The 72089-nt window shown below is 43.8% G+C and overlaps 1 protein-coding gene across 1 annotated transcript in view; it reads left to right on the top strand.

Moving 5' to 3' along the window:
* The window catches only part of lsm6 (LSM6 homolog, U6 small nuclear RNA and mRNA degradation associated), a 2520-nt gene extending 2187 nt beyond the window's left edge, over positions 1 to 333 (top strand). The window contains exon 4 of the mRNA XM_070980646.1: positions 134 to 333. Within this exon, the coding sequence (XP_070836747.1) occupies positions 134 to 168 (35 nt within the window). The 3' untranslated portion in view covers positions 169 to 333. The remainder of the gene's footprint in view (positions 1 to 133) is intronic.
* The last annotated feature ends 71756 nt before the right edge of the window (positions 334 to 72089 follow it).

Genomic DNA, 72089 nt, shown 5'->3' with positions numbered 1-72089 from the left:
ATCTCTGAAATCTCAGGATGAAAAAACAAATATGTGTCCAGAGGTTTCTGAGGGGTCTCAGGCACGTCCTCGAGTTCCTCAGTAAAACTACAGACGTTCACGTTTCCTCCTCTTTCCTCTCGTCTCTCCACAGTCCTGTACATCAGCACCCAGAAGAGGAAAGTGTAGAGAAGATCCTTCTGTTTCATTCTGATGTCCCTGTGTTTGACGTGGCGGTGGACAGCTGTCTTTTGTTTTGTTTTGTTTTTTTTGCTCATGTAAAGTCTGAAGTTCTGAAGAATGATTGTTTTTGTAAAAGTGGAACAAGTTAATAAATCCAGAGTTTTGATTTATGACTGATATGGTGAATATTATTTACATATTTTGGTGTAAACATCACAAGGGAAATAATAGAAAAGGTTTTTTTTATTCTCAATAGTCTATGTAAATGTAGGGTTGAAGTAACAGTATAATTTCAAAAAGCCTAATTTTGAAGGAGATTATCCATTCTATGCAGGAGTTGTAGTTCATATTGTAATATCTTGTGATTTAATTCTTGAATATTTCAGGCTTCTCCACCGCCAGTGGGACTGTAGCCGTGGAATAAAGATGGGCATATTTTGGCCAAATCCTTCACTCAAAGTTTATCCCCGGAGCGAGCGAATCTACCACAGTTTTACCACAAGGCTTAAAAAGGATTAGAACATAATTTTGTAATTTGTCAGTACTAATGTGCTAATTTTGTAATTGATCTTGATACGACTTGCCTGCAGAAACCCATTACTGAATGGCCTGTGTACAAATGTTCTCATCATTCTGCATTTAAGTTCTCAGTAATGTGACGAACGGCTGTTTGTGTAGTTCACAATAAAACTGTTCGAGTAATGTTTCACATAAAAATCACATAATATCTACGAGGAAGCTGAACTTTTCGAGTATCTTTAACGTCCTCAGCGTGCTTGTTTTCTTGGTGTTACCTAAAGTATTCATACCGCTTTCCATAATGACTCCACTTATAACTTTGTACTGATGTAGTGTTTCCTTCAACAGTAATGTACCAGCATCTGAACTTTGCTGGCATCCAGTGGAGTAAATCACAGAGGCTGTGACTGCATAATGGAGTACCCGTGCATTTAAAACTAACTTGTTGCTTGTTTTAATGCAGTCTTATGGAGCAATTCAATATGTACCTGTGCGAGAATATTCTGGCCATTTAGATATCCATTACTGAGTGACAGAAAAAGAATGTGACTGCAGGATCAGTCTATAAATGGTGCCACCTGCAGGCTACGACAGGCTGCATTAACATGTAAACAGATCCGTCAGAGCGACCCCCTGCTGCCCTCTGCAGCAGACTTCCATGTTTTAATGCCTTTAAACGTCTCCGAGCACAGCTTACCTTTTGTCGTCTGTGACTGCGCACGGATGCTCTTTGTTCGTACGTCGGGTTTGGATTGGCTCTGCTGTCTCCGTAGACCGCTGCCCCTGTGACAATGAATGCAGCAGCATATGCAAGGAATTGGAAGTTTATTCCATTTCAGTGTGGCCTGTGGTAATTTAGCAAATGAGTTCAAAAGTGGCATCACCTCATTACGCTAAGATAAGAACGCTATAAATATATGATTCATTAGGCTCTTAATGAGAATGCTGTGGTGTGGAGGCAGTGAGGGGAATTCTTTTTCCTTCCAAGGGTGGATTTTTGAGAGCCTTGTTTTCCAACCTGTACATGCGCACTCTGGCCCCTGGAAGGAGACAAAAGGCTGCCAAGGTCAGGCCCGACTTGAGAATGAAGGACGCGTTATTGATCAAACTCTGCCGAGCTGCAGCTGTGGAGAGGGAATGTTGGGGGGGGGGGGATTGAGCTACACACACGCTCAGGCTGACATAGGCACTGAGTGATGTGTACACAGAAACGCATTGTACACAGTGCAACACACAAAGAATCATTATGGCACCTAGTGAGGGTTAGTACAGGCAAATATTTACCTACTGGAATCATAACCGAGCCGCCGGCTGTGTGGCCTCGCAGGGAACCCAATTAATACCATTCACACAAATGACCTATGTGCTTTTTTTCTGAAAAAACACTCAACTGATGCAGTCACTTATTCATTTTGCATGTCCATGTCCTTGTCAACATCAGAGTATTGATTTTAGCCTCGCGAACCCACATCTTTCCTGTCGGATCACTGGAGTAACATACACAACGGATGAGGGGAAAGAAGCCCCTTTTTATTTCATGTAGTTTGTTTCAAGATGGCCTTTTCTCCCTCTGTGGCGTAGTTTGTTTAGGGCGCCTGTCCCCCCCCCCCCCCCCCCCCCCCCCCAGCGCCTGTCACCCCATCAGAGCAGACCGGCACAGGGGCTGGCGGAGGATGCTGCAGTGGCTCAGCGTTGACGCACGGAGGTGAGTGATGGAGGGGAGAGGACAAAGGAGGATGGAATAGGTGACAGCCTTGTTATGGAGGAGAAAAGGCAACGGGGAGACTCAAGTCTTACAGCACCACCAGCTGCCAGAGCGACAACACTACAGTGGAGCTCCAGGAGGGAGGGAGGGAGGGAAAGTGGAGTATGACTTTGACCCTGACTGATCACTGCAGCATGACTGTCTAGCCTTTTCACAAGGGATCAAAGGCTGACAAGGACAGCGTGGAAATCAGTGGGGTTTTTCAGTGTTTGGCTGTACCGTGTTCTTATTTGGACAAGGACAAATAACCGTCTTTTTCTATGCAAAACTATTCAGCGTGGATCTTTTCACATGAATGGCTTTGCCAGAGAGTCTACTACACATTCAGAACATTGAATTTTTTGTCATCCTGTTGCACATATTCAGCGGCATCAAGGTGAATCACCACATGGGAAACGTATGTATCTCGAATGGAGGAAATAATGTGAATGTGTGGAGGTACAGGAAAATATTCAAAACACCTTAAATGCAACACTAAAGCAGCACAAATTACAGCCTCGTAACTCACCATTTGGCTTAATCTTCACCTCTCTGACTCGGCTTAGTAAAGCGGAATAGGTGAAACGGAGCACTGCATTATGCTATCATTGCATCCACTGCCTGCATGTGTAGGCGCAGGCACCATTTTTTTCTTTTGCATGTGCAAAGAGACCTCGCTCCTCTCGGCGCATTGGGATCCACGCTGTCCTGTGTGAACTTGACCAGCTTTAACCTCTGCCTGACAGCCTGTCATGTGTTTAGGATGTAAATGATGGCGGTGACCTCCCACACTGCGTCTCTGCTCTCACATTCCACCGGCTGGGTCAGAGGTGCTGTTAGGTTAGCGCAGAGTAAACAAACACCTTCGCAACTGCGCAACAATGGCAGACTGATGTCGAAAACAGCTGCTGGTGATTAATAAGCTGAACGCTCCTTGCTTGTCTATTAATCAGCAAAAATACATCAAGATGAAGCGTGTGTTAGTGTGCATTACTGGTGTTCCAGAAGGTTCCCTGCTCCACTTCCTTGTCTTTCAGCAACCTAAATCCAAGTTCAACTCTGATGGCTGTTTTGATCCTAATTGAGTGTGAGGGCCCGGGCTACCCTGTGCTGCTCTGCAACCCCTAGGCTCTTAATTTAGCCCTGAGGACAGCCAACCTTGGCCAGAAATGCAACCCTTGACCTTCTTATCTGGAAGAAGCTATTCCCAGCCTGGACATGGGCTTGTGTGATTCATCTTGTCTGCAAATGGCAGCGTGATGCAGATGGTAAGGTTAGGGGAGCATAGCTACGTACCCTTCAGGAGGCCGGAGAGCTGCACCGTTGCACTCGCAGAGCATTCAGATGTTGCACAGGCTCCAACGCTGCGAACAGCAACAGACCTACAGACAACAGCAAGGAAAAGTCTTGCATGGTACAGTAACACGGTCCACGTGAGCCCTTGAACCTTGACCCCAAAAAGGCTCTCCAGCTGTCCCACAACAACAGAGTCTATTTTGGAAACACACTTGCTTGGAATCTCTTGCTAGATGATAACCATATTGTATTATTGACCATGGCCTGACCCACTTACACCACAATAAGCTGGATGGATGGCTGCGAATACAAAGCATCTACTTAACTGAGCAAAAGCTGTTTTGTTGACTGTACCTTCTCTGTTACTGATATATCTTAGCAGAGTTTTTCATACTTGTTGCACAAAAAGTGGTGAGGCTTCAGGGTTGAGGTAAAGTGTGGCATCCTTGATCAACTTCTGTCTCCCAAAATTGAAAAAAGAGCTCTCTCTAAATGCGTACCTAGGATTAATTCCTCCATTTATATATTTGATTTTGTGAAAGAGGCCATGTTAACGAGCTATAGACTTGAGAAATGATGACTTCAGACGCTGCTCTGCTCTTTGACTTACTTAACACTTGAAAGCCTACATATCTACTGTTATAGCTGCTCTGCATGCATGCAGCAGCAGATGTCTGTGGTCAGTACTGCTCACCTGTGTGCATGGTTCAATGTGCTGAAATGATGTTTTGTTGTTTCCTGTCACTCTGCATGGCTCCTGTTCTGTTCTTGTTTAGTCGTTGTCGCTGTCTTTATGGCATCCTGTTGTATTTGTTCTGTACATTTTATCACTTTATAGGTTTCAAAACATCTTGCCACTGGACTGCAGCTGAAAATTAGCCTGCTGGTTAAGAGCTGGCACATTGACAGAAATGTTGATTAATGCATGTTGTCCTTATGAGCTGATGAAGATCTTGAGAAATGGCCGAGACGCTCCGGAGTGACTCCCAAATGGAACTTGATGTGAGGTTGTTTTGACAACGATTGCTTCCAAAGTTAAAAATGAAACTCGTTTTTTTAAGCAAACTTGAAAAGCGCTCAGAAAACAGGGAAATTTGAACAACTACAATTGCGTACAAGCACACCAGAATAACTGAGCCAACTCCTGCTGCTGATTAATCTCCTTTGTTGATTTCAAGTTTCATTTTTTGACCTGGGAAATGCTCTGAACAGTAGGACAGAAATGGCAAGGCCAGGCAGGCTGTGCGTTGCCATAAAGCTTGATTATTTCATTATTGAGCCTGTTCACAGAGAAGACTATATGTAAGCTTTGTAAAGATTCTTAAAAAAGCCGTATCAGTCAGTATTCAGAGTTCTGAATGACTTCCTTGTAATTTGCTTTAAAAGATTTAAAACTTCACTTGATTTGCACAAAGAGACTTAAAAACATGTTATAGTAGCGAGTAAAAGGCTATATAATGTCCTGAAGTTCAACTCCAAAACTCTCTTAACCTGAAAGATGAATCTACGTGTGACAATTGATCACATAAAAAAAGAAGCTTCTATTAAAATGTAATAATTCTGCTTGAAAATCTGCATCTACAAAATACTTGGTAGCATAAAATTTAAGCTAAACTTATTGAATGACCGTCTCGGGGCCTAATCTGACGAAATAGCATATTTAAGAATGAGGTCATCAGCGCTTGTGAGCAATAATTAGTGAAAATGAAGTAAACAGCCCGTGTCAAAGAGCCATTTTCAATCGCCTTTTTGCTTCAGAATGGCTATTGTTTGTCAGCCAAGTCTCACTACTATGCACATGAGATTTGCATGAAATACAAACTAACCCTGCACTCAGGCAATTAGCCTCCATTACACTGGCGTTCCAATTGCCAATTTGTCTGCCATGCAAGGTAATCTGGAGCGTTGCTGGCAAGCACCCAAAATGGTAATAATGGTATTGCAAGAGTCTTTTGTTGTTGTTTCCTCTCAGACTAACGGCCACAGGCGGCTGGTGTGTCACTGGATGAAATGTTGAGGAAGTGGAAATGTTTGCACGGCAGTCAGGAGTCAAGACATGAACCTTTGCCCTCCAATGCTTCAGTCCAAAGGCTTTTTGGCTGCAGTTTTTTAGGATTTGGTCCTGCTCCGTATGACTGACTTATTCAGGGTTGGTCTTATGTCTTGTGCTGTTATTCTGCTTTTAGTTTTGTTCTGAGAATTGAGCAGTGCTTCTTATTTCCAGCGCTTAGAAACTGGATTAGCTTCATCGGTTTTTATGAGGAACAAACAAAAAAGATGCTATAATCAATATTTTCATATTAACAACAGATCAAGTGGCTATATGTTTGTGCTTGGAGAGACAAACCCACAAATAATTATCAGCCAACTGTGGAGGCTCAGACTCAGGTTTACTGTTTCGGTTGACTCTCACGGCTCTCATCGGTGCTGTAGTTAGTGCCTAGCTGGTGAACGTAGCGGGGTGTTTAGCGGCTAAAAAGGGCAGACATCCAGAGGTGGTTAAGAGCAAAACATAATGAAGAGGAGAGTGAATACTGGACTAACAATCATCAGGTGACCAGAAACACAAGATAACACAAATAAAAGCTAATGCTGCTTAAATAAGTCGCTGTTTGTTAACAAGATCCCTCAACTTATTTATTTCAACTTGGATCTTAATTTCATAGTTTTGGTTATCATTTTTATTAGTTAGAAAGATCTGGGAACATAACATCGTTGCTAAAACGAGGTTAATCCATTTCCAAAACTGTCCGTTGTACATTCATTACAACTTACTGAGCCACTCGGCCGAAGAGACATTATTAACGACACTTTGGTTGCGGCTTGATTTCGGGTTAAACTCATAAAAGTGGTTCAGACCTTCTGGCTTTTCTAGAACGTGACTGATGGGCTCGTTCTTATGGTTTTGTGTCCTGTCTTGTAGTCTTTGGTGTTATCATAACACAGACGGAATGACCAGAACTGTGAAAATAAGACCCAAGATGCTCTAAACCGAAACAATCCTCCAATGATTCTTCATCCGCAGATTATAATGTAAGTCTGTTACACCGTCCTCTCATAAACAGCTGCTGGATTCCTCCCATGCTGTAGCGTTTGCTCCCAGTTGCTTTGATCGGTCGACTGAGCCGTCCACACTGGAAAAGCTTTGCGTGTGTCCACAGTTGCGGAGAGAAGCGCGGCGGTTTGACTTGCTGCACTCAGAGTGGCTGTGATATTGCTCAAGGGTAAAGCCAGACAGAAGAGTTATGACTTCAGCCCATCTCCGGCCATCAGGGAGGTCACAAGGAGGCTACAGTCACACCACACACACACACACACACACACACACTGGGCTTCCTAATCTATCACAAACACACACATGCAACAGTGCACACACTTGCATACTGGACCGGGGCCAGCAGCAGAGTCAGGGCACCGTCATAAACACAATTACAGCCTTTTAGTGTTGGGCTTGAGCTCGGCCTCGCTCCTCGCTGTTTGTGTGTGTGTTTCTGCAAAAGACACACAGACAGAGAGGGAATGCATGCGAACATTTCTGCATCACAACATACTCCGAGGAAGACGAGGGAGAGAGCGCCTTTCACATCAAGATATGACTTCCAGTGCAGCGGGAACAAGAGGCCATTAAATTCAATGTGACACTCCCCAGGTTAGCCACTGATGCTTTTTATGTGGGTGTGTCACTTTGAGGGTTTTAACGACCGTCATGGAAAGAGGAGAGGGGATGCTCTTCGCCTCACACACACACATGCACACACACACACCTCTGGCGGAAGGTGCTGGTGTGATTGGAGGAGCAGCTTTTATAGCGAAGACACACATAAAGGTAAAAGCTAGGAGAGGGAGACGTCTGATGGACTTTTATGAAGCACCAAAAGTGAGGGGGCTCTGCTTTTAATTGCACACACACTGCAAATTTAAACATATTTTGCATCATATACGCACATATATATTTTGCTTATTGTGTAAGAAACACTCATATAACCTTCAGTTCAATGTCTAAGGTGATATTTTGGATATTTGCATGTTATCTGGGCCGTCACCGGTCCCCCGGCTGCTGTACTGTATTGCTCTGAGATGTGTTTCCTGCCTTTTCGAGACATATCTAAGCCCCTTGTGCCCTCTTGTGGCAGATCTCGGCGGTGATCTCGCTCACGTCGAGCCACTCAGCCCTCTCGTTCCTTATTTTAATTGACCTGGATTTGTTCCTTTGCTTTGCTGTAATGAAAAAGCGAGAGGTGCCTCGAGACTGAAAATCCTGTCAGCTTCGCCCTGCAGCAATTCCCACACCCCAAAACTGGGTCCCCTTTACAAGATCTACTGTTTGAAGCTGAGCAGAAATAAAAAATTTAAAAGACCTGGGTGCTTCAATGCCTTGCAATGAATAATTAAGAAATATGCATTTCCAGATAATGGAGAGGGGAATTTTAATACATTTGGATGTAAATTCATAGAAGAAACACTTTGGCATATATTTGTGTGGGACTTGTACATGACTTTGTCTTGTTTCCTTATTTCTCTGTGTAAAGAGATGGTGAAATATTCATCCAGCGTTTCACACTGAGTTTGCCTTTATGTTAAACACAGAGAATGAGCAGCATCACTTTTTAAAAAACAGAAACCTGAACAAATGGGACATGTGCTCATTTGGGCCCCGCACTAAAGGAATACGATACCACCACCAACCTGATACAGATACATATCAACGCTGTCTGCGTCGGCTTCTCCAGTCTCACATTATCAATACGAGGAAATCAATAGTCTGCACTGTGAGCAAGGTCACTCAATCAGAACATGCTGGATTAAACTTTAAAAAGAAATTAAACAGAAAAAGCACTAAAAACCAAACTGTAATTAATAGACTTTGAATTATTTCAGATACAAAGTCCTTCTATGAATATATAAAATACTATATAAATACACAAAATACTGCATGTATCATCGCTGCGGTAAAAAGATAGTGGAGCTTCTTTTCTTTTCTTTTCTTTTTTTTTTAACGACTGAAATCCTGCTGTCCGATTAAAGTTTCTCTCCGGTTACCTGTGTGAGAATTATAGAGCTAAAAAGGCGTAAATCATGACAATTTAGTCAGTCATAGCTGTCACCACCTCCGTCTGACAGAGTTATACCAGACCACATAAAAAGCATATTTGAGGATGAATTCTCCCTCGCTGCTCCTTTGGCTTTCTTTTCCTCCTGTTGTCATCCCTGTACAGTTATGAATCATAGACCACGGGCCTGTTTGATTTTACTCTTGATGACTCATCAGAGGTTTAGCTCTTCACATTAAAGCCCGGTGACAATTTTATGACCTCCATACTGGAAGAGGAGCGAATAAGTTGTGCCGTGCGACAACAGAAAGCTCTCTGTCTTCATAACTCATCTCCTGTGATGGCAGAGCTGGATTGAATCATCTTTGCTCGGGGCTGGTGGCAGAAAGCCTGGCAAGGCTGGGGCTGAGGTGTGTGTGTGTGTGTGTGTGTGTGTGTGTGTGTGTGTGTGTGTGTGTGTGTGTGTGCATGCTATTTGTTGTGTGTTTGAGTGAGTGTTCGTCCTAATTAAGCATCAGCAGCTTCTTGGACCAGGGGGAGGCAAGACTTCACAGCCATTAAATCAGGACAATGCTTTTTGTGTCACTGGTGCTGGCGTAAGTTGCCCCGCTTCCCCTCCTTCTCCTTGCGTCTCCTCTCTCTCCTTACCCTCCCACCTCCTCAGCCTCCGTCACTCTCACAGCTGCCATGCGGCCTAGGGCTCCAAAAATAAATGATGGCTTCCCAAGTGCATGGTCAAGGCCAGGCGAGTTGGCAGGGCCAGGGCTCCTTCGAGAGCTGCGGCGGTGGCGGCGCACTGGGATGCCCTCTACTGGAGGATCATGTTAACTACAGCTGCACTTCAGGAGGCACAGGGGGTGGACAAAATAACAGAAATGCTGTTGAATATAATGCAATACAAAAAAACAGCTGCTTTGTTAGGGAATCTCTGACAGTGTCAGCATTTCTTTTTAGTAAGCTTATTAAATTCGTGTAATTTTGTTTGCATGTGTGTATTTATATGTGTATGCAGTTTGATATATGTAAGTATGTAATACATATGTTTCATGTTGCAGTTTAGTCTCATGTATTTGTATATGACTGTTTTTTTGCTTTGTAAATAAGCTAAAAAACATCAAATGCTTCACTATAAGGGCTGCTGTATTACATTCCACAGTACAGGTGTTCTTGTTTTTATGTCCACTCAGCTTTACAGCTCTGCAAACTGATGCTCTGCTCTTCTTAACATGCCTTTTGGAGATACACTGTATAATGTAAGGGCTCAGACGCTGTACGTCTGATCCCAGCAGATAACAAACATGGTGTCTTTACCTGACCCTTTCCCTGGAAGCTGGTGTTCGGCGTCAGTTTTTATGTTGATGAAAGCAAACCGGACGAGCAAAGACTCTTTCCTTCTCCCCTCTTCATCCAGAGTCTCACCGGATGACAGGGGAGTGGAAGCGAGGGCAGCGAAAAGTCAAAGTGGGTCAGTGGAGAGTATTCCTAACGCAGGCTCGGGCTCAGTCGCTCTCAGGAGGACGTAAGGTCAGCGAAGGACCAGTCTGCATGCGAGAGATAAAAAGAAAGAATATCCAAATCACATGCACAGCCGGACACATTCACAACACACGTCGCTTGAGACTCGAGCTGAAATGATCATTCCAGCTTCTCACATGTGTGGATCGGCTGCTTTTCTCCAGTTTAATCTATTGGAAACTCATTATTTCAGATTTGGGGATGTTGGTCGGACAAACAAGACATTTGAAGAATCACCTGGAGAAAAAGTGTTTGTCATTTTCATCTTTGTCTGACATTTAATAGACCAAACAATCGAGGGATGACTTGAGAGAGTAATCATCACGTTAATCGACAATGAAAATGATCATAAGCTGCAAACTGATGCAAAACAGGGTCAAGAAAATCACAGGAGCATTTTAAAATATGATAAAACTCAATGCAGCAACACCACAGGCTCAAAAGGTCCGTCCACCTGAAGTTAAAGCTGAAGTCTTTGACCCAGCCTCAGCGTTCTTACCGCACTGGTGTCGCCTGATAATGTACAGGTGTTCATATTATTCTGTCCACACACTGCAAACCCGTCGGACGCACCGACAACATAACACAAGATGACGTGCAGGCAAAGGCAAACTTGAAAATAAAACCATGCGGCGGGAAAATGTCATCCTTGTGTCAGAATAAGAATGAAACCTCAAATAGCAGCACGCGCACACACACAGACACGCACGCACACACACACATACAGCCTCATTTGCCCTCCATCAAAACTGAGCACAGTGTGGCCGCTGTGCTGTAGAGTGGATGAAGTGGCTTAGAGGCAAGTCCTTTGGTCTGGTATTAATTTTACATACTCTAAGAAGGCCGTATATATCTTTTATCCATTTAATTAGTTCTGCTGTCTCTGAGTTGGTCAGATCTATTTTACACTCGACAGTATACGCCGGTCCAGTCAGTCATGGAATTCATCAAATATATGCATTGCATCTCTGAGGACTGTTCAGGCTTTAATACATATTCAATGTCTGAGTTATTGTTGTCAAAGGCAGGCGCACTGAACCGCAGTTCAGAGAATTGAGAGCAATTTAACTCACATTTCCGTGCAGCCCGTTATTGACTCTGGCATCAAACAATATGAATAATGGCTTTGTCTACTTAAAGACAAATAAATGTTCATAGACGCGGACCAGCGCGGAGAGCCTGAGGCGCTTCAGCTCGGATACTTTCCGCACAACAATTCAGGACATGTGTTGCTTGTGAAATGCAATCAAAACATCTCAATAGATGATTTATTCATTTTAACAAAATTTATACAAGTTTTATAGATGTTTTCCTTTTGCTGTTTTTGTGTGATGCTTCTCAGAAGGGGAGAGTGGGGCACCAGTGGGTGGACTGGGTGACCACTAGGGGTCAGGCTGACACAAACATTCAGAGCCCGCTGTGAGGGGTGAAACAACTGCACACATGTTTGAACACTGATCACTACAGAAAAACATCCCATTAATGACAGAAAATGACTCATTTTGATCAAAAAACACTTAACTGAAAATTAAAAGCCACCCGTTAACATTATATTCATAATTATACAGATTTTATTTCATGTAGAAACTATTAAACTTTTGACATTTTTGTAGAAATAATTTTGCAGAAATAAATGTTTATGTTCAACATGAATATATTTAATAAAATCCCTGGATGATGTTGTTTTCTATAAGCAGATCAGATCTTAGCTACAGTCTGTGCATTCACCTCGCGTGCGGCGTCATCAGCATTAGCATCCAGACATGACCTTAAGCTATATCTTATATCATGTTGCCCTGTGTTATTTACAGTGGCTTCTCTTCCCCGTGGCGATAACCACACATGCAAACCAAAGTAGCACAAAAAAAAAAAAAAAATCATCATTAGTACGAATATATTCCAAAGTGTCAGTGCTGCTCATAAAAGTTTGGGATGAGGTTTTGGTTAAAGGTGAAACATCAAATCATATAACGTTAAATTCACTGTTAAACTTAAACTAAAACATCCTGCAGCAATGCCGTTCAGAAGGTCAGGTTTTTGTAACATATGTCATGTAAAATACACCTTTTCCGTAAAACGTCATTTCCAACCTAAAATATAAACACACTGAATCGATGAAGCTCCGTCACTGGAACATTTCTGCAACTTCCTTTTTCCGACAGTCTGACTGATTCTGCTCTTAAACCACATCTGAGTCCAGCATGATGTTTACTGCCTGTTGGATATTGGCAAGAGACAGTATTTAAAACGCTCTCATGTTCCAGACAACAGGGAAAAAAATCTGTTTTTTATCTGTGACTGGACAAAAAAAATGTGCTGGAGAAACTTTAGTTTGAGCCGCGACACGGTTCAGATTTTTTCTTATCACGTAAAATGAAAAGTGGTGGATATTTAGAATTAGTCGGTACTTACTGTACGCACTGCCACCATCATATCACTGATGCATCAAAATATTATAAAGAAAAAGAGCAAACGAAGCAGAAGCAATTAAGCTTTGTTCTACTTGGAGAGCAACAGCAGCATGTTTTTTTTTTTTAGGATGAGAAGCTTCCAGTCAAAAAACAAAAAGCCCTGTTCTGCTTATTTCTTCGCACTCTCACATGTTTGCAAACAAGTACTTGTGTGAGTTTTTAGTGCTTCCTGTGCTGAAATGCGTGTTGTGTGTTTCGGGGTGCTAACGTGTGACGTAGAGGAGGGAGCAGCTCCAACATGGCGGAGCCTTTAACAAGCTGTCAGGGGCCATGACATTGTTCTCCTGCAACAGTTAACACGGCATGGCGGGCAGCTCCAGGTAGCGACACCCTGAGCGCACTGCAGAGCACTTTTGCGGCTCTCACACACACACGCACACACATCAAACTGTGTGTGCAGCCTCCTGCTTGCATTCTCACTTCTGGCCTCACACACACCAGAGCACCTAATAGGTGGCAGTGTTCCTGCTTAATGGAAGTGCAGAAAGAGTTGTGCTGCTGAGGTAGATAGGGCCCTCTGGGCAAAAACACATTAACCTATTTGGAGGGCGTGAATTCTAGATGGTGTTATTAGCAGAGAGTCTGAGCACCTTGAGCCGAGCTGCTCTAATACTCAGTGTGAGTTTGTGTTTGTGTGTCAGAGAGAGGAAGGAGGTGAGAGGAAGAGAGAGAATTCTTGTTTCAGTCTCAGACCGGAGTGAAGGTCTTAACGCGATCCATCTCCGAGGTGTGAATCAGTAGGCAGGAGCAGAACCTGGACTTTATTAGCCCTTTGGCAGCTCCACAACAAGTCGATGCAGCGCTGGGGGGGGGGTGCGCTGAAAAAACACAACCGGCCAAAAGAAGCAGCCACTTGAGTTCTGGCAGGAAAAACGGACCAAATCAGGAAGTCAGGAAGTCGGCAACAACAGGTTATGTTGTCACACACTAAAAAAAAAAAAAAAAAAACCAATAAACTGACTCGGCTGTCACTGTCACAGCTACGCACTCAATTTTACACTAAACGCTTTGAAAAAAAATGGGGCAATTACGCTTATGCCATCCACCAATTCCATCCAATTAGCCAATTAAGGCTAATTACAGTTTTAGCTTTGGCACAAGGGTTTTCATAATTAACCATTTATCAAATCTCCACCCTCTTTCTCTCCAGAAGACGCCCAGGGAGCAGAGCCGGGGAGGCTGCCTCCTGCTCCGCCGGAGTCCACCCCTCCCAGGGGAGCGGGGCATACCTGGGCTCCAGCCTGGACCCCCTGTTCCCCTGCTAGGCTTGTAAATATATTTTTATTTGACCTCCTTCAACAGGACTGTTAATTAAATATAGCTAAATAATTATTTTACACGCCCCGGCAGCCTGGCTGTACAGTATGAACCTGACCATACCTCACCTGCATAGCATGAACACACTGAGGTTACCACAGGGTCAGCAGGTGCTTCTTACCCGCCCCCCCCCCCCCGCTGCCACACACACCCTAACCCCCATTGTACGACTGCATTATCTACTTTTAGTTAGATTCTCCAGTTTCACAGTGTAAGTGAATTTCACCGACTTGTGCATTATTAAAGGGCAGAAATTATTTATCTAATATTCATTATTTATATTTATACAAGGAGCTTGTCCGCAGGGAGCAGGTCTCATTTTCAGCCTCATATTTTGTAAACAGGCAGTCACAGAAGCGACAGTTCCTCTGATTTAAAGAGACAGGCCTGCTTATGGAGAATGATGGCTTCCTTGAATTCGAATGGAAAGGTGATCAATTTTTAATATTTCTTCATGCGGCATTTGCATTGACTCATTCTCAGACTCTGCCGCCGCTCTGCCTCTCGAATGGGCAACGAGGGCCGACAGGTGAGCCTGGAGCGGAGAGAGGAGAGAAGAGAGAGGAAACGCCATCTGCGCCCTGAAAACTGGATGGCGGCTCGGGCAGGAGGAGGCGTTCGGTAAGAAAAGCTAGAAGGAGAGCTCCCTTTGCTCCACGCCGACTCCTGGCTAACTATTGATAAGTGATAAACCGACCCTGATGACGAACAGAAAGACTTCTTCGACTTGATTTTGCTTCAAGATAAAGAGTCGTGGAAAGCCGCAGGCCGCGTTCAGGAGCCCACAAAGTGTCCACAGACATCCAAAAACCAACAGCCGCAAACTCAAATTCTGCTAAAGTTCTCTGCTGAGAACTCGCTGGAGGCCCGTTCATTAAAGAAAAGCAGCGTTTCAGTTGGTCGGGATCGTAGCAGTCAGCGTGCATCCTTCCATGTTAACAGCACAGAGCAGACACACTGAAGGGATGGCGAGGCTACACAACCCAGTGCGTGTTTGTTAGCCCGAGCGCGTGTGCCCGCACCTCCGCCGCGCCTGAGTAGCTTAGTACGTACAAAATCGCTTTTCAAAGGGAATAATGTAGAACAACATCATGTCAACTTTAGGATATATTTATATATTTCTTTGGGCCGGCATTAATTTTAAAGCAGCGTTTTAAAGTTGAGGAAAAGGGAACGCCGCGCTCAAACCCGAGACGAAACACGAGACACGGGGAGCGGTTATGCAAATGAGCGAAATAAATGTCAAAATGGCAGTGAAGAATTGATGAGGACAGAGAGCGCTTGTCTGGGCTGCGAGCGAAGCCGATGACTGAGAGGACAAGTGACGCTCATTTTCAAAGGAAAGTTTCACGCCGCTATCATGGCAGCCATTGTGACTTGGAGATAAATTTTAATGCCCCACTCTGACGATTCTGTGTCACTCTTCCTTCTTTTCCTTTCTTTTTTTCAGCGAGTACCCATTGCTATCTCCTCTCCATATCTTGCTGCGATGACATCCGAGCAGACACATGTGCATGTGGTGCACCAGGACCCAGAAAGCCTGTGCACATGGAAAAGAAGGATTGGGGGGAGTCTGCATAAATGATTCATCACAAATGTCTCTAATCCACTACTGCATTGTCAAGGAGATGTTATAAAGCACACATTGTAAATGGATTCTTCCCTCACTGACTTAAGTCATTTCTGCAGAGGGATGGGGGAGCGGAGCCGGGGCGACAGGGGGCATCCTTGTGTGGCACCAGACAAGTACATAGTGCGAGCAGATGAGCAGCACTCTCTGGGACTGCATTACTACCTGTCCCCAGTGCTCCGCTGCCTGTGAGCCCCACTCTAATGTACAAGCCGGCCACATTCCCCTTGTCAAGGCCTTGACGTGCACGTCAAAAATTACCCAACCTAAAGTGACAGTCCCCTTTCTTCCCCCCTCTCTGCAGCCCGGCCCGCTCTCCAACCTGCTAGAGGAGTGCTTTGAAAGCCGAGACTGCCGATGCCACTCTGCAGCAGCAGGCACTTTATTTATTCCTCACCGCAGGCGAGTGGAGGTAAAACAATATGGATGGCACTGTGGAAGCTCATAATATTAGCTTTGGCTGTGGGCGCTCGGCCATAAATATCGCACAGCCTCGTGGAGAATATGATTGGAGCCACTTGAAGTATCAAGATTTTGAGCAAAGGTCTGAGAAAAAGATGGGTGAGCGGGGTGTCGCTACCTTTCTTTCATCTCTTATCAAATCACCCTTCAGCTGCTCCGTCCTCCCAGCGCAAAGTGACACAAGTCTCTCATGCTTTTAGTGGCACTTTGAAAAATAAGACCTCAGTGAAGCAAAAATAATCACTCTTTTCAACACTCCACTTCATCCGGCGACGCTCCTCACTCCTCCACTCCGCGGCCCCTTCAATCACATGTGATGATATTAAGTATTACTTATTTATTTCCTGTTGGAGAGGTGCAGAGGTTGAAAGGAGGGAGGAAGCGACAGGAAGGCGAACAGGGAACTCCGTCCCGCCGCACACACACACACACACACACACACACACACACACACACACACACACACACACAATCTGACACAGTTTGTACGGCTTTGATCTCTTCCACTGTTTGACTTTTACATTAGTGACAACGTGACATTTTATCTTATCTGACGCTCTTTTTAACCTCATCGTGGTAATTTGGGAGTGTGTGTGTGTGTGTGTGTGTGTGTGTGTGTGTGTGTCAGGGAGAGAGAGAGAACGGGAATGTCATGTTTTGGTGCCTCATGTCTTTTATTACATGTTTCGTTTGAGGACAGATTACTTTTTGACTCGTGATCTGCTTAAAACGCGGCAGCTGAGAGTTGTATTGACTCATGTTTCGACACACAAACACGCACACACACAGTATTTCAGAGTACATCCTGCTGAACTTCCCCTTCCCTGAGGACATGTTCATTAAGATAAGAAAACAGACTGGATCAAGGACAGGGATATGGACACCTCAGCCTGATCCGGAGCCAAAACTGCATTTTGCCGTTTGTGCGATCAATAATTTTTGCTGCTTTGATCTGGCTCCTGTTCTGCTCTACATGCTATGTCTCTATTAAGCACACAGAAATGGAAACAAACAACCTCTTTGTTTTACAAGACAACAACACAGAGAGAAAGCTTAGCTCATGCACACCATAGAAGAAAAAATATCATTACTGTTCAAGTAGTGCCACTTAACGATGGGCCACGGGCCAAAAGCAAACACCTGTTGTGTTGTATTATATTGAACTGTGTTGTTTTGTTAAGATGGAAAACGGTACAAGGATCCCAGCTCCTTCGCTCAACTCTGTCTGCTGTGCTCATATTATGAAAAACAGTTAATGAGTAGGAATCCTAAATAGTTAAAGAGCATTTTTGGCTCACAAAAATCAAAAATTATTAAAAAAAAATTCTGACGGGCCAAATTAAACCTCATGGCGGGTCATTTTTGGCCCACAGGCCTCGCTTTGGGCCTCCCTTACAGTCTCCAGAACAATGAAAAAAAGCCAGTTAAAAACCAGATGAACTTAGAGTTACTGTGGCTGCAGTTGAACATCGCTGCTGTTACGGAGTAAATCTCACCTGAGGGGCCAAATATTGCAATCAGGGGACCGAGCTGTCCAAAAATATCTAATGAGACACTGAAGACAGAACTCCTGGATGAAAACGGGGTAATTTAACACAGTGCCAAAATGGGTAATATCTCATTTTATGGGTCCCCAGACTAATAACTGTCTCAAAAAGAACTTTTTTTCGGTATAACTCTTTGTTTGCATCACATACTGCTGATACTCTTTATCATCACTCTTCTTCTTGGTTACCTTTCTTCTTTGTATGTGCTGCCCCCTGTTGAACGGACTCTCTGTGTCAGATCAAATCGACTTATATGCAGCGTTTTTTATGAATCCTGGAAAAGTCTATATCATTTGGTGCAGACGACATAGAGAGCGCGGAGACGGTGTTAAATTCCAGTTGAATTCCTACTAACCGACAAGGAGAGTTCGCCGCAGGTCAGCTGAATGTGCACAAAACGGAAAATTATTTTTTCTACATCGCTTCTTAATCGCAGACGTTCTCAAATATGGAGGATGAAGTTTCCAATAATGAATTCATATTAATGTGGGTTTAAAGGATCTCTGTCAGTTTTTAAGACTTCAGTCGAGAAAAAAATGTCCAGAAACTGTTTATAAGCTCAACACAGCAAACTAAATGAAAACTAACGTCTCAGAGCTAATTAGCGTCAAGCTCGTGAGAAAACTACAGCAGCTTGAAGTCTTAGCTTGAACGCATCAGAGGGTTTTTGGAAAACAGACGGCACATTTAAGGTCAAAGGGACAGAGCTGCACCTGATATTACACTCCTCTATGTGTTTTTCATGTTGTATAAACTTAGAAAGGAAAAATTCAAAGGCACCTCTTCATGATCTGGTTTTATGTTGAAAGTCCTCCTCACATGTCATCTTTTGCTTTACTTCCTGTGTCACCTGTCCCTCATTTAAGTTGGTCTTCGACCTTTCGTGCCACTGTCAGTGTTTTCTCACAGATTCTATGATTTTGGACTTTGGACTTTATTTTCCCCAGACTTTGCCTGTATTGGACTTCTTCTCCCTTGGTTTGGATTTTGTTTGCCTCCCTGCCTATAAGTCTTTCCTACTTGCCATTTTTATTTTTTCTAAATCCATTGAGCTGCACCAGGTCGCCCTTTGGTCAGCATTTGGCTTCAATCCCCGTTCGTCTGCGACACACAAATGACGGACTGTTACTTCACGACAACCTGCATAATCACGACCGCCTTTCACACAAGTTCATTGTGTGGGAACTTTAAAAAGTACACGTACAATATTCATAAGCAGCAGTAGTAGTTTGAGCTGATTTTTAAAAGCAGAGAATGAGTATCAGCTCTTTCTCTCCTCCTGTTCTCTTGTATCCACTCCAGCGCACAGACAACACTCACATCTGAGCCGGGTCACTTAGGACCTCTGCCTCATCACTTCGCCTCCGTTACACAATCCTCCGCTCCTCCGTCTTTTCATCCCCACTTTCCCTCCTCTCATCTCACCCTCCTGCACTCGCATCTGTGCGCATCTGCGTCCCCAACTGCCGCGCAATTAAAGAGAGATGAGCAGTGCTGTTAGTTTATAAAAAAAGGAGTGAAAAAACATAATGTAGTTTGTGTGTCACCATCAATTTACTGCATGCTGAAACTTTAAAAGAGCAGATGAATAATTCGAGAGGAGTGCAAAGGGGAAGGAGGGTGGCGGCGGCGGGACGGGCGGTAAAAGAAATGGATGCAACGCAGAAAAGAAGACAACAGGAGAAAGGGGGGAGAAGGTAGAGAAAATGACATTGTTATTCATCCGAGTCTTTGTCACAAGTTGAGACTGAAAGACGCAAAACTTCAAGCGCGCAGCCTCCCGTGGGTGAGATACGGCAGTTCAAACAAAGTAAACAACTGTTTTACTCTGATGCACACTTTAGTCTTGCTGGAGGCTAAGTTGCCTTCCTGCCGCAGCTGGTACTGTGGCACACTTTGCCGGCAGGGGAGAGCGTGAAAATTGCTGCAGAGATCTCGCAGTGTTCTCAGCGAGCGTGCACGCAGGAGACTCTGCCTTGTTGTTATTTACATAAAACACACAGGTTGGCTTTCATGTGAAGGGAGCTGCTCCGGTACAAAAGGATCACAAACGCAGCACGACAAAGTGGAGGCACTCTGCGCTCATGCGGAGGGAACTTCCACTGAGATGAGGTGAGGATGTACATCTGGGAGGAACAGAGGTGTTTGGCAAAAGTTTCCCCTTTTTTCCACCAACTTTAAGGCGGTTACATAAGTGAACACTGGAGCTCTGCTGCTTTTATATATATATGTATAAAAACGTGGATTTTGGAGTTTCCCAAACCTGTTTTTCATTTACCAAAGGAAGCTGATGTTCTGAGACATGAAACTGATTGGAGGAAGATTTGTCATTGTTATATATTCTGACCAATGATGCACTTATTTTTTATGAATTTAAGTACAGGCCTGTATGTGTGTTCTGCACTAAATTTGCATTACAGCCACTGAAATCAATGGTTGCAGTTTGAGAACTCTTTTTAAACTGAACTTTCAATACAAAGATAATTAACTGCTGCTCTGAACTTTGACTAAATACGCTAAAGTTGGCAGATTTTGACTAAAATCATGGACTATGTGATCAAATATAACTGCAAGTAAAGAAGAAATCCATCCAGATATTTGATGTCAGCTCTCTGTATTGATATTTTCTGTGCATTTCAGTTGGAAAGTTGCATATATTGATTGATACTCAGCCCTAGCAGCCACTAAAAATACAAACAAGATTTTAACAGGATACAGTATGTGAGTTTGTCAAATAAAACACAATCATATTGTCAAAAATACACAGAATAATGACTAAAATGGGCTCAGAAAAAAGAGCTAAAATGCCCCGGGAGAGCTGCAGCTGTTGAGTGAAACGACAAGGCTTTAATGTTTTACCTGGTCCAAGAGAGAATCCATCCCACAAGAACACGAATCAAAGCTCCCGCTACAAGAAGAAGATTACACAGAAAACATGGAGAGTTTGTGTAGCATGCAGGTTGTTTATCTGAATCATATCATCAAGTCTGAAGTCTGGAGGCGTAACCACCACTTATCCCTCTCTCAAATGTGGGATTTACTTAAAGAAAAAAGGTGCCCTCAGCCTTTCTACTGTAGCAATTTAACTTCTAAGAGAAAGACGCTGGTTGGCTGTGTGTGATCCACCAACAGCAGCAACACAAACAAGGAAGAAAGCCGGTTTATCGTAGATGTACAGTCACTGCTTGTTAGAGTAGATGAGGGATTTAACAGATGGGCGTGATGGGGGAACATAAAGATGAAGAAGGAAAAGAAGAGGAGAACAGAGAGAAATGATAAAACATGTGAGTAGCTGCATGTTATCGTCAAGCTAATTACAACTGTGATACAGCAGCTTTAATACACAGAGCAGCAGACACAAGGAGCACAGTATGAACATATGAACTACACTGAGCCTGCAAAAACGGACACACAGAAACTAAAAAAAGCATGTATCTCCACATTTGGTGATTTTGAATTTTTAGGATTAAGCGGCCCTTTCTTCTTAAAATGAATTAACATTTAAAAACAGCCGCTGGAACATCTAAAAAACGCACTGACACAAGCTGCTGAAAGCGGATTTTATCAACTCATGAAAAATGCTGGAGATACGTGGTTTTCACAGGACAGCGACGTTGCTTTGGCAAAGTCATAAAAAGCCACATTTGACCTTTGGGAACAGCGTGTGATGAAATAAGGTACCTCTAACATCAACTTTCAATGCGTTCAGCAGCATCTCATGGTCACAAGTGTCAGCGTGGAAACTCATGAGGCAACAAGATGCTGAGAGCCTCAAAAGCACGTAAGTGGACCTTTAAGCTCTTTACATGCATGTTCAAGATGATAGCAAAAAGGTGTAGAGTGATACTGAATCACATGAGAAGTAATTTTAGGGACCTTTGCTGTCATGTGTTTACTTTTCTTTGGTGTTAGCAATAATTATTCTCTTCACTCAAACAGATGATGGATTTAGTATGCTCAAAATATCAGTGCTCAAACTACACGACGCATGCACGCATGCAGGCCGCACACACGTGCACACAGAGCGCACGCATCAGTCGAATTTATCCAGACATTCAATAACAACATGTGCACAATACCCAATTAAAATAAAACTGCTCCCAAACAGACAAACGTCACCACACACAACAAACCGCAGCATTGCTTTCTGTTCAAATGTACATACTAAATAAGATATGGGGGAAAATGAACCCATTTCCCCTCCTGTTACTTTTAAATGCAAATTGGGTCCTTCATTAAAATGTGTGGCTAAACTTCATTAGCAGCAGATATTGATTTTCGGGCTGCGACGATCTGATAGGCCCTATAGGCAAGTGAAGGTACAAAGGTTTGTCTAAATGCTAACTGGTAGTATGTGGCTCGGGGCTGGTTGGAGTTCTGGCTCTGAGAGCTATAGAACATCTGGAGAGGTAACATTTACATAAGCTTCTCTTTGTACATGGGAACCTTCATTAACATCACGCTGCTTTGAACTCAGGATGAGATGGTAATACAGACGAAAGCGAGGCTGAGCAGAGAGGCGCCGCGTTGGATTGTTGCAGCCAAGTGCTGTTTTCTCTGACGGTGTTTCCTGTTTTTGCACAATATTTCAGGAAAAGTGCTGCAGCTTCTGGGTAATCCCACAAGAACACAAGTGGGAGCATTTCTAGAAACGTGGTCTCAGTAGCAAGAGTTTAAACATCAAATTGACGAGGGCTGCCCCAAATCCAGCTGCATGGTCTGACTCTGCTGCCAGCAGGCTTTAGGGAGGACAGACATAAAGACCTGCTGTCATGACCCACTGATTAGTGGCTGCAAGTGGTGGCTCATTCAGTCACTTTAGTTTGGGTGGGTTTGAAGAACTGAAAGGCTCCACCATGCACTGCAAAACCTCATAATCCATATAATAATAAACACTTAGTAAGCAAACTGATCAGAACCATGAGCTCAAGTTAATGAAAATCCCACCGAGCTTTCACTAACCTCATCAAACCAGGTTTCTTATAAAACATCCTCAGCCCATGAGCTGACACTTCCAACCACGCACTGCAATGCATCGCACTCTCCAAAATCCTGCTGCCTGCTCCAGCTAGAAAAGAGGCTGCTGAGACGGCGAATCGTGGGCTGAAAAACCAAAACAATCAACTGTAAGACGCTAAAAGTTGGGGGGTGATGCTCTGTGGGTTTATGCGTGACCCCTTTTCTCATAACTTTGACAATGAAATGCAGCGAACTGGCATGATGGGAGGTTCACATGATCACAAATTCCCTTTTCCTGTTGCTGCTGCTCTCTCCGCGATCCTCCCTCTGCTGCTTTAATTCTTCCACCGCCCCTCCTCTCCCTGATACCCGGGTCTCCACCATAGACTCTCTGTTAATTCAATCTCATTATCTTTCCAAACATGGTCACACCGTGCGGCTCCCCCTCAATCACTCGCCGGCCTAACCCCCTGATCTCTGGCAAATGGGGGCCCATCGTGTGCCACTCCTCTCACCGCACGGAGCACACAAAAGGCCGTGACCCAAATTGCGGGGGATTTAGGCCCTAATCTGTCTTTACTCTGCAGAAAAATGGATGGCTCGGATAGAGAGCAGAGGAGGAGGAGGAGGAGGAGGTCTTTATAGGATGGTAGGTATGGAAGCATTAGAAGCATACCCCCAGTTGGGAAAACATCTGCTCTTTATCATCTGGGTGCTCATCTGGTCCAAAGCTGTGTTGTGTGTTATGAGAGTGTGTGTGTGTGCTTGGAGGTTGTGGTCGGTGGGCAGGGACTGACATGGCCTGCTTTACATTTTTAAAAAGCAACACACGAGGCGTCTCCAACAATCACGTAGAGTGTAAATTATTGAAATTATCCCCAGCGTCAGTGGTCTAAGACAGCACAACATGATACACGGAGACATGTTGTGGCTATACCTGCCAGGCCCCCGAACACGCGTGTAAACAACTGGAACCCTCTGCAAAGCAAGCTCAAGTACAGTGTGTCTGCCTGTAGTTTATTTATCATTTATTTTTCCGCCTCCCAACAGGCAGCTGGAGGTGAGAGATGCTGCGCTGTATGTTTACCCCTCCGTGAACACACACACCTCGTCGAGACACACACACTCTCGAACTCGACTGTCAGAGTTATGGCTGCGCTCCGTTACAGATTACGCCAAATCTTTCTTTAACTGCAGCCTTTTTCTGACGAAGAGGAGAACATGAAGGTAATGGTAGCCTAAAGGTTAGAGAGGCAGGGTGATTGAGGGGCCGCTTACAAGCTAGTTTCTTACAGGATTATTCTGGTTTATTACAACTTGGGTCTTATTTTTTTAGTTTTGCTCGTCGTTTATATGATTAATGATAACATTATATTTGCTGGAGTCATTGCTGGGATCTGAGAACAAGTCCAATGGGGCAAGAATCATGACACAGACTCATCATCGTGACACAGACTCTTCATCATCATCGTCATTATTTAGAATTAAGTGAAAGTGTGTGCAGCCAAATGTCAGCGATACCCCTCATTGCACAAGACACCTGTGTGTGTGTGTGTGTGTGTGCGTGTGTGTGTGTGTGTGTGTGCAGGCATGACAGCGACCTTTGAGGAAATTTCAGTCCAAAGTGGAGGAGGCTGTTGTTTCTGAGCTGTGTTGAAACACTCCACGTACGAAGAAGCTTGTAGAGCTGCTGGACTGACGACCATGAGCAGGTTCCTCGATTGCTAGCAGGTTACCGTTAGCTTGTCTACCAGCTAACAGTGCGAGCAGCGCCAACGTCACCAAGCTTCTAGCACCACGTGTTCTGCAAGGACTTGCGGAGAAACTTAGCTGTCCCACTTCCTGGCGCGACAGGCGTTAATCTGTGTTAAAAAGCTGTGTGATCGTCTAATGTTTACGTAAGCACCTTAAAATGGGACTTCCTTCTTTGCCTCCATCATAATTACTCCGCCACCTAACAGTACATGTCATTATGGGGCGTAATAACCTGCCTGCAAAGTAGCGGTTGTTATTTTGGCTCAGAGCATGAGGCGTGGGATCCCTCTTCCATGGTGGACAGACAGCAGACACTCTGTGTACAGAAATTACAGCATAGAAAATTAGGGTGACAAAATTCCAGATAGATGAAAACAATTTGAAGATCCAGGTGAACGTCAAGCAACATCCAGGTGGTGGCAAACTGACCTGAGCCTCTCCACATTGGACACCTGGACAGAGGACAGACTGCAGGGGTCAAATGGCAAAACTTGCAGGATGGAGCTATGTTTATAGATGTTGCCGCACTTACAGATCTTTGCAATTAACTTGGGATTACAATGGTATGATTCGCCTAATGTTCATGAAAAAGATGTTGAAGAGAAGTCGATCAGTGTCAAGGTAGATGAAGGTGAAAACAAGACACAGTGTTTTTTCTACAGGATGCTGCACCCAGAGTCACGCTTAACCAGCCCCAGGGAGCGGGATTATGAAGAACAACCATCTGATTTCTTCCTCCTCCTCCGACCCCCTGCCTCTCCCCAAAACCTCCCATCTCATCACCGCCCCTCACTCACCGCCCAGCCTCCTCTCGCTTGTATGATTAAGGGTCAAGCGTGCCACCTCGTCTCCAGGCCATCATTAAAAGGGCGACAGAAAAGAGAAAGAGAGAGAGAGGGAGAAAGACACCCTGGCACACGGGGCTAATGAAAGCCATGAATCACGGTGTGGTCTTTAAAGAACATATTAGTGGCATCATTAACTCTGCACAAAGGCCAGAGCCGGGGTGAACAGACAGGTCGCTCCACCAGCAAGCCTGCTGCCTCACCCCCTGCCACCCGCCCCTACCGCTCTGCCTTTCATATCCCCCAGAGCCGCCTCTCATTAGGGAGGCACCCACACTGCCACATACGGTACGGCTCTCGGTCCTCGGCTATTTCCCCAGACAGATTTGAGAGAGATCTAAGGTGCGACGTGGAATAAATGGCAGCGGCAGCTGGTTCAGTATGTTAAGCTAAAAAAGGCCTGCGCAGGTATCGACACATGAGTCAGAGTACCCTGGAACAAACTCCAAAAACAAAAGCTCCGACTTCTGTATGAGCAAACAAGCGGACGTATTTTTGATGGACACGCTCCTCTTAACCTGCCACTTCCTGTTTGAACAAAAACAACTCTCCCTGCAGACACCCTGCAGCGGGGGCCTGTGGGTACTCCTCACGGGCAGTGACCTTTTCACACAGCCTCGGGACAAAGTGGGTCTCCAAGCTCACCCTGGAGCAACACTCACCGCCACCACCGCCACTCCCCCCCCCCATGCCCCTGCAGATACCCAGGACATGATGGTGTTGCTGGTGGAAGTTGGAGCCCCTCAGTACTCTCCATCAGAGTTGCGTTTGGAGCCCCTGTGCTCAGGGAGTTGGCCCAGGCCTCATTAGGAGCTCCATGATGAAATGAGCTGAAAGGCCCCAGCCTCAACCAGCATCAGCCAGCAATCACAGCAGCCTGAACTGGCAAGGCTCATCTCACGGCCCCACAGGCGTTAAATCATGGATAACCTTCTCGTTTCTCTCGCTATCTAACTATCCGCACCCCCTAACTTGCTCTGTGTCTCGCTCATACTATGTATGGCTCGCCTCTTTTCTCTGTTACTTCTACAATGCTCCCCACCGCCTCACCCGCCACCCCCCTCGACCTCCCCCTCATCTCTTCCCCTCTGTCTGCCTGGATAGGTCCTCACTCTATTACTGCTACTCACAGACCACACTGTACTTTACTGCTTCACTCACCAGAGGCATCAAAGTTTAACACCTACAACCTACAGCTGTCAATCACCTCTCATCTCCCACTTTCTATATTTCCATGTTTCTCTCCGGATTGTTTCTCCCAGCTTTTCATCATACGTTGTAATCGTGATTCTTCTTCTTCTTTTTTAAAAATCTGTGCTCCCCTTCTGTCCTTCTTTGACCTCTCTTTGACTCACTCTGACTCTTCTTCCACTCCTTCTGTCTATCAACATAAAAACACTCCGTTGCACGTAAAAGTTCTGCTAATCAAAAAAGCACAAATGTGACGTATTATCACTACAAATGTCATTTAAGTCCACCTACCCACCTACCTATCTATCTGTCTGTTTGTCTATCTATCTGGGCTTCAAGATCCTGCTCCTGCTTTGAAATTATAATCAGAATTCCCTCGGCTGAACCGCACGGTGACATGCAGGTGTAAGTGCCTGCAGGTATGCAGGTATGAAGCGCGGTCAGCTCTGCATGCACCGCTGAAAGAATCAAAGCAGCGGCTCTCTGGGAAGCAGAGCGTTTGAGCGCCTATCAGAGTAAAGAGGAGTGATTTTAGAGGACTAAAGAGGACAGTGAGGACAGCCGTGACAGAGATATTAGTGCCTTGCTCTCTGTCCGCAGAGCTGCGGGTAAAAAATCTAAACATTTCAGCAAGCTTCGAGTCAGTCGCGGGCAGCGAGGCATCGCTCGCGATCCAATGCTCCAGAGGAGTGGAGCGCCAGGAGCAGGTGATAGCGAGCATTAAACAGCCTTTCTTGAATATATGTTTGAATAATTGAAAGCCACTTAGTCCCATTTGAATGGTTGAGTGTTGTGGATCAACTACACCTATGGTGGGACAGGGTCAGCGTGGCTAGCAGGGACAGGCATTTATGCTACAGCCTCTAATGTATTCATGAAATGTGAGCGTATGATTTTCTCTGAAGTCCTCACGTATGTCACAACACAGAGCCAGTGGATAATTAAGGATTGTCGCAGCGCTCTTTATTTCTGCAGGCAAAACATCTCTCCCCCGCCCTCGACGGCACACCTTGTATTAAAAGCATAATTCTATGATAAAGCTAGTTTAGGGAAACCTAATGTTATATTAAAGCGGAGTTAATCAATGCAAGGGGAGCCTTCTTACCATACATTATTATGCGCTTCAGAATGCTTTAATGTGCAAAAAAGACCCTTTTTGTTGGCCAAGAGTAGACATTATATTACTACAGGTTAATAAAACTTTGGGTTTCTTAATTTTTCATAGTGGTTAGTGCATATGTAAATATTTAATGAGGTCTTTATGCTCCAGATATTCCAACAAAAAGGTTAATAAGCTCTAAGATGGAGGATAGGGTATATAATCGCTGGCCTGTCCTACAGAGAGACGAGGAATGGGGAAGCAGTAATAAAGGAGCCAAAAGAGGGAAGAGAGAGGGAAGAAGAACGACACTTAAACTGCTTTATGAAGCGAGAGATGTAGAAATGAATAACTGTAAGCCTCCATTGTACAGTCTGTTAGAAAGGTAATCAAACATGAAGGGCTGCAGGTGTTTTTTCCCATTAATAAACAAACAATTTTGACTATAAAATGTTAAAAAAACATACAGAAAAATCGCACTTTACACCTCCTCAGAGCCCCATTTCACCTCCTGTACACACATCAAAACACAAAAATATTAAATTTACAGCAAATCCTCACATTCAAGAAGCCGCAACCAGCAAATATGAACAACTTAACTGTTTATAAAAATAGTTTGTAATTAGCTTTTTGTCAAATTGATAAATCGACCCCACAAAGATAAACAGCACGTAACTGCCAGCTTGTTTTAACAGCACTCCATGAACAGTCCAATGTGTCGCTGAATTACGTCCATCAGTAATAAATATCAGCGTGATAAAACGAATCTGACGTCAGCAGCAGCTGTCCATGACCGCTCTCCCTTTAGTTTACCATTTAACTCCTGCTTTACTTTATTAACATACAAGCACCTTTTAAAATAAGATCTACATATTGACACCCGCCTACAGCTGGGGAACCCAAATGTCACTTTCATTTAACTCGTCTTCCACCATTACAGCGCTCTGAAAGCTCTGTCCCATCTAGAGCATATAGCTCTTCCCTTAATTAACACACACACTGTAGTATGTTGCAATATCAAATTAATATTTCAGTGCCTGCTTCGTTTTATGGCCGCTACCATTTGAATAGGCCTTAATAGAGTGACAAGACATTCCCAGCGACCACTGTCCCATGAAAAATGCACAAGCCACTTAAAACCAATGGCCAGTCACAAGAAGACACTTGGCCCCTCAAGACAAACCATGACTTCTTTCCTGATGAGGCGAAAGCAGGCATATTTTCAGCGCCTGCTGTGGAAACTAATGCCCTCCCCTGCACACACATCTGTTATGAAGATTGGATGAAATGGTTTGATAGTGAAACATTAGCTTCTTTTAAATCTCACGCCTGGTGAGCATTCTTCAAATGTAACGCAGAGTTAATAATTAAAGTGCCCCATTCGCCGTAATATTAATCGTCAGCGCCATCTGATAGTCTTCTTACCAAAAAAAGAGGAAGCCTTTGACTCAGAGGGAGGTCGCTTTAACGTATTTGAAGTGAACATTTGGCTGCGGATGAGCTCATCGTGAATGGAGGTACGGCACGGTGAGTGTTTTCGTACATGTTCAGAGCTTAGTGATCAATAGATGTGAAAGAGAGCAGAGTTTAAAGGTCAAAAGACTTCATCTGGGGTTGCTGATGCTCAGTTTATCCACTCGCGAATGCTTCATAATCTTTAAAGTTTCACACACTTCACACACAACGCTTCAGCATCTAAGAGAACATGTGTCTGACTCGTGCACCTTCACCTTCTTATTACTGTACGAGCATCTGTGCAGAGCATCACTGTCGCTCTTCATCTCTGATCAGCAGCATTACCCCAGCGTGACGATGAGACGTCAGCAAACACCACAGTGTTTACACAGACATGACATTACCGTGGCGTGCGGCGAATCCAGCACTTCTAACTGTGCAAAGTGCTGAAATATTAAAGCGAATAAGAGTCAAATCTGGGGAGGTCTGGAGAGAGAGAGGGAGACTGAACTGAGCTGGACTGATCAGGTCACAAAGCAGCTGTCAGAATACACACTTTTACAACTGTTTTACACATTCTTCATTAACAGTACGGCCAAGTGCAGCCTCACACTCCACCATCATGACACTAGTTTGATAACGCAGAACCAAACTGGTCTGTTTTGGGTGTATATTTCTAGATCTAATAACTTAAAGGGTTGTTAGGCATTAAAAGGGTTTGCCAGTTGTGCTCAGTTTCTCAGGATAATGCCTTAATTTATCTCGTACTGAGAAAACAAAAGATTATCACAAAAAATGACTTCTGTTTTCTTGAGATCATAAGAGAATTATGAAGAACTCAAATATGAGTGTCTGGTTCATTTGATCCCACCTGATTTCAGCCTTCAAAATCACTGAGGAGCAGAGTAACATGTGCTTCAGTCATCAGCAGGATCAACGAGGCGATAATGTTAATCTGAGACTTCTGATCTCCAATAAAGACGGTATTAAAGTGTTAAAGACAAATGGAACTGAAATATGTACAAAAGCAGAAAATGACTGAGCAAAAAAAGACCTTGTAGCTTACAGATTCTCTTGAATCAGAACAGACAGAGACTCAAACAACAAAGGTGTTTCCTGCACCTTTAACTTAAACTGTCTGAGTGCATCAACTTCAAGGAAAGCAAACAAACCATCTTCGCTGCAGCCACTCCTCATCAGCTGACTCTCTCAAAAGCTTTACTTTGCCACAATTTTCTTGAAAATCCAAAACACTGATTATACAGCACTGCTTAAAAGACCAAGCCAAAAATAAATGAATTCATTGAAAAAAAAAAAGAAAGAAAACAAATCAACTGTTCGGCCGTATTTTGTAGCTGTATCAGAGACTGAACACTAATTAGCTACACGTACTTCATATATATAGTTAAGTAGTATATATACGTGCGTAGTGAAGCAAAATAAATATTTATATTGGTAATTAATTAACTCAAGCGATTAATAACTGATATTCTGGACGTCTCAATGAATTAATTTTTATATATTTATGACCAGGAGTGTTTTAATATGTAAAATGTTGCAAATTACACATGAAACAAAGATGAGCAACGTTTGCCACATAAGTATTTTAAGAGTTATTATTATTTATCATCATCATCACCATAAGGATCTAACACCAAAATACACCAAAAGGCAGGATTTTATAGTAATATGTGAGCAGCAGATTCCTGATACACTTGGAGCAAAAAAATGTTCCTGACAAAACTAAATGCTGATGATTGAGGGATTTCGGGAGGAACAGAAGAGGAGATGAAAAGAATTTTGAATGACAGGATGAGACAGGAGAAGAACAGGACCCCACACAATGGGGGGCTTGAGAGGCCGTCTGCAGCGCTGCCTGATTGACACGCCATCGCAGCTCCACTGCCAGGACCCCTCCCAGAGTTTGGAGAAGCCGAGCACAAAACGCACCCACCGCGAGCAGACAAATACACCTGTTCAGAGGCTCGAAATGACAGGTAGACACACACAGAAGGACACAAACACACGCCGGCAGATATTCCATCGCTGTCATGTACGAGCTATTTCTGAATCAGAGACAGGTGAGGTATTTATCTGAGCATCGATCTCTCTGCGGCGGGACAGAGGAGCTAAAGCTAACAGATAGCTTTAATGCATGAAAGGATAAATAACCGTCTGGAGGAGAAGATTAAAGTAGATGCTGGTTTATAATTAGCTGACTGGCCCACAGCTAGAAATCACTAGTACATCTTTGCCACTGGTGATAGAGTGTGTGTGTCACGGGGTTGACCGGGGGAAGGATGGAGCAACCTGTCACCCATAATTCACACATAAACTGGATAGTGAGGCTGTGCACAGGCTGCACACGCTCTCGCCGCCTCGATCACAGTCAGCTGCTGTCAAAAGACTATTAAAACACACCAATGAGCCACAACACAGCTCTGTTTGACACGCTCCTTCCTTACAGCTAACCGGTGAAACACACCGACCAATGTGTATTAATCCACGGCTGAAAATAGTTCGCAACAAACAATCAAGCCTTCAAAACCCACCAGTGTCACCAGTGCAGCAGGGTTCTGTATCATCGTCTCCCTCTTTCATGATATCAGCCCAGTCCCTCTCTTAAAGTACTGTCATGCCATCTTGCATTAAGCCGGTCGTTTGACTGGATGTCACCATGCTGACGTGTAACCTGTGACAGTCTGGGGCTTGTGGGAGATGGTGGTGTTTGTCAAATATATACATACAGCAAATATCTCTCTAGGAGTATGAACAAACTGTGCTGTTGGATAAAATCAGTTTTTTGCACACACATATAAAAGCTTATTTGTATGTGTGCAAACCTTTCAAATTAAAATTTTAGTTTGTCTTCCTTTTTGTATCCTCGTCTGTTCAGTTTCTTATGCTGCTGCAACAGCAAATGTCCTCCAAGGAGATAAACTAAATCTAAACTACTGCTAAAACAGTACTTTTATACAAGCCCAGTTTATTCAAATTTACTCTCCCTGTTTAGACAGCTGGAGTGAACTTTGTGTAGATTTATGCTGAAGGGTTGAATTTGTTGTCATTTGCTTCCTGTCAGCCTGGTTTTGAATGAGGTTTTCTTACTTTAGAAACTGGGAGCTCTGGTTTAATTTTCTTTTTTTATGTAAACACAAATATATTTGTACAAACAACACAGCCGCACAAGTCAACAGGTCCTTTGCATTCAGGAGACAAAAGGACTTTGAAGACAGGCCTAAACATGGTGACAGGAAGTCCCTGTCACACCCCCACCCCCACCCCCTGTTTCACCACTGCCAGGGGAGCAGCCTAATGTAATCATCTCTCAATCCAGACCTGATAATGAGCAAACCTCCCTCTACTCATTCACAACAGGTCACACACCGGCACCCATTAAGGTTCCCAAAGGTCCACGACGACCCCCTTTGTCTCTAATGGAGGAGTCGACAAACAATCTGTGAGCGCGGGAGCTCAGGAAAACACTGATGGAAATGCAAGAAAGCGGCGAGAGTGAGAAGAGAGAGGCAGAGAGAACGACAACAACTGACATCTCAGGGAATTTCACAGGGATGGCTAATCCAATGTGATCAGCGGAAGATTTTAATATTTAATTAGCCAGCAACGCACCAGAAGTTTCTAATTAAATTATAACTCATGCTTGAAAAGCAAAAGTGCATGTGTTGTGGGAGCTTAAATAATTCAGCCCGGCCTATATCTCGTCTTTCTGTTAACCCGGAGACAAATGGCACTTGCTAGGGCTTTTAGACAGGGGGCTGGCACTGTCAGAAACATGAACAACATCAGCTTGTAAAGGGCCTCACCCATCAGGGCCCAAATCCAAACCGACTGGCCTCACTACTGAACAACGTTTCTAACCTAGGAATTAATTTGGTTAATTAATTCATTATTAATTACCTTAAAGGCCACACAACATTGGCACATTGTAAAAAGATGACAGGAAAAAAGCCTCCGCCTAATGAACCTGGGATGTTAATGAGGCACCAGACAAGTGTGTTCTGGCTCCTCTCACTACAGTATATCATCCTACCTGCTTGCTCTTATTACAAGTTTCCACGAAAAAAAAAAAAGTATCAGAAAAGAGTTTATTAATTAATACACTTTTGAAGGATATATGAGAGGCTCACAATATCCATGAGAAGCGTAAAATATTTAGGGTGGTAACATTCATATTAATGGCAAAATTACACATACATCTCAGAAATTAAATTAGAATTCGACCCAACATTGATGGCAGAGTCATGTCAAGCATATAAATGTACTTATGGCTCGAGGTTAGAATATCTCTTTTCATTCATTATTTTTTTTTTCCATCCACCAGGTATCTTCGCTTTTGGCTACTCAGCCCTCGCGGCGTAATTCCAGAAAAGAATTACATTTTTGATGGGAACTAATTAGGCGGGCCTTTTACCTGAAATTCTTCCAGACTGTTGCGTGTTCCTGAGTTGGGATGATGGTGCTATAACTTATTGAGGGGCACCAACTGTTCTAACTTCTGCTCAGGAACAGAGGGAGCCTTGAGAGGTCTGTTTCGCCGAGCTCGTGCTTCGCAGAACAGCAGAGACTCGTAAAAACAAACTCCAAAGAGAGACAGAGTCGATCCCTCCGCAAAGGCCTTCCTTCGCTCTTTTGACAAATACTAAACCCTGGTGTCACCGCGTCTTGCTCTGCCCCATGAGGGAAAGCCAGCGTTCGCACGCCGACGCAGACGAGGCAGCCGGAGAAACACAATACAGATGCTGGAGCGCGTTTAGAGAGAATAACAGTTCCCACTGTGATTACTGCATTTGATGGCGAGCACACCTCAGACATTTTGCTGACTGCTCTCTATTTTTTTTGCTTTACCTGTTCGTTTTTTTTCTTCATTACCATGTCAGTGCCCACACAAACGCAGAGCGAGAGCGAGGGAGAGACACAGCTGGCAGAGGGTGGTAAAGTGGTGAAGCGAGTGTGGGAGAGGCAGGCAGTATCATGATCTGAGATGATGAAATAAAACAGTCTGGCTGCTCCCGTCTCTTCTCTCGCTGGCAGTCGTGGAAAAGCCGCAGAGGATTTCAGGTAGGAGGCAGACGCAGACATGAGAGATGTGTCAGCTCCGATACACTTCAACACAAAGGAGACCAAACACCACAAACTACCAACACAAATTTGTGTCTTGTCCTCAACAACAAGAACAGAAATGGAGGGTTGATTCCAGACTCGGCTGGAGGAAGGAGGGGCGGCGGCGGCGGTGGCGAGCTAAACTTGGGGATGTTTATTCTACAACTTGGCGAGCACTTTGAGAACACGGAACAAAGACATGTGGTTCTGTTCTTTTGTGCTCGCAGTTCACACAGCCTTTGGCCTCAGTCTTCTCAAGTCCCCAGTCATGACTGATGCGAGCCAGTCAAGGCACATAACTCAGACAGCAACTAGAAGAAAGCTGCCCACCCCGGGGGGCTCTCGCCGCCTCTGACACATGTGCGCACTCTATATATGCATGCACGCACGGATCTGTGAGCAGCCCCTTTATGACTGCCGCTAAGTTTGTAATTGTTCTGATCATAAAGAAATACCTCTAAAGAAGCTTCTGTTTCAGACCCGCAGCCTGATTAAAGAATGCATGATACTTCAGTGACAAGACTGTATTATTAATTCATTGCAAACAGTGGAATTTGGGTGTGTTACTTTGAAAAATGTTCAAAACTGGCGGCCTGTAATAAAAGCACTGAGAGAAATTCCAACTCATTAACATTTAATCACAAAATTCTCTTTCATATGAAATACCCAATATAGGCTGTCAGAATCAATCAGGTGTCCAGAAAAAGGGAGATGACACGCCAAAAGGATGGGGAATATGTCAATTGTGGCACTCACTGTTTCTTCTGGCTGTCATATTGCCAGCGCTGCCTTTAAGCCGACACTGTTAGGAAATTTTGCTCCGCAGTGATGCTTCAGAACACTTGGGGAGATGTGGAAGAAGAAGAGAAAAAGGCTTCTGTTGCAGAACCTTTGCCTGACAGGAGCCAGCACTGTAGGCTGTGTCATCTCTTGGTGTGGGAGAGGTGTTCAAAGCCAAGGCTTCTGGGTAATGGGGTTTTTTGGGGCGATAGGGGATCTAGAGGAACTCTTCACTCATGATTTTATAATTTGGCCGCTGTCCCGGGTATCTACGCCAGTACTCTTGCCTCCACCTTCAACTTAACTCTTTGATCGCCTGAGGTCGGCCCTCGTGTGCAGGCTGGTTGCGGGGATGCAGAACGAGCATCAGTGATGAAGATTTTTCCCATGATGCTTCGAAGCAGGAGAAAGGCACGAAGCTCTGCTCGGAGAACAAAGTTTAAAGTTTAGCGCGCTGTTTAATGTTCGCAGCGGTGAAATGTTAACAGACTGTTAATGAACGGACGAATCAGAGCAATGACAAAAAAAACCTTTTGCTGTTTGTTTGGTACCTTCTTCTGCAAAAGTAAGAGCTGCAATGTGTTTTTTCTTCTCAGCCTGAGACTGGAAATATAAGTTAATTAAAGCGAGCCCACTAGCTTCAACATTAGAGGCACAGTGTGTAAGCACAGCAGCATTTGTGCTTTTGTCACTACTTTTTCACTTTTCCAAAGCATCTCTGAAATGTTTGTGGCATGTTGGCCCAGATAAGATTCGACGAGACGCTAGAAGACGTTTTTATGTGTGTCCATACAAATAAATGGCACCTGTGTACACAGCAAGTTAAAGGAGGGACGCAGTAACTGAGATCCATTGGACAAAATGGGTCAGAATGGATCTACTGTCATTGGCGGGCATGAACACGCTCAGGTTTTTGGTGAATCAGTTTGCATCTAATGATGGTGAATCTGTTCACGCGTCGTCTTTTACATCACCCAGGATGTAGGATGGCGACAGCACGACCCGCCCTACTCTGCCTCTGATTGGCTTACCCTGACATTCTTAACCTAACCACCACAACCAACGAAGGCAAAGAGTACAAGCCAATCAGAGGAAGAGGAGGATGGGTCGTGACTTCCTGCCAGGTCTTTGCAGCTCATTTAGCCAAAAACTAGAGGAAAGGAATGTGAACCAGTTCATTTTTGGTGTCTGTGAGGTTCAAAATTGTGAACAAAGAATGTGAACTAGTTCACTTTAATCTGTGTGCATTGAGCTCTGAGCGAGCTCTTGTGAAGTGTGAGCTTGCACAACACTGTCTCAAGGTGGTGGGATTCAGGGTCTCCCTTTACAATTAGAGGCTTTCAACATTCATTTCCAAATGTGCACTTTGGGAAAACTGAGCTACAAGCTAGTGCGACATTTGTTCTCAAGTACAAAAACAGCTGGAGATGCAGCAGCGCGCTCACATTTCTGCTGCTCGTCAGCTCTCAGTGGCAGGATTTTAGCCCTTGAGTCAGTTCCAGACCGACGCTCTTCAGAGGGACGGCAGAGGGCTCTGCCAGTTTGGCGGCTTACAGATAGATGTTGACAGAGGTCACGCATCTTTTAGTGATTTGCATCAGAATCAAGTTTGGCGAACGAGAAGCTGGGAAGCATCTGCGATCCTTCCAGCAAAAGTGATGATGGACGATGACGTACGAGCTGCCTTCTGTGTGCGTCGCCACCTCCTGCTTCATATGCTGACTTCATGTCTGCCTCTGGAGGCCACTGTGTCTGTGACGCCATCAAAATGGAAAAGAGAGATCCAAACTGGAGGGTCCAGAGGGACAAAGGAGCTAAAATTTTCCTCTTGGCTTGTGTGCTGCCAATTTATGTTTTGCTTTCCAACTGCAGATGTGTTTTAGTTGACAAAGCAACTTCTGTTTCTCTGTTGAGTGTTGGAGAGCTTCTACCCAAAGAATCAGGATAGGTCTACATACAGGAGAGACCACTGAAAAATTGAAATGACAGAGTTGGGGAAGTTGTTGAACTCTTCACCGCTTTAGCTCATCTGACTCAAATGTTATATATATATATAACTGATTTTTTTGAATTCGTGCTGAGCTAATATTAATCACGTTTCCTCATGTTCAACGTGCAGCGCAGCCTTTAAAACAGGCGTTTCCTCTTTCATCGAAGTCCATGCATTATCTCTACCTGCTTATCCTCTGCAGGGAGCTGTCTAAGTTGTTTTATTTACTAATGCTTCAGGACTTTGAGTGATTAATAAACAGTGTGCTAAAAGGAAAATGCATTGTTATTATTATTTATCACACCTGTTAAGCCTTATGTTTTTTTACCAGCGAGACATGTTAGTGTCCTTTCTGTCCTCTCATGGCCACGACAAGAAAAATCAGTCTATTAAAGAAAAATAAAGATTGTGTAATTCAGTGACCTTTGACCTGAGAGCTGTAGGCTGTAGTTTTACATTAAATGAGTTGATGGGAATCAGAGAAAAAATGGTAAATGGATGCATTTAAAAGGGCTTTTTAACAAAACGTTTTATAACACACACGCTCACATACATACATACTGTTAAGAGCAGTTTCTTGCATGGGCGACACTTGGATGCGTGGACAAACCGTCAACCCTGAGATCAGTGGACGAGCTGCTCCACCTCCTGAGCCACAGCCAGGCTCGCAACTTAATGCAGCTGAAAGCTAAAAACTGCATAAAGCTGCAGACTGCGGCGTTGATTTTCAGTAGGATCGATGGTACGAGCAGCCATTTCTCATGACATGGAGCCATTTGATTCACTGTTAATATGGATTTGCTTCACAATGCTATAACTTCCTCCTTCCTGTCCACTTTCAAGCCTCGAAATCCTGCACGCACATTTTCAGAGCTGCATCTGTTGCATCAAATGTTCTTACTTTGAATCCAGCAGTGCATGAATTCTACCTGAAACAGATGGATTCAAGCCTCACCTGAACCATCGCCATCACTGGATACACTGCTGTGCAGCTGACTGCGCACTCTGAACTCCCCTTTGGAAGAGTAAATGATCCACTGTGGGGATCAATAAAGCATCATTATCATTATTTAAGTAGAGCTCGGACAAATTGTTAACATGCCTGTAACACACGCTGTGCTCCTGCAGCCCGACCGCAGACCTACTTGACCTCAGTGAGAACTTAGTGAGCGGGATCATGCAGCACAGAGGGGCTGTGGGTTAGTAGACCCTAGAGCTATGTGAGGGTGCTATTACAACTGTATGGGCTGTTGATCTCTAATGGCTGTGTGCTGGGCTGTAATGGTGCTTGGAGAGAGTGGAAAAGAGAAAATAAGAAGAGGTAATCTCAGAAAATGCTGACCTCTGAGCCACAAAAAGTAGGTGAGAAGTGTTAACGGCTCCTTGGCACGACTCCAAGGTTTTCTTTGGAACCTTTGGCCTTTCCTCTCTGAAGACCGCAGAGAGCAGACCTCCACTCATCCAGCTCGTGTACTCACGGCGGCTTTTTCGCTGCCCTTATTTCAGGGTCAAATGAAACCAAAGAGAAATCCTTTTTAGACGCGCACTCTGTTTTCATCTGACTCGAGGCTTAATCTTTGCTACGGTAACTGCATGCGCGCGTCTGTGTGACACACAGCCTGGAGAAAGTGCTGAAATTTTAGCAGAAAGATGAGTTTAATTTCAAATTTTCTGAAGCAAGAGGAAAATTATAGACAGCTTTCAGCGAAACAGTCGGGCTGTTTTGACAGTATTTCCAAATAATGTGATGAATCACTCTGGAGATTGAACTTAAGGCTCAAATACTTCAATCTGTACTTTTATTTATTTATGCATTTTTACTGTAAATTTAAAATGCCTTGAATCTGGTGAATCTGTTTTACATTAGCGACTCTTCACAATGAAGAAACAAGAATGAAATTTTAGAAACAGAAGCAGAAATACGGCAAAAGAAAAGTGCTGCAATCAGGTAAATTAAGTATTAGCAGCAAAATGTATTTAAATACGAACGCTCTGTGGTTCTAGTGCATACTGTTGGGTAATTTAATTAATACAAATGCATCAGATTTTCTCATATGTTGCCTGTAAAAGCCTATTGAACAGTAACAAGCTACTGTAATGTCGTAAAGAAAATAAGTATACCAGTATGAACAGAAGTGCTTTAGTAAAAGTGCCACAAACTAAAAATCATACTTATAGTACTTACTCTCAAATTACATATGGATGTTGATATTACAAGAAAAATAAACATTAAGGTTTTGCCACATTAAAAATATAGTTGACTAAGAAAATCCCGTCAAGAAAAAAGCATTAAAAAGCATCACATGATGTATATTTCTATCAGAAAAGAGGTGAAGTATCTGGTTGGCTGAAGAGGACAAATGACAGATGTCAGCTAAAAGTTGGTGTTACCTTGTCACCAATATGCCGTGACCCACTGCCTCCCCTCTACGCCTCCATCACACCCCTCCAGCCATTAACGCGGGTCGGGCCCGGCCAGGGGAATAAAGCTGCATTAGTCCAGACATGTCGGCTGGTGTGATATTGATGGTTGTCACTGCCATCGGTTGTTTGGACCATGACAGGACAGTCACACAGGGACGTTTTCACAGCAGAGACGCTGCTACTACTGTACTGTATTAACCCCTGCATCGGATCTGACTGATCATATGTGATGCAATCTTTTCTTTAGCAGCAGTAAAGCAGGGACAAAATGAAGATATTCACGTGCACAATGCAAAATCAGTCAAGACCACACACACACGCACACACACACACGTGCGCTCACAGATCTTCTGATTAAGACTGACTCAGTGCTCGCACACCTCATCAACCCTCAGCGACAACTCCCTGGAGAAAACAGGCCTCATTATGCCAGGAAGAAAAAACCAAAAAAAAAAAAAACAATGACACGCAGCGCTAGCCGTGACTCTTTTGCTAATGGACGAGCCGGGCGGGGAGTCAGGAGGCAGATCTGGATCTATGGGTAAAGGCTCGTACCGGGCGCGTGCGAGCATGAAACCTGATGTGATAGCGTGCCTCGTGGGCAAGTATTATTCCAACTGTATATCATTAGCAGGGTGCGTTTTCTAATTAGCAATAGGGCAGAATAATGAATACAGCTCCATTAATCAAAAGGTAATATATGTAAAAGTACTGTTTTATGGCCTTAGGGAAGAGTGTGAAAGGTAGGAGAGAAAACACAAAAATGAGATGGAATGTGAAAACAGCTATCATCGCCTTGCTGAAAAGAACATTGCTTTTCATATTCATTTACACACACCCTTTTATGCAATTTATGGTGCTTGCTCTATGGAGCCCAAACAGAGTCGAATTGAAGTAGGGAGAGTCAAATGAGGGGAGGGGGGGGCGTTTGAGTCAGCACTCACCCCCTTCTCCTCTATCCAGGTTGCTGTATTCATCGTCCACGCCTGTTTAGAAGTGGTCAAACTGTCCGAGTGTGGTCGGCTCACGTGAAGGATTACAGTGTGTGAAGTACAGAGAGGATCATATCTGTTCAACTTATAGTATATTCAACTGTTCACTGCTTCCTGCTTCAACAGCCAAAGATCTGAAAGCCTTCTTTATCATCTTTAAAGATAATAATCTATAGTTTTCTTCTTGCAAATAAAGCCTCACTCCAGTTTCAGATGTTCTGGACACAAGAAACAAGAATTCAAATCCTTTAAATACAACAAAGTTAAATATTCCAGGTAAATTTGTATTGCCTGTGTATTCAGTTATGAAAAGTAAAGGTAAGGTCTAAAAAAGCTCCAATCAGAGCGTGTAATTGTTTGATTGACGCAATGTTTTAGTGTTGCACAGCAGGACAAAGAGGGACACAACCTTCTTATCTCACTGACATCCATCAGAAATGCATTAGTTTGTCTCTCAGTACTGTCTGAGGCACTCGACCCCACAACCCAACAGCTTCTACCAGAGATGTAAACCTTTAAAAATGAGTCCGAAATATACAGTTTAATTTTAAAAAAGTTCCTAGAAGAGCTTTCAGCACACAACGCTCAACGCGCACAAGAGCAAATGCAGGGGACTATTTTCAGCAGTGGATTAAAACACATTTGGTGTGTGATTGTATATTTACATCAGCATTTGTGGGAGTGAATCAAATGAAGATATAGCACTCGAGGTCTTTGGCCCAGAGGAATTAGAAGATTAAGATACACAAACAACACTTGAAGAAAGGAACATCATCAGAATTATTCTTTAAGTTGAGGATTTGTGTGACACTTTCCTAAAAGAAATAAAATAAAATACACACCGGTCCCCCAAAAACAAACACACCTGTACTGATAAGTATGACCTGAGAGTGAGCATCCAGGAGAGGAGAGAAATAAATGCTAAAGTCACATTAACCTCATTAACACCATGACACCTGCATTGTTTAACCACGGGTATCTCAGGAGGGCGCAGAGGGAAATGACGCGCTGCAGGTGAGGCGTAATTTTAGGGATGGAGGGAGATAAAATCGAGGGATGGATAGAAGAGGGATAGAGACAGAGAGAGAGATAAAAGATGATCCTGGTGCCTCTTGAAGAAATGTTTGAGAAAGCATTTAAGTGATCTGATATTTCTGCTGCCACAACACTCCTGGCTACTTTGCGCTGAATCTCCAGCCCGAGCCTTTTTTCATACATTTGCACCTCGCAATCCGAAGTGAGCAAAGCCATCTCCCTGTGACAGCAGCCCGGGCTCTTAAATGCATCCCTAAGATATAAATAAACTTTGCTGAGCGGAAGCTGCAAATGCATTTATCCACCCCTACGAAAAAATATAGGGATGAATCCTTTCTGAAAGCAGAAAATAGAAATGTCATTAAATTCCTCTGAAATATAGATCACTTTCGCAGGAGAAGGCGTTTGGCACGCTGGAAGTCGAGTTGATTCATCTCAACGTGGTGCTGAAATAATTTGATAGCGGTCTCTGCACGATTTTAGATTTAGATGCTGAACTATTGTGACTGAGACTTTGTTTCCATCACAACCAAATAAAAGTAAAACATTAATAAACACTTATTCAAATATTGGAAATTATTTAGATGTTACACATGTCTCTATGCAGTTAATCCAACTGGCAAAAACTGGCCTAAAAAAGTGAAAGAAATCCCGTTTTCAAGGCCTGCTCTTACAGCCACGTCCTTCCTGGCATTGAGCAAAGAGCCAAAATCAACCAGAGATAAAAAATATGAAAGAGAAATTATAAGAAGTGTAAAATGCTGTAAAATAATCAAACTTTGTCTGTGTTTGTAGGCGTCAACGAACAGAGAAGGAATTCAAAATTCAGAAAGGGGGGAGAAAAAAAATGTTTGTTCCTGACATGCATAAGATTCTCTGTGATTTGACGTGTTGTCTCAACCATGATTTGTTGCCACTCCCCAGAGAGCGGAGTTAAAAGACTCGGAGTGACTTGAGGAAGACGTACACTTTAATCACCTTAGCGAAGTTTCATGAAATTTTCAGCTCAAGATGCCAACATCTGCTTTCCATTATTAATCACTGTTGTCACCACAAAGAAGATCCCGGCAACACGATACACTTGACTTCTGAAGTTACTTCTTTTGACTGTAACACAGGTATTACTGCCGCACACGCCGGCGTGCACGCACACACAAACGTGCAGGTGCAGATCTGGTGAAGAGCACGTGCACAATAGTGATGGTGATATATGAATACGTGAAACACTGAGGTCATATTAGATGAGTAAACCGGACTGAGAGAGACTGACGGCTTAGTGAGAAGAGACAGACTAAAGGAGATCAGCTGGCTTTTCTGAATTCTCCTCTTCACTTATCACGCTCCTCCCTGCACTTAAAAGCAGGCCTTCCACGTCTACTTTCCCATTCTATCTTATCAGTGGCATTTACCTCCTAACGAGGGTAATGATATCAGCAATATCAAAGTAGCACTTTTGTCATGTTGCATTAGAGTCCCTCCCCCTCCACCTGCTTACACACCTCTGATCAGCGATTGTTTGCAGAGATACCGAGTGAAAGGCAACTATTTATGTATAAAAGGAAGCGCAGCCTGTCGTCTGCTTGGCAGTTGATCATTCTTAAGCAGCTCACCACCTCCTAACCACCCTTTTTTTAAAATTCTTCTGGGTTTTTTTTCCCCACTTAGCTCAGGCTGTCTTTCACTCCTCTCTTCATGTGGACTGGGTTATCCGATCAGACTGTGAAACAAGCCGGCGAAGGGACGCCTGACAGCGCCAATTAGAGAGGACAGAACAGCGAGCCCTTTCTCCATGCATTACTGCAAATCTTTTGTGTACAAAGAATTGCAGTAAAAAGCGTGGACAAGCTCCACTGGCCAGTTTGCAAACAAAATGAGCCTCAGCTCTTGTTGTGATGCCAAAATGTGACAGACTTGCTTTGGACTTTGCATGAGGAATTTATCCTGAAGAGTTTTTGTCTGTCCAATTGTGATATAAAATCTAAAACACTGCACTCTTGCGTGACTGAGAAATTGAGAAAGTTTTCTCTGGGACAAATGTGGCTTCAGCTTTGGCTCATTTAAATAAAAAAACCCTGCTGTATGTAACAGTTTGAGGAGTTTTCAGAGCGATTCTCAACTCGCCCTCTGCATTTACATCTTGACCCAGTGATGAAGGCTCATCAGTGCACAGATGGATACCCATTTCAGCACATGGCACCACGTTACATCACCACCAGATGGCGCTTTAGCCCTTTAGATCTCTCACTTTCTAATGCAAAAAGGGACACACAAAAACACACACAGCCTGTGTGAATGAGTAGATTAGGCCTCATGTAAACAGGCTGCATCTAGAATAACATTGCCCTGATGTTACTGGACCTCCCATTCATTTATTTATAAGAATGCCTGTAGTTCATAATGAATGCATATTACAATTATTAGTATTCTGTCAAATATTTAGCATTATAGTTTATTTATTGGGTTTGCTGTAGACTTCGCTGCATAATTATGTTTGGTATAAAATTATGTATACTTCTGCTTTAATGCTGTCCGTGCAGCAACATTAACAAATTGCATTCTCGGTCAAAATCAAAATGTAAAACAAGTTTCTTGTTTATAAATATTATATCGGCTCATTTTTTAACGATTTGGCACAAGCTGAAATTAACAAATAATCTAAGCATGGTGATGGAATTTGAAAGAGTATTTCTTTTTGTGTTGGGGTGTGCAGATAAATTCAAAGCAAGCACATATGTGAGAGCACACACACACAAACACACACAGCAACACCTCACTTGCCGCTTTTCATGACAGCACATTAGACCTCAGCGAACTGAGATGCAGTGCAGCGAGAGCACAAGGTACGCCGAGGCAGCCAGGTTCAAGGAAACAATATAAGATCGATATGCACACTTCTCTGAGGTGTGCGGGGCCCGAATGCCCGGCGGTGATGCTCTTCTAACACAGGCTTCATTACCAAACTGCAACACGGGGTCTCTTATCAGATACAATAAGAGAGGGAATGAAGTGAGACAACGAGGAGAAACACTGGGGAAGGCCACTGAGAGGCGAGGCTGATCCTTCACAGCGTTCACACACAGAGAACAGCGTTTTTATCTTAATCAAAATGATGCCAGAGAGCCGGGCTCAAATGGAGACAGACATAAAAACAACTACCACACACCTGAAGGAACTGCATACAAAGAAAAACACGTTATTTTAATGTCTTCACAAGGAAAAGGTGGCTAAAAAAAGATGAAAAGCGAGCAGAAAGGGTCGAATTGTCTGATTGCAGTTTGTGCTTCAGCATTGCAACGGTGACGGGCTGACTGAAGGACTGATGGTCTGTGGGAAAGACCTGCCTCAGCCCTTCACGCTCCCCTGCTCATCGCTCAGCCACCCAGGGAGCCGTGTCCTTCATGGGACCTCCACCTCACACTGCCCTGATAGCGCCTTTCTACCTTTCTGCCTCTCCACGTTTCCACCTCTGCATCCGCGCAGGGAAAGGGACCGGCCCTGCTAATTGGTGATCAGGGGATGGGTGTTGCACCAGGGGGTGGCCTCTTGATGACGGGGGGGGGGGGCAAAGGGTTGGGGTAAATGTGAGGGGAGCAGGCGGGTTGCTGAAAGGTTGAAGCTGAATGTGAATGATAAGTCGGAGAGAGGAGGTAGAGACCCAACACTCAGCAGCACAACAGGCTCATGCATGATTTCACAGGGGTGCACGCACCTTCAGATAGCTCCAGACTTTAAATGATAGCAGGTAATTCAAATACTTCGTTTTTACAGGCTTGACATTGATTGATGTACACTGGCTAATTACTGCAGTCTTTCAGAATAACAGATCAAAAACATGAACACTATTTCTGACCCCTCCTGCACCTCCATGGTCATTTAGCTTGCCTCTGCCTGTTTCTGCAGGTAGAATAAACATTTGAATAGCGCAGGACAGCAGAGAAATGAAAACCCTCCTGTGTCCACGCTTCAAATGAACAAACAGCTGTGCTGCTGCTGGAGCTGAACAGAGGCATCGAGCCGTGTGGCCAGCCCCCTGCCCTTTCTCTGTTGCCTTGGCTGGCTGTAAACAGACTGAGAGGCAGGGAGGTCGAGGCACGCTGCCTGGGAGCCCGGGCTCCGCTGAGGCGCGCTAATTACAACAATAATGGAGCCTGATCGCAGGTCCTCGCAGGCCACATCTCCCAGTAACCTGCCTCTATGTATAGTAGCTACCGGTGTTGCTTTTTCCTGTTGTTTGAGATTAGCACGTAGCTGTTCTCTGTACCCCATTAGGGGGATGCCTGGGCTGGTTAGAGCATGTTAAAAAGGCCCCCAGCTCCGGCTCAGGCAGCAGGCTCTGGCCTAGCATAGTTAGGCCTAATGAGCAGGCGTTAGCGTAAACACGCGTTAATGCTGTGGGGAAACAGGCAGGGTCGGGTCAGGGAAGTGATGTTACCGGTAGGGTGGCTAGCACACCAGAGCTGGGATCCTGATTAGTCCACATAAATAATGCAGCAGGCGAGGCTGGCTGGAGAACGGGATTGGCTACAGCGGGGTGAAGCTGCATAACGATGACAGGGAACCTGTGTGAGGTCGCAGCGAGTCAGGCTCAGCCGGTAAAGATTATGATTCAACCACAACCGTGACAGCTGCAAAAGAAGTCTTCTTTTACTTTTTGTCATCATTTAGATTGTTTTTTCTTAACCAGTGACAGTCACCTTACGTGTAAGCCCATTCACTCAGACGACAGGTGCCACCGCAGAGCCGATCATTAACCCCTCCGTGGCAGGGATGGCGAGGCGGACACGGCTGCAGGCTACAGCCGGTAGGGCTTCACACTCACACATGTGTCAGCTTGAGAGGCGGTAAGGGACAGAGTTCAGAGGTCAAATCCATTACGGAGGATTGAGAGGGAGTTTCTGTTTGAGGGTGACATGTCATATGTTGCTATGGGAACCTGGGGTATGAACTCTGCCCTCTGTGAACTTCGGCTGAGAGCGGAGGAGACTCTGCCACACAAGTCCATTAAAGCACTGAGTCAATTGGGACGTGAGCAGGACTGACAGTCTCCTTCAAACGGAGGCTCGAGTGACTCATTACACAACTACAGGACTAAAAATGATAAAATTACCATCAACTGAAACCATAAATCTATGGCCATCCTCATATCCTGTGATTTGCTGTGGATTGGTCACCCATTTATACCTGAACTCTACGCATCAATTGCAATAAAGCTACCTGCGTTCCTGTGCTCATGCACTCGTTTGTATCACCAAAACGGGTCTATAGTCTGAAATCGTCGTGCAGCTGTGAGTCAGACAGCAGAGGCAGCGGGGGTCCAGAACCAGGATTTATGCTGTGTTAAACCTGACAAATTCAGGTGCAAAGCACAGAGAGCTGAAAAACCTGAACATAAAGAAGTGTCTCTGGTGTCACTCAAATGGTTTTTAGGGGACATAAACAAGCAAGATGCCCTGCAAGTGTCTGTTCCTGTAAGGGAGCGCAATAACTTAACACCAGCAGGGATAAACTAGTGGAAGTGAAGCTAAATTTACAATGACATGAAGATTTGAAATCCTCATAATTATGTGGTCGTATGAATAAATAGAAAAGTTAAAACAACCCTTGGTCCATTTTTTTTGCACACATCGTTGCCAGCGACCTAGCCTGATAGCACAACAACACTTATTGGCTGAGCATCCTCATGTGACTGATGACACGTAAGGTCCGTCTGGTCGTCAGCCTGGCTAATAACAGGCCACATTGGGTTTATTCGTTGGCGAGGAATGTTGGACCTTTAGAGCTGAGCCTGACCTGCTATCCTGAAAACCTGTCAGCCAAACATTTCTTCTCATCTCCCTTAAAAATGTAGCACCACGGAACAATTGCAAGCGGTAAGACTCATAAGTTCGTACTCAATCATCACACGCGAGGCCAAGCAAGCCACCGGGGATTAGAAAATACAAGATGTTGTCAAATACAAGATGTTTCCACTGAAATCAGGGAAAGCAGTAAGGTGAGAGCATGGATACCTGATCAATTAGTCCCCAGGAATTCACAAAGGTAGCAGCTAAACCACCGTGGGTCTATCTATTGTAAGGGTGCACGGGAGTCAAAAAGTGCAGTACAAAAAAAAAAACACGTGTAAGAAATCAAAGCAATATTTCAAAAAAGCTGAAAATTGGAAAACCAAACCAGGAATTAGCAGTCGAAAGCACAAACCGAGCTGAAGCTGGGAAACACAAGGCCGGGTCCATTACATTTTAGGCTGCAAGAAGCGCATCACACACACACACACACATGCACACACTTGCACATGCAAACGCAAACGCAAACGCACACACACACACACACACACACACACACACACACACACACACACACACACACACACACACACACACACACACACACACACACACACACACACACACACACCAATCCCTCTCCGCTCCCCCTCCACACACAATGATGGCTCAGAGTCAAGTCCAGACGAGGGCATGCATCTGAAACCAAGAGTGAATCCATATTACATGTGTAGTGTGCTGTCTGTCTGGGTCCGGGTCATCAATTATGAATAGAAATATACAGCCTCCACAAGCCAGGCCCTGGTGTCTCACCACTTGTAAAGGATTTCTTAAAAGGGGGACAGACACACAGGTTTGTCATTCAGATGCATGCCCAGGACTTAAGAGACAGACACAGAGAAGGTTTCCTGTTCTCTTACACTTCCCGCCTGGGGAACTTTGTTCTGCTTTCATTTAGACCGTTCCCTGTTGTGCTGAACTTAAGTGAGGCATCAGAAACTTGTACTGCAAAATACTAACAGCTACAGTATTGAGAGTTAAGTTACACATACATAATGACGTCACGACACAGACCTGCATGGCTTAAAGGCCTCAATGCAGTTTTTATCTGACGCTAAAAGTGTCACAATGGCTGAAAAATCATGACCATCTTCTATGTGCAGCACCTAATGTCAATGTGACATGAAATAAAAAAAAAAAAACCTGTTACATGTGTTCTTGTTGCTGTTGCTGTTCAGAGGGAACACAACAACAAAACAACACAATGGTACATCATATCTCCTGCCTGCATGGCGTTTCTCCTGTGGAGCAGTCATTAATCATAACTAAACATCCCAAATCTTCCAAGAATTAAACAAAACATCCCACCTTTGTGCGTGTTTATGTAGAAATCTAACAGCCCCTGCTACAATGCAGCAGGCGTGGAATTACCGAGCACATGTAGCTGGCAAAACAAATTTGCAATTCTCCTTGTCTATTCCCAAACCCCCAGTGTACCGCACGTGCCCTCTAGAGACAGAACAAACAGCGGTTAAGATGTTTAAAAGGCTTTGCTTTCTTAGATACCTGTGCAGCTGAATACCAATAGACTGCTCTTACATTAAGGGGGTGTGGTGACAAGGTACTACATTCAGAGCTAGCGGGGAAATGCTAACTCCTCTGGTTTCCTCAAGGGCAAAAATGCGCTTAATGCCTTTGCGTGATGTTATGTGAGGGTGTGTCTCGCGTCTCAGTCTACGAGCTGAGGTAAACACCGAGGCCCCACAAGTCTGCTGTAGTCCTTTTCCACTGGTGGTACATATCCCACTGATTTCTAAAAGGTCACTGTCATTATTGTTGCTTAGCAACCTTGTATGGGGAGCCATAGGTTTTCAGTGTAGCGTAATTGTGGATGCCTATGCTGAGTTGTGGAAGATCATAGGAAAACAGCACTGAGTGTATAATGAAGCAGATAGATGACACTGATCTGTTATGCTGAACGCGTGTTGCTGTTCTGTGTGTATGTTTTCATCTGCCTGTTCCTCAAAAACACACACAGGAACCTCCCATGAAAGAAGAGAAGACACACACATTTTGAGGTGAAAAAGACAAACCGAAGAAGAAGAAGTTGTGCAAAAGCGTGAGAGAAAGAGATTTTTCAAATAAATGATGATGTTGCAGAACCTGCTTCTGCTTCACTGATGATTGATTTCAGGCACTTGTGTAGATGCAGCATCAGTGTATCAGACCACGTTTTTGTTTTAACCTGTTACACCACAGAGCCCTGACACTAAAAACAGGAAAGTAAAAATGACATCAAGAAAAAAACTAAATGCATAATGTGTGGATGAAGGAAGCGATTCATGAAAGCAAAACAAGTAACGTATGAGGAGGGAAACACCAATCAAATGTCCTCACTCACTTATTCAAATAGAGGTATTTAAAGTTTAAGCTCAGATTTTCATTATAAAAGACAGTTTTGATATTGTGTATTTTGGAGTAAACCTCTTTTTAAGGTAGTTTTCATTGTTACCTTTAATGTTACTGAGTGATGTGTGACCATTAAACATGGACGTGGACGTCAGGATGTTGGTGGATTAACCAAAAGCTAACCATACCTTCAGCAAAGTTTGTCCATCCCCAACATTAACCATGCCATATTTTTCAAGCACAGACATTGTTCAAAGAAAATATTTTGGAAATGTTGGCGCTGGACATAAAAAACGTTATTATGTTGACCTTAATCCTGAGTTTAGTAGAACCGGTGTCTGCTGATCGGGTTTGGATGTGATGCAGAAGACAAAAGGTGACCTGTGCTCCATCTCTCTCCGCCATGTTTCATCTCTCTACTATCGCTATCTGACGTAATAAAGGATGCTTTTTTTGGAAGATTAATTTAACATTTCCACATTCAGAAGGCAACATCACCAATAATCCAGGCAGATTTGATGTATAATCCAGGTTTTCTCCTGCAACCACTGCCCTGACAGACTCGAGTGTACTTTGTTGAGGATTTGAAATTTCCACTGGATGTTTTTGCATCTTCTACGATGATGTCCGCCTGAGCCTCCATGGAAGCTAGTTTGAGTTATAATACAATGATAAAGCCAGGGTAAGGTATGTACAGACCCGGTATAGAGGCAGAGTGATCTCTGAGTCATGTCCCATTTGTGGAGGTTGATGGATTTCCCCCTTGCTCTGCTCCCTCAGCTCAGTGGGGAGAAAGCAGGGCTGATAAGGTGATTTATCTGCACCTTTCCACCTCCTGTAATGGATGGCACATCCACCTTTCCCTGAAACTTCATCATCTCACAGCTGCACCCCCTCTCTCACGAAGAGGTGTGAGAGAAATGAAACAGACATGCTGCACAAGGAAAAAAAAAAAGAAAACATAGTGACTTCTTTTCCACACTTTCTCATTAAGGTTAGGAGAGTGTGGGAACATGACACTTAGCACTCTGAAGCCACTAAATCACTCCCCGACGTCAAGCAGAACCAAAATATTGGATAGGTCTCTGCTTCAGCTCAGTGCTACCAGTGCTTTGATTGATTCCTTAATTCCTTCATCTGGCCTCGGCCCTTCGGGGTCCTGCTCTGCGTTTTCGTTGCATAGCTTCAAGGGCTGGAAAAAATAATGGGAGCGTCTAACAAAACATGGATATGAAGTCCAAATAAGGAGTTGGTTGCTGCCGTTGTATTAGTCTTCTACTGTGTGCCTGAAGCTTTGCTGCACTTAGTAACTACTCTGCTGTCTGTGCAGACCCAGCGCTGAGTTTTTAATTGTTGTACTTAAACAAGGTTGTTTGTCAGCGTCTTTCATAACAGCTCAGGTGGCTTGTTAATAAATGACTTGTTTGAGTGTTTTCTGATTTAACTAAAATCTATATATCTTCTGATTTTCAGACACTCGCTGCCAGAGTAGGCTCCGAAGCGTGGAGCTTGCTCCTTTGCTTGACCGATAAATCGCAAAGTGCTCTACTTCCAGCTGAGCTTTGGAGCGATAAGGAAGCACCGGAGCTGCACAGAAGTTAGCTACGTTGTGAAGAAGACACAGAACATCGTCATCTGTGACTGAAATAGAAGCTATGTACAGGTGGTAAAAAAGGGGTTTGGAGATAATTATCGAGTGACTCATGAGCAAAAAGGAGAGAGTAGAAAGAAAACAACAAACAGTATGGAGACTCAGCTTTTTTTTAAAAAAAAATCATGTTGATCGTCTCGTGAGCCCTCTTGAGGGGTCCTAAACTGTGAGTGTCTGGAAAACATCGAACATACAGATCAACGGCCGAGAAGTGGATTACGATGATTTGGGAAACTTTTAATATATATATTTATAATATTCAATATGTTTTAACACTTTTTTGGTTTGGGCGGCACGGTGGGGCAGCAGGTAGTGTGCGTGCCTCGCAGCAGGAAGGTCGCCGGTTTGATCTCCGGGTCGGGCAGGGCCTTTCTGTGTGAAGTTTGCATGTTCTTCTCGTGCATGCGTGGGTTCTCTCCGGCTTCCTCCCACAGACCAAAAACATGCTCATTTAGTTAATTGGTGACTCTTAATTGCCCTTAGGTGTGAGTGTGAGCGTGAATGATTGTTTGTCTGTATATGTTGCCCTGCGATCGGCTGGCGACCGGTTCAGGGTGTACCCCGCCTCTCGCCCGTTGACAGCTGGGAAAGGCTCCAGCCCCCCACAACCCCGAAAGGGATAGTCAGGTATAGACAGTGGATGGATGGACTTTTTTGGTTTGCAAGGAACAAGCCACAAACTTTCCAGAGCCACCTTGAAAGCCTAGAGGTGAGGAGTATTTGATACTTAAAGGTATATTTTCATTTTAAAGCAACTGAAAGTTCAGTTTAACAAAAGATGGCGGTCATGGCTATTGTCGGGGAGAGATGTTTGGACACAAACTGCGGTACCTTGTGTCAAATCGACACTCTGAGTTCATCCATCCACCCTCTCTGACCTCCTCTCAACAGCTTCATCCTACTTTCTGCTCCTTACTGAACCTTTGGTAGTTCTTCTGAAGACTGGAAGATTTTACCTGTTAGGAAAAAATGTGAACATGTGTTGCGTTAAATGTTTGTGCTGTAAATGAAAATAACATTAAAGTGTTCTCTCTGAGCTTTAACCACTTTCTCATCCGTCTGGAGGCAGCATGGCATCTCCACAGGGACAGAAGCCAAGGATTCCCTGTTGATATCCACCCTGAAGAAGCCATTAGGATGAATCGGGAAACTTTCTCAACTCTACAACAATGGTCCGGTGGATTTTTGAAATCATTCCTTTGAATTGTTCTTTTAAATAATTCAGCGTCTTTTTGTTATGCACCTGCAATTTCAAAAGGGCGCCAGCTAACCAACTTTTAGCTATTTACTCTAACTGCTTCATCGTGTTTTAAAATCTTATAAAAACAGTGTGATAACTGGCTCTTGAATAACATGATGCACCTGCATGGAGGCTCAATTTATTTTGATTTTTCCATGTAAGGTTGTAGTTCTTTGGTCCTTGCCGTCTGCACGCCTGCACACATACCAGTTTATTACTTTATGGATCTAAGGTCTGACAAAATGCAATCCAATGGCACTGCTCAGGCCAGATGGCATCATTCTGAGGGTCTTCTGTATTTGAGGCTGTATCTGTGTCCTCGTCTGTAAACAGCTCCTCAGCTTTCCTTGCACACTTCTAATTTTTACACCACAGAGAGGATACCAATTAACCTCGGTGGTCAGCATTAGAAACACAGCAGCGTGCCGCTGGTTTCTGCTTCAGCGCCTCGGGCCTCAGGCTGACTCACCTATGTTTTAACAGTAGCGAGGAAAGAGGGCGTATGGTTGAGGAGGAGGAGGCAGACAATCAATAGCAGATCAAAGTGTTTTAGCTTACCTTGGGCTGCAGAGAGAGAGGCACTGTAATCAGCAAAGACACTGTTTACTCGCCAAGTCTTCCCATGGCGGGGTGGAGGACTCCAGGCGCTGGGGTAGGCTAGCTGTGGTACGTTCAACCACCATCTGAAATTAGAGAGGGAAATAGAGGAGAATGATGTAAAATAACTATGGTTTGTGCCACAGCCTTTCATAGAACACCTCAGAATTTTCCACATTTATTTTACAGGTTTACCTGGTTAAAATGTCAATTTTAACATGTTGATATTAATTCAAAATGCCAAACTTTAGCCGTCTGGAAAGCAGCTGCTGCCTGAAACTGACCTGTCAGTGTCTTCAGCCATGCAAGCAGCTCTGTGAGGCTGTGCTTAGGCACTTAGCTAAATGCTAACATCAGCATGATAGCATGCTCACAATAACAACACTAACATGCTGATGTTAACAATATATGATGTTTACCATGTTTATGCAGTTTGGCTTGTAAGCATGCAGACGTTTGCTAATGAGGATTTAACACAGAGTATTAGACCAAACAGTTTCACTGCAGTCCATCCAGCTGTTCTTGAGACAGATCACTAAAACACACAGTGTCAAGCTCAGTGAAGTGCTAATGGAAAAGCCATTAGGATTCATCAACTGCGAACCACGAAGACTGCAAATGTTGAGAAATTTCACAGGATAAATGAAATATCTGACCTGCGCTAGAGGAAAAGTCAACAAAATCATCAGGATTCATCCTAAAAAATGTCATGGCAACAATAGAGAGCCATGCTGCGATTGGCAACAGCAATCCACGGTCACTTAGTTTTACACTGACAATCATTTCAGAGATTTCTTTTTAAACTGTGGATAATCTTCCAATGCAATTTTTGCCTGAGGTGAGTGAAGCAAATCTAAACCCTCCACTCCGTTTATACAGCGTGATGCGCTTTGCACTGAAGCTACAATCTTAATTAATGTGAAATCAGATCGAAGACACAGAACCGTGTTGTTGCAGTGGTCATAACTGAAGGCTGCATCCTTAGAATACATCATTAGTCTCCTTCAAATTTGGATTTCAACCCCAATGTTCCTTTGTAGTGCTCAGCACAGTCCATTGTGGGCCAATCACCTATTTAACGATTTTGGTCTGTAAACTTTCAGACTCAAAAGGACTCACAGAGCTGTGTCCCTCAGAGGACCTGGCCCAGTCCCAGTGTCCACCATGAGCCTTAAGCACTGAATGGACTTTCACAGACATTTCCGGAACAGAATAATAGCCGTCTTGTTATTAATAATGCCTGATGAAGACAAATCATGCCTTCATGCTTGAATTCATGATCTCTCAGTGAAAACAGTCTGCACTGGAAAAACTGCAAAAACAACCAAAGTTTCTGTCAGGTTTCCATCGGTAGAATATAGCTTATTAGTTAAGGTGTGCTGTTATCTCGGAAAATGGAAGAAAAATCAGCCACTGGGAGGTCTCATCTCAGCGTTCCACATGCGCTGAGTGGACGGCTGGCTGAGTGACATTGACCCATGACACCCAGCCTCCCTCCACTGCCACATCCTCCGAGCTGTAAAAAGCATGTCTGAAAAAAGGGGGGTGGGGGCAGAGAGGGAGTGAAATGGGAGAGAGGAAGAGGAGTAGGAGGAGGAGGGGTGTTATGCTGAGTGCCCATGAAGGAAAGACCGAAGTGTTTTGGTGAGTTTCATGGAAAGGGAAGTGAAACTGATAAATCACCTGTTTTCTGCCTCTCTTATTGTCCGTTGTTCTTCTTGTCATTTTTAACCGGCGTCCTCTTTCGGTCGCCAGGGTTGCACCCGCTCCTCTCTGTCTCTCTCCAAGCTGAAGTGACCACACACCACACGTGTCACAGGCCTACCAGACAGGGGAAACCAGCAGTGATTTAGCAAACAAGCGCTCAATCAATGGTGCAGTGAAGCAAGTAACACATGCCAGTCAAAACCTATTACGTTCAAACAGCCCTCTTCAACTTCCACTCCACTGGTCCGACCCTTGGGCTGCCAGCCAGAGAGACTGGCCAGAGGACAGCCACAGCGTTATGAAGTCATGCACTTCAAAAAAATGTTGCTTGACTCACAGTCCTAAGAGCTTACCTGTTTAAATTCTTGATTTAACGAAACAAGTCTGGTAACGTATTCAGTGACATCAAAGAAAATGGGATAGTAGTAACAAATACCAGTAGAAACATTGTAGTTTAGCCTTTTGTACTTATTTAGTACCTCAAGTATTCAAGTGTCCCATTTTTTTCTTCACTGACCTTTATCCACATTTTCTGAGCTGTTAACTGTGGTGATTAGCATCTTCTTGAGCCACAGCTTTTGAAAGCATCTTCTGGGTTTTTTTTGGTGTCACATTTTGCCTGAATATAAGTACACAAGCAGAATGAAAAATGAGATCAAGCGCACACCAAAGAACTAGTTTCACCATATATCTATATTTAAGTTAGTGGATTTTACAGTCAAAGAGGTCCAAAGGTATAAATTAGACACCTTTTTAAAGAATATTTTGTCTCCACTGAAGTTTTTTTTGTTGAACTCCATGCTGGGTCTTTCGAACTTCTTAAACATCTTATTTATATGTTATTTTTAATCATGAATGTTAATGTCATATGAGACTAATGAAGACCACACGCTCAACTGCAATGATATGGAAAAGTTTTTCTTTATACTGCAAGTGTTGCTATCATTTCTACACTTTAAAGCTACTATGTGAAACTTTCAGATAATCCTCGTTATTAATGACACTGCTGGTTGTTGAGTGAACTGCAGTTAGCATCCTGCTGCTTACCCTGAATGCTGAAAAATAAATTACCAATTTAGAATAACTCAACAAGCTGTAATGTTCGTATTTCTATTTGAACCATTGGCTCCACGATACTAACTTTCCATTACTTTATCAGTTAACGTTACAAAGAAACCAACACCAGAACAAGCTACAGCTAGCTGGCTAACCTTAGCTTACAGTTAGCTAGTTGGTTGCCAGTGCCTTGCACTGCTCTTGGCTAGTAGAAAGCAAGTGTTGATTATACACCCTCGGTTTGTACTGTAACATCATTCATTGTTGGAAAAAATCAACACCATTTGTCATAAAACATTAACTAGTAGCTTTTCAAGGATCACGTTAGCTGATGAAGGAATTTGGCAAGCTAGCCAACTAACATATCTACTCAGAAAGCTAAGCTTAGTCAGCTGGTTGATTCATAACATTAGCTGATGTTTACCCGTCAGATCAGCCTGTATGAATTAGCTAACTTTCTGAAGACAGTATTTTGTGACATTAAAAAGCTAGCAATTCATCCACGTTAGCAAGCAAGTTAATGTTAGTAGCCAGCTAAAACTACAATATGACTGTATTCACCTGCTTCTCAGTAATGTTAGCTTTGACTTTTGGACTGTTGGACTCTGTGTTGTAGTGGATTGTTTGTTGACTCCATTTCTAAGCTAATGTTAGCTAGTGCTGCACACCGTTGGTGCAGTTGAGGAGTGAAAAAGAGGCAAAGCAAAGAGCACGCATAAACATCACATCGTTTGGATTTTCCTGGAAAAACTGTCCCGAGTCTTTTACACTGAAATCAGTCTACAGGCTGCTAAATGCTATTAAAGAGTCAGGGTCTCATTTTTTAAGTTATGTTACAATACAGTCACACATTGGCAATACAAAGCGATTAATAGGCTCCGTGTAAAATGCTTCACATTTTTGTGCCTTGAAGGGTGCCATTGTTTCCTCATTGTATATGCTAGTTTAGTCTAGACCATGTAGACCTAATCAGTCAATAGTCTGTACCAGTATTTCCAAACCTCTTTGGCTTGTGAAATGTCTGTTATCAGAATGCTCAATCTGTGTTTCTTCGGTGAAAAAGAGCTATGCTAATGCTAACAGCGGTAGAAGATGAAATGATGGACGCTGCCCTCTGCTCTCTTTCCCTGTTCCTGTCACTGGTGCTTTTCGGTCATAAGTGCAAATAGTGAGGAGCCTGATATCACCTTGTGATTTACACACATGCATGTACGTGTGCACAAATGCATAAGCGTACACACCCACTCACTCACCCACCCACACACAGGCATACGCACAAACACAAGAACACACACATAGACACGCAAATTGACACACACGCACGCACGCACGCACGCACGCACGCACGCACTCACACACACACACACACACACACACACACACACACACACACACACACACACACACACACACACACACGAGGCAGGCTGCGAGCAAGCCGGGTTTTTGTGTAGCACCACATGCGAATGAGGCTAAAAGAAGTGAAATGAACCCTTTGAGTCAAAGAGGAGCTTGGGGCGTGCTGCAGGCAGAGAGCTCAGTCAGAGAGGGAGCTTGGCAGGCAAATGCGCCTTCTGTTGACAGCTTCCACTGAACATCTAATGGCAAGAGATGGGGGCCCACAACCGCTTTCTTCCATGCCATTGGTTTCCCATTTCATCGCATTTAGTAGGGCGCCTCTCAGCGCATTTGCAAATATGTCAAGTCACCATTCATATTTTACAGTTATTAGCATTGTCTCTCCATTTTTGTTTTGTTTGAGCGGCGTTGTTTTTCTTCTTCTTCTTTCTAAGGAAAGTTCTTTGTTTCAGCTCTCTTTCTGTTCAGACTTAGAGAACAGGGCTAGGCACTGATGCCTTGGAGACTGGGTAGTTTTTTTAGAGAAGGGGTTTATGTATTCTTTATGATGTGATATACAGCCCGGGAGAGGGAACATTGGGTAAGAACATACCAATGCCAGGGTACGTTCTCAGCATGATATGAGGATGAAAATGATATGAGAATATCTGAGTACTTGCTCTCTTTCTGTCAATACCTGAGGCTGCTATTGTAACTCATTGGGCTATCAAGATTTTCAAGGTGCTCCACTTTGCTTATTTAGGAAAAAGCCAAATGAATGGAAGCAGCTAAAACAGAAACGGCAAACATGTTAAGGGTCGTAAACAGCTCTCGATAAAAATGTCACAAAAGATGTCAGTTAATTAGCAATGTATACAGGATCGTTTTCATTGTGACAATCACAAAAACAAAACAAAAGCATACATTTAAAGCTGCACTAATCAATATTTTTACAATATTAATGGATCAAACGTGTAATGTTAAAGGTGTCTTGGGGTCAGTATTGCTCTTGTCTGGGCTGTAGCTTCACAGAGTCTTACAATGAAGTTGTTCTTTTTACAGCAGGTGTTGCTCCAGACACTTAAAAGGAGACATTGTGTCTTTAGTCTACTGTACTCTATATGCTGTTACAGTCCGTACCATGTCATCAGTCTCGATTCATCAAAAATCTGAGAAAACCGTGACAGATGAGTCTCAATGATCAATGCTCTACACTATTATGGGAAGCAATGTCTGTAGTTGTAGTTGTGACCGGAGGTACATGTCAATTTTGTTGATCTTCTATTGACGAGTGGACGTGTTCTCAAAACACCAAGATCAATTTTATTTTGCTGAGACATAATCGTGAATATACGCTGTATTATAGTGCACACCTGCTGACGTTTCTTCATTTAAAAAGAGCTAGCCTGATGCTAATAGCTCTAGAAAATGTGTAATGATGTTGCTCTCCTGTTTCTTTTCCTGTTTATGTGCACAAATACATAGTTTTCCCTCCCATAATGATACTGTAGGTACTGATACTGTAAGTTTGCTATGTCCCAAACATGACTTTTTCAGCCATCAGCCATCTTTGCTCCAAAAATCATTTAAATGACCTCTTGCTGCAGTCGAGGACGACAATGTTCGGAAAATTCTCCACTATTTCTGAAAACCTTGGTGTCAACTTTCAGGCTTTACACACTTCAATCAGTCAGTCTCAATGTGTGTGTGTGTGTGTGTGTGTGTGTGTGTGTGTGTGTGTGTGTGTGTGTGTGTGTGTGTGTGTACAGTAAAGAACGACATCATTACTTGGAGGTCCCTCACCCTCAGCTCTTGTCCTCTGTCTCACAACCTTTAGACGAAAGGCCACATCTCCGGCTATATTCCAATTAATATTTTCCCCTCTGTACCGCACATACATACATCACCTTGATGCGTCCACTGCTTTGAACGCACTGAAGGAAATGAAGCAAGAAAGTACTTTTCTTAATGCTTGAAAATGATAAACATGTTGTTCCTCGGCTATCTAATTTGCTGTGATGGCATTAATCAGTGTTGCACGGCGGGCGACGGCAAAGCGGAAAGGACAAAATGAACCGGGACATTAGTCAATGAGAAGAATGATGCATTAGCCGTTCACTCATAAAGTCATTGAGTGGGGAAATTAGAGAAAGGACTTATTGTTCACATGACTTAGACTCCCTGTGTAAGTATTAAAGCAGAGCACAAAACAAAGTGCAGAGACAGAGGACAGTTTGACACGATGGCCTTGGTTACGGGTGGAAACGCTGCTTAAAATGAGACAAAAAGTCCATCTCTTACTTTTGATTCCTATTAAACTGCGTGGGAGATTGTGACTAATTTAACGATCTGAGCTGCACTGAATTGATTTCTTTAAAGTAAGAATTGTCTAATATATCTGGCTGCTAACTCATGTTCTCTAGTTTCTGTTACATCCATTTATAATCCAATTAGAAGTCTTAGTGGGTTTGGATTTAATACAAAATTCAATCAAATATAAACTTACAGTCTATTATTGTCTACACTGCTGCCACCCTTTGGTAAATTAATGAATAAGTGACGTAACATCAAAAGTAAGAGTTCTTACAAAAGGTGAAAAAACAGACTCACCTGGCAGTTTTGCTGAATCGTGCACTGATTGGCTGTATCGCCAGACTTCATTCATGATGTCAGAATCCACTCAGGTAGCAGGACCCCTCCCTCCAGTTCATGTTACTGTGTAAAGACAATAAAACTGTCAGGACAGTGACCCTTGACTTCACAGCTTTGATAAACGTTAGCATAACCACACGTCACATTTAAAAAGCCCATAAGTTCAATTACTTGATGATTTGCTTCAATGAAGATTAAACAAAAATGAAATAAAAAAAATATAAAGTGAGAAAATATGATACATAAAATTGAAAATTCCCAACGTCATGACAGCCACTGCAGTTTTTATTTTGTCACAAAGCAACTTAATATCAAGTTAACATCAAAATGTCAAAATTTCACTAATGGCATATCTAAGAGTTTAAACAGGCAAAACATTCAAGCAAATACTCTTTTCTATATAATGTACATATGTATAATTGATTGTATTTTATATCTTTTTCATTGTCTATTTGTTCTTTTTCTCCTTTTTATTCTTGCTGTCTGTAACAACTGAATTTCCCTAGCGTGGGATCAATAGTGTTCTCTTATCTTATCTTTAAAGCTAAGGGAGCTCACATTTCAGAGTACATTAAGTACATTTAACAATAAATAAATTCTACATTTTAACAACTTTATTTTTAAATGCTGTTTCGTTCCTGTTTGAGATTTGCCCTGCGACTGTTACACCTTCTTCAATCATTTTAAATTTATCTATTTAATTCAAACTGTCCATAAACAAAAGTGGTGATTGACACACATTTTAACACTCTGAGCTTCATTTATCGTGCGAAAAGAGCTTTACAAATAAAGACTGTTATTATCAATATGATTGTCGACCTTTTCTTTTCGTAATATGACACAAACTCATTACTGAAACTGTCAAATCACCTGATTTTTCCGATTATATAGAAACTTGAAGATGATAGAGAGAGTTTCAGTTGATGAGGCAGAAAGGAAGCCAGAAAAAGAGATTTAAAGAGAGAGAGGAGGAAGAGGAGCAGACACAGGGGAGGAAGTCAGGAGGAAGGAGGTACTGTACAGACTGGTGGATGGACAGAACGGCTGGAGGAGGAGTAAGGAGGTTCCTGAGAGAAGAGGAGAGCGGGGGGGGGACAGAGCCAGACCTCTAACAAGTGATTATACCGAGCACCCCCTCCCCTCCTTTTCTCCCCCTCAGGGCATGGGGACAAGAGAGCAGCAGGCTGGCAGTGTCTGCATGTGTGTGTGTGTGTGTGTGTGTGTGTGTGTGTGTGTGTGTGTGTGTGTGTGTGTGTGTGTGCACCCTGCCTGTTTCAGCATATTGTGCCCTCAAACACAAAAAGATGATTAGTGGGATTTTCTGTGGGCTGAACAGCATGCCTTTAAGACTGCGACAGCTGGTAAAGGATGTTCAAGATGAAATGGTCCTGGGGTCTCCTCGCAGCCATTCCACTTGAAGAAAAGACCGAAAACAAAAACCCCTTTCTGACCAAATGACAGCGGCTCCATTCACTTGCCGCGTTACATATTCCACTGAAGTCAGCTCGGACAGGTAGCCGAGCGTCACCGCGCTGACGTACAGGCTCCGATAAATGTAAACGCCTCCACGTTTCCCTCACTCTCTCCATCGCAAACGCACACATTGAGCACACAGCATTACATAAACACACACACCGAGGTGTCCCTTTGGCCCGGAGGTTAAGGAAACATATTGACTTTAATCAAACTAAACACTTAAAGTCGGGCTTATATTAAAACAAGGGGCGAATCTCTGCATTCCCTCAAAGCTCATATAAATCCAACCAACAATATCTATTTATTCCTTTATGCAATATGCCTTTAATAAACATAGTGTCAGAGGGAAACCAAATCATCCGCGGCTGAGAGCATGTAAGAAAATCAATTAAAATGAAGTCACGGAGCTGGCCGCCCAATTGTCTGTGGCAGTTATTTGATATAATATGGTTAATACTACTGGCTGGGTAAATTAACACAATTTTGCCACGGTAGAGTGTGTGTGTGTCTTAGTGTGTATGTGAGGGTGTGGGGGGAGGTTTGAGGGAGGGCGCAGGGCTCCCAGGGGACTGCTGGGAGTCAGAGTAACACTTGAAGTAAACAATAGCAGCGGCTGACCAGAGAGCACACAGACGCTCGCTGAATGAGGCAGGAAGTGATGAAAGCTCGGACACATTTTCAGCTGTTCCACACGTGGCCGAAGGACTCGTTGTTTTAAAGAAGCTCGAGCCACCATTTCTACTTTAACAAGCTGTGGGTTGCTCAAGATAGCCGCCGTCGATTCTGCCAGCTGTAACAAGAGAATTTCCAGTTCAATATTTTGGGAAATGTGCTTATTCACCCCCTGGTTTTGGGAGACCGATGAGATGATCGACACCACCTTCATATCTGCCCATTAAATATCGAGCTACAGCCAGCAGACGGTTAACTTAGCTTAGCTTAGTTTAGCACAGAGAAAAACGGGAAAACACCTAGCTTAGCTCGTCCAGTGGCTGCAACCTTTGCCAAGATGCACCTATACGGCTCATTAATTAGCTTGTTTTATCTCATTTGTTTAATCTGCACAAAAACCAAAGGGTCAAAAGTTGAATTTACTGTTTTCCGGTTATGGGCTGAACTATTTCTTGGCTCTGAGCAGTTGCCAGGCAACCAGCAGAGAATCCAGGAAGTTATTGCTCCCAGCTAAGACACAGTGCAGCACATAAACCCCTGGATAATGATAAATTCTCAATTTTTTACTTTGGTTTGAGTTCAAAATGTGTCATGACGTAGCAGAACACTCACTGGACGGTATTATGCAACATACAGTATTTAATATTATCAGATTATTATTACATATAACATGTAAACAGCACTTTAAGGATGCAGCCGGTCAAGGGTTTGTTATACTTAACTTCTTTACTGTTTCATAAACTCAGTTTGTCTGTATAAATTGCAAAGTAAGTAATGACTATATCTGTCAGATAATATATAATTATATATAATAATGATAGGTGTAGTGAAGTAGAAGAATAAAGTAGCATAAAGTGGAAGTACCTCAAAATTGTACTACTTACGTACAGTGTATTTAACTACTTTCCACCACTGTTATCAAACATTGAATGTCTCGAATATAATGTTAGAAAAAACGTTTGACTGTAAAGACTGAATCTTATTTTGTAATTTAAGGTAAACATATGGAAGCTAATGCTAATGCTAATGCAGTATCTGAATACATGTGAGCTACATTGTTCAGTTTTAGAGAAAAATAAGTTCACTTAGATGTTGACTGACTGGTTTTTGCATCCTGGATGACTGCAGCTGCATTATTTTATCTGACTTTATATGTTAGGCAGAAAATACATACAACAACAGGGCCATTAAACACTGGACTGGGGTTCAATTTGGTGGAAATAATTTGATTCATAATCACAATATTGATTAGAAAGATACTCATTCAGGCCTAACGTGAGTTTTTCTTTCTGTTTTTGTTCTTATTCTTCTGCTTCCCTGTCACTCTCATTTCTCTCTCCTCTTCCAGTTCGATTTATATTTACCAGTAATAACTCTCCATCTTCTCCTCGCTCCCACTCGCTCCGTCCTGAGCCACACGGCTGGTCATTGTTGGTGGCGCACTGTACTGTGATGCATGGACTTCAGCGGATCGTTTGTATGGTGTCGCAGAGCGATTGATTCTGGTGGCGGTGGAGGGGTGGAGAGGGAGGCGGGCAGAGAGGCGGCGGCCAGGCCCCCCACAGCCTGCTGGGAGAGGGAGCTGGAGCCAGGCGCTGAGCTGGAGGGCAGTACCGAGGGTCACAACACATTGTTCTCCCCTCTCAACCCGTCTGTAACCTGTCACACACTCGTAATGGATGGTGAAAGAGAGGCTGTGGAGGAAAGAAAGGGGGAGGAAGTGGGAAAAAAAAGAACAGTTAGGCACACTTCTGGATTTTTTCTGTGACTGTGACAGATGAGGGATCAATCAGGCCTTGAGACATTAGAAACTAGATGATAGCAGCGCATCTGTTCTCAGGAAAACAAGAGCGAACCAGATGCAGTATTTGTACCTTTTTTCTTTTTTCTGGACTTGCATTTTTGATTACTTTTGTAAATCAAGCTTTTCTGAGCATCCTTTACATTATTATTAACAATTTGCAAAGCATTTGGAAGTTTTCCAATCATATTAACGTCACAAACAGCAGTGCAGCTGTGAATACGAAACGTTCTGAAAAGTCGTTCTTGGTGCGTTGAGGTAACAGCTAGGTGACGTAACAGCTGCCTGTTGACCTTCACAATGCAAGACAGGACCAGACTGACATCATCTTTTCATGACATTGATGCAACTCTGGTTTGATTTTCCTACAACATCACTTGTAAATACGAGGTTTTCGGCAGCCAAAGATGTCGGAGCTTTTCTAGAACGCACAAACAAGGAGCAGAAAGTCGATACTGAAAATTCCCATTCTGCCCAATATCTGAGCGTGGCGACTACAGTTCGGCTAAGGTTTGGAAAAGATTGAGGCAAATAAACTACAGCTAATGAGCGGTTAGGGTTAGGCTGGTTAAGGCTCGGTTAAGGAACACACTCATCATCCTGACCTTTCAGCCTTCCTACACATCCTCCATCATGAGGTGAGAAAACATCCAATACGGATGTAATAACTAAGACATAACTACAGTGTGAATAAGAAAGAAAGAAAGAAAGAAAGAAAGAAAGAAAGAAAGAAAGAAAGAAAGAAAGAAAGAAAGAAAGAAAGAAAGAAAGAAAGAAAGACATCCCTTTATTAGTCACATGCACACACAGAGTTTACAGAGGGGGAAACTGCACACGCCATGCATATTGTGAAATTCGTTTCTACGCATTTAACCCATCCCGTCACGTCCTTCCTCCGTGGCAGACCAGGAGCGGTGGGCTGCCAGCCGACAGCGGCGCCCGGGGACCCAGTTCTCGTTTGTCACCATTGGTCAGGTGGTGATCTTCTTGCATGTTTTTTTTAATGGCGGTTTTTAAAGGAGAATACACCGGGTGAACACGGGGAGAACATGCAAAGTCCACACAAAAAGGCCCTTTTCCTCAAGCAGCAGGCACCGAAGGCATGGTGGAGGACACGCCCCCAGCGCCCAGAGCAAACCGGGACCTTCTGACTGTGAGGCGACAGTGTTACCACTCGTTCCACCACATATATAAAATGTAATATTGTAAATATAAATATACACACATAACAAAGATGACCTGACATTCACCTCTCTAAAATCTGCAAGCTGACATTTCTACACACTCAGCTGAATACAAGCTGAAACCAGCGGCAGCCTGGAAGGGAACCAGCTCATAAAGCGGCGGAGTGGACCAGCTGAGAGCGAGCGTTGTAGTAAGACAATGGCAGTTCAGTCCTTTTCCTGTGGATCAAAAGGTGATGAAGGCTGAACAACCACTGACAGATCCGACGGTCCTGAGAGGATCCCCGACACAACACGTCTCATCAGCAGCCCCAAAATGAAGACATGGAACAGGACACTGGATGACAGAGGCTCCCTTGGTACGTGTGTGTGTGTGTTACTGTGTGACTGTGTGTGTTTGTGCGCAGGGTAACTTGGGCGCTCTGGACCTTGCAGCCACGGCGCATGGCAGAGCCAGTGTTTCACGTCAACATCAAGGAGCCACGGGTGTGTTCGACATGCAAATGATAGCAGATCAGTGAGGCCAGCCTCTGCCCGCGCTCTCCTGCGAGCTGCCGAACAAAATCACAATCCCTGCAGCGCAGCCATTTCATAGAATGACAATATCTGTCAGAGCGTGTGACACGACTCGCTGAGATGCATCGCATGGCTCGGCGTGTAAACACCAAGTCCGGCTCTCTCCCCTCTCACTGTATTTCATTTTCTCTGGGCGTGTTCTGGGGTCCGTTTGAAAGGGGGCACGCAACACAAAGGCAACGAGGCTTAATTAAGACACTTTAGCGAGCGATCACAGTGGGCAGATGGCTTTCTGTAGTGGATCCAAGCTCAACCACGGGACGCTGTGAAGTTGAAAAGAAGTGCCAAAGGGGGCACTGCAAGTGGGCTTCCCTCCTCACCAGCCAAATGGGTGGCGGGTCGGGGGGCGGATGGAAATAGAAGATGTGAGCAGGAGACCACCCTGCTTTCTTTTATTAAAGGAAAAAGTACCCTGACGGGGAAGTGTGTTAAGGATTGATGATAGTTATTAAGGAGGTCATAGAGGAAAAATGAAGGTCCAGGACTTGTAGGTGGACATGTTCAGGTTTTTGCATGACTGTTTGACCCGGAGCTGATGGTGCCGAGGGGTTTTATTCAGACCAGACGTCCACGCAGACAATGGCTGTCGTCAGCGCTCTCTCTCTCTCAGCTCTGTAAGACAGCGTGGTGTGTCTCATTTCTGGCTCAGTGTGTTTGTCAATCCTCAGCTGGCCCTGCTCCAGCAGCAGACAGATCAGAGGATTATGTAAGCTGGAGGGGCCTTGAGCTAAGTGTGCGGAGAATTACTCAGAGGTGTGATTTGACAATCTACGTGCCAAACCATCGCCCAGCCCTCCATACATGCAATAGATGTTAGCGATCACATATCCAGAGGGGCCGAGAGCAGAGAGAAAGCAAACCAATATTTTTGCTGTGTTTACTTTCACTGCTCTTCTTCTTTTTCCTCTCCTGCGTTGCTGTTTCATTTATGTGAGTTGAAGGGAGGCGGGATGAATGGAAGATGGATAGAAACAGGTAAAAAGCGGCGATTCATCTTCAAGGAAACTGAGCTGAGGCTGTAAAGTACGTTTCTCTTTTTTTTGTTTAATGGTAGTGTGGCTCAGATGAAATAGTGCAGATTGCCACTGGCTATTCTTCACACTCCACTGTTAAAACAAGACCAAATTGTCAGTGCAAGGATCAAACTGCTGATTCAAAAATATGGAAAATGAAGTGTAACAAAGTGTGCTTTACATACATGATCATTTAAACTACTGTGGCTCTGTTTTGTTTGCATGATCAGTTTTACTATGATGAGACAAACCTGAGTAAGTCTGACACACACTGTCCCTGACACACAGCCTGAGACACACAACATTTGACAAAATGCGTGTTTAAAGAAACAGGGAAATTCACCTACACCTCGAAGCTAATCCAGGAGGAGGCTGAGGAGGTGGAGGCAGTTAAACTGCTGACAGCAGTGCAGCGAGGGTGCAGTCTTTAGTGTTGGTATATGCAGATAGAGCGCCAGGAGGTTTTCTGGACTGCCTAGTGTTCGAGATAAGACCAGGGTCAGGCAGGACTTTAGAAACACTGAGGTCATGATGTACATCCAAACTGCCAATTCACCCCAAGCCATGCAAGAAATGCTTTAAGTTAAAAGATTTATATTCTAAATGATCGTTTAGATTTTGCTTCTCTGCAATGTACAGTTTGTAATTCTGATGGACACTAAGTTCCATAGTTTTTGCCTTGAAACTCAAATTTTAAGATATTTAGAATAAGAACTGTTGAATTTCTGGATATGAATGCAGAATGTGTAGGCAAAAGTATCAGAAGTGTTCTGGTTTCTGTTTGCAGTCCGAGTAATATTGACCCATCATGTCTGAATGGGCTTTGGTTGCATGCAGGTAAACAGTCACTGTATAGAGCAAAAGGGGCGGGAAGTAAAATTAATCTTGGAACCCATTGGCTGTCATTTCTAGCTTTTTATTTAAAGATTTAGATCAGACAAATGCCATGGAGCAATGACAGGTGCATGAAAGAGGAAGTTCTGGCCCCAATATCTGTGATCGGGATATCTGCTGGCCCCCCGAAACATCGACCGCTGACCCAGAGTAAGCTCATGGCTTCCAAGATAAATGTCAGAATCAACCTTGTGCACACATGTGCAGTACATGTGTAAAAATGAGAAAATATTCACTCCTGTGATGGCGATAATTCTCTGGTTCCTGACCCCAGATCACACTGGGCTGTAAGAAACTGCAACTTTTCACTGTTTGCTAATGTCTTACAGGCAAAATGACAAAGAAACAAATCCAGAAAACAACAGACGGATGAATCAATAATGAAAATAATCGTGCATCCTTACTCCAAAGGTCACTTTAATCACAAAACACGAACGACATCTCAATCAATTCATCAGCGTTGGTCGAGTAAATCTTTGCATTTAACTCAGTAATATTATGCACACGGTGAACGTGTGAATGATTAATACCTCACACTGCACCAAACGAAACATATATGGCGTCTACATGCTCATGTGCATGTCGGTGCATTGTTTGCTGCAGAGTGAGCGCCTCCCTTGAAGTTCCTGCGGTGACAGGCCCCTGAGCTCTGGATGAATGGATGAACATGGGCATCGGCAGCTCTGCCAGCGTGGTGCCCGTTCCTTTGAAAGCGCCAAGGTAAACGTATGCGGCATGCTATTTTCATCCCTCCGTGGCTGTCAACCTAAATCTGCCTCTCCAACCGGTCATTTTTATCACTTGCCAAAACTGCCAACTGGTGATAAACTTTTAAGTTCGTTTTTAAATTTCATTTCCCTGGAGTCAAACCGAGCAGGAGTCAGCCAGAATTTGCAATGAATTGCCCAGAGGCGAAAATGTTTTGTTTTTTCCCCTCCGCACTCACTCGCACAGAAAAGAAACAAATAAACTGGAGAAAAAAGAAGAAGAAGAAGAAGGAGGACGGGGGAAGAATAGAACAGAGGCAGCAAGGCGAGCTACAGACGTCCTAACACACACATGCACAGATGTTTTACACGAAAAACAGACCAACATAGTGCTCTGTCTGTCTGTCTGTCTGTCTGTCTGTCTGTCTGTCTGTCTGTCTGTCTGTCTGTCTGTCTGTCTGTCTGTCTGTCTGTCTGTCTGTGCGTGCAGGAAGAGTCAGGCAGCTGTAATGGCGAGGCAGCACTTGTTAGAGAGGTAATATCAGGGTATAAATAAATCCTCTGTATCACAGATGGGGGAAAGAAAGAGAGTGAGCATAAAGAGAGCCATCCATCAGTCTCCCGGGGGAGCAGGACAAATTAAAGCCCATAAAAGGGCCTCATTACTGGGGGCAGCTCTCCTGTCTCAGCCTCCCTCATCCTTCCACATCACCTCTGCGGCTCTCTCATTCTCTCTCTTTCTATTTCTCTCTCTCTCTCTCTCTCTCTCTTTCTCTATCTCACTCACACATACACACACACACACACACACACACACACACACACGCACACACACACACGCACACACACACACGCACACACACACACACACACACACACACACGCACACACACAAAACACCATAACCACCACCACTATCAGGGGGAAATTATACACATAAAACACTAAGGAATCCAGTGCTGCTGCTAATATGTCCATATGACAATGTCCACGGGCACTCGCTGATTCATTCCACACCATCGTGGCGAGCGCGCACACACACACGCACACACACACGCGCACACACACACACACACACACACACACACACACACACACACACACACACACACACACACACACACACACACACACACACACACACACACACACACACATTCTTTGCATATTGTATTTTAATTGATTGTTATAGCAGGTGATGAAACCACTTTATGACTGTTTTCCTGCTTGGTTAGAGCACCTTTTGATCATTCAGACATACGAGGGCTTAAACATTTGCATTTTAATTATTTTTACTTAGTGTTGGGGAAAGGTGCAAAACACAGAGCACTTGAACCTTTACACCGACAGGAAGCCTTAATGAAGGGGTAATTTTCACATGTGCCACACTTGTGTAACATCTCATTCAGGACTGAGCCGCTGATGAGCCCATAATGCTGCTGCTGCTGCTGCCGCCACGGGAAAACATTATAATGTGGTGATTTTCAGACGGCTGGAGGATTGAGTGGGTGGAGGGAATCCTCACTGAAAGGCTAAAACTGAAACTCTAGAGTGACACATCTGTAACTGAAAAGCTGAGATTGTGGTGAGGCGGAAGTAACGTTGGAGAAGTTACTCAATGATCAGACGCATCTCGAATCTTCTTCTATTAAGAGAAGTCATTTATTTAGCAAACATGCCACCGTTGACTGTTCCAGCATTACAAATGTGTAATTGAATATATCTGGGTTTAAAACACGTCACTTAAAGACACTGCTTTTGCCTTCTTCTTTTGAAACCTCCATTATTTACGTCCATCAGCTGCCAGTTTCCTTCTTCTCCGCCTTTGCTTGCAAATGTCTGTCTTACAGCGTTATTCCCATCAACTGCAGATCACAGCACAGCGTGAAAGCACCATTGGCGGGAAGGTCCACAGCATCAACGCACGCTTGTTGGTGTGTGACAGACAAGATTCAAACAAAATGGGTACAAGCTCATGAAATATACCTCTATAGCACCACACGCTGTCAATTTAAACAAGCGTTTGAGCAGCCTTAACGTATACAAGAGGCATGCTTTGCAACCATCCACCCTCATCCACCATATGCATATTTTCTTAGGAGACGAGGTTACTAAAATAAATCCGAATGTAGAAAAAGCAGAGGTGTTTTTTCTCCAGCATGGCTGACGACTTAACTGCGGAATAACAAACTAAAAGCGCCTGCCGCCACATAAACACAGCGAACAGGACAAGGGTGAGGAAGAAAACAGCGACCTGCAATGAGAGCGATAAGCAGAGAGCTGAGGAAAGCAGCTCTGGGACCTTTAGAACAACTAAAGCCCCACTGGCTTTCCTCCCCTCCACAACACCACCACCACCACCACCACCACCACCAATCCCCTGTTTTCTCCTTCAGAAATTAGCCTACAGACTAAGCAGAGAGTTATGTGAGGCTTCTTATTTCATTACAGGCCCCGTGTAAATAAAAGAAATTCGCCATCAATACGGGAGAAAGTATCTGCTGAATCCCATGAAATCCCTGACATGAATTATTGACAGTCTGATGGGAGTAAGGGAACGGTGCTGGAGTTGAAGCCTGAGAGCAACCACGGCGAGGAGAAGCTTTAATATAATATCTATTTCTGTGTCTGTGTGACGTGTAACAAGCGCCCCCCCCCAGCATCCTCCACACATCCCCTTAACGAACTAGCATCACTACTATCACCTCTCCATGCACGCACCACCTGCACCACCCAACCCAGGGTGCAACCTGGAATAGAACAGCTACCCGGTGCACTTTGAGGGCGCAATTAGTCCAATGAGCCAAACTGGGTGTTTGTTTACTTTGAGAAACCTTGTCAAATTACACTTTGACATCTCGGATTACGGCGGTGTGAAATGAGAAGGGCTGATAGGATCTAAATCAGAGAGAGCTAGATGAGATGGTACAGCTCTTGAGGGGATTCATTCCAGCATTCACCCGCGGAGACGCTAGAAAGAGGCCTGTGTAACATCTCACTTTATTTTCCTCAACGCAATGTAAGGCCCCACTTTCTACTTTTGTCTTTCAGCTCAAATTCACACACAAACTGCATACTCAATGATTATTTGCATTAAATTATTAATATGCCAATGGTAACTGCGCTGGGCTTTGGAGTCGGTGCAACCAGCGCACATTCTTTCAAGATGAACATGGCAAGAAGGAACTTCAGAGCTGGTAGCCCTCATTTAAATCAAGTAAGAAAAGAAGACACTATTGATTCCATGCTCTCTCTCCCGCACATTGGTTTGGCTTGCCTTCCAAAAACATTATTTTTTTGCAAGGGGGGTCCCCATAGAGCTCAAAACAAAGAGGACAGACTTGTTTGAGGGTAATACTCTTGTGCACAGCGTGAGGCGTGCACTAACAAGAAGGAGCAGACTGGAAAAAAACATGTTGCAAACTTTATCCATAGTTGCGAAGCTTCTACCTATGTGGCCACACAATCAGGGACAAAACATAAACAATTCAAACAATAGCGGGACGGCCATATCTTAAAATACGCCACACGCAGGCGTCTCGCCAGCAACGTCCCAATTGCCAACGTACAAACTTCAGGTAATGACAAAAAAAATAAAAAATAAAAAAATCCCATCAACACGGCAGCATTCGTGATTTAACCCCTTCAGGATTCAACACTTCTCCATCAGCCTGACTGTAACGTGAGCAGCCGAGCGTGAAGGTGCGATACGAGACAAAGCAGAGTGCGACTCGCTCGGCTCGCCATCAGTCGAAAGGCAGAAAGACAAACTCTGGAGTCTAATTGATGGTGCTGCTGTGACTGCTGCCCTTCAGAGAACAAGAGCTTATTATTCGCCCGTTGATGATTTGACACAGTTTGATCTGCGCGCACCCAATCGCAGAGCTCCTGCATCAGGGTTTGTTTACGGGCTGACTGATCAAAGGGCCCCCGCATGTCTCTGTGTTTGTTTCATGTGCACAGAGGGACAGTT

This window comes from Chaetodon trifascialis, chromosome 2, assembly GCF_039877785.1.
Source record: "Chaetodon trifascialis isolate fChaTrf1 chromosome 2, fChaTrf1.hap1, whole genome shotgun sequence".
Lineage (NCBI taxonomy): Eukaryota > Metazoa > Chordata > Actinopteri > Chaetodontiformes > Chaetodontidae > Chaetodon > Chaetodon trifascialis.
The sequence above is the reverse complement of the archived record's forward strand: the minus strand, read 5'-3'. Positions and strand labels throughout refer to the sequence as shown.